The 51,073-nt window shown below is 56.9% G+C and overlaps 3 protein-coding genes across 18 annotated transcripts in view; 1 reads left to right on the top strand and 2 right to left on the bottom strand.

Annotated features, from left to right (window-relative positions):
* Positions 1 to 3,570, bottom strand: part of LOC127019698 (tumor necrosis factor ligand superfamily member 10-like) — a 5,540-nt gene extending 1,970 nt beyond the window's left edge. The window contains exon 1 of the mRNA XM_050901868.1: positions 3,312 to 3,570. Coding sequence (XP_050757825.1) covers positions 3,312 to 3,563 — 252 coding nt within the window. The 5' untranslated portion in view covers positions 3,564 to 3,570. The remainder of the gene's footprint in view (positions 1 to 3,311) is intronic.
* A 14,958-nt stretch (positions 3,571 to 18,528) lies between these two features.
* On the top strand, positions 18,529 to 24,235 carry LOC127019812 (contactin-4-like). The gene is made up of 6 exons (XM_050902041.1): positions 18,529 to 18,616; positions 19,426 to 19,755; positions 19,886 to 20,155; positions 20,351 to 20,410; positions 21,404 to 21,455; positions 22,612 to 24,235. The coding sequence occupies exons 1-6, from the start codon at positions 18,529 to 18,531 to the stop codon at positions 22,613 to 22,615; spliced, it is 804 nt and encodes a 267-aa protein (XP_050757998.1). The 3' UTR covers positions 22,616 to 24,235.
* A 3,622-nt stretch (positions 24,236 to 27,857) lies between these two features.
* LOC127019772 (V-set and immunoglobulin domain-containing protein 2-like) lies at positions 27,858 to 46,884 on the bottom strand. Of its 16 annotated transcripts, none has more exons than XM_050901992.1 (13): positions 46,463 to 46,481; positions 42,684 to 42,804; positions 41,304 to 41,358; positions 39,931 to 40,062; positions 38,228 to 38,569; positions 34,896 to 35,165; positions 34,652 to 34,768; positions 33,394 to 33,495; positions 32,459 to 32,581; positions 32,123 to 32,218; positions 31,657 to 31,749; positions 30,398 to 30,474; positions 27,858 to 29,383 (listed from the first exon to the last, which is right to left on the bottom strand). In XM_050901992.1, exons 4-13 carry the CDS (start codon positions 39,962 to 39,964, stop codon positions 29,342 to 29,344), a joined length of 1,296 nt encoding a protein of 431 aa, XP_050757949.1. In that variant the 5' UTR covers positions 39,965 to 40,062; positions 41,304 to 41,358; positions 42,684 to 42,804; positions 46,463 to 46,481; the 3' UTR covers positions 27,858 to 29,341. The 16 variants fall into 16 exon arrangements, with proteins under 16 accessions (XP_050757949.1, XP_050757948.1, XP_050757941.1 ...); XM_050901991.1 differs by lacking the exon at positions 46,463 to 46,481 and adding an exon at positions 43,777 to 45,166; XM_050901984.1 differs by lacking the exons at positions 41,304 to 41,358; positions 42,684 to 42,804 and adding an exon at positions 43,777 to 43,840 and having other exon boundaries at positions 38,228 to 38,549; positions 46,463 to 46,880.
* Between the last annotated feature and the right edge of the window lie 4,189 nt (positions 46,885 to 51,073).

Genomic DNA, 51,073 nt, shown 5'->3' with positions numbered 1-51,073 from the left:
CGCTCACGGCCACACCGTGGGGTGGAGAATAACCCTGAGCTGCCCTGATCCCAGAGCTGGTGGTGGGACAGAGTGGTACTGCCGGGATGCAAACACCGACTGTGTCTCCTGTACTGGGATGGAGTTAGGTAGCAGGAGGCTGGGTGGATCCCAAGTTCTGTCAAAAATCTGTTTTTGTGAATTGGACAGGTTAAACCTCATCTTATCCTCCTATGATCCCTGGCAGAAGCGAGTCTTGCTCATCCCAGCTCTTTGGGAAACATGACAAGCCCCTTTCATTGAGTTCCAGCGCCGAGCGTGAGCAGGAGATGAGACTCCCGGACTCTCGCAAGCTTCCGAGCACCAGGTAAAGAAAAGGAACCCAAATTTCCCATTCTCCACCTCCTTCACCTCTTCCTCTCCTGCCCTGGGGGAATGAGGCTTCTCAAGCAGCAAAACCCAGCCTTGGCTTTGAAGGAGGTGTTCACAGCTCCGGGGGAAGCAGTTGCCCTGCAAGGCTCGGCTCCGTACGGCGCACAGAGGTAAGAACTGCAGCTGCAGGCTGGACGTGCCCAGGCAGCCTGGTCCACGCTCTTTGTGCTTTCCCACTGCCGAGCTAAACTGGGGTTGCAAAACAAGCTCTCACGCAGCTCTGCCCTCCCAGCTGCCGAGCCGTGCTGGCCGGAGATGCAACCCCAAGCACTCGCAGTGCTGCGTCAGCCCAGGCAGATCTCAGACACTTTCTAGCCTGTGCTGGCTTGTGGTTTGGGCCGGGATGCCTTCCCTCCACGTGACGCAGGCTGCTGCATGGCGAGCTGCCCCTTCCCAGGCTGTCCCAGGGCTGACCCGGCTCAGCTCTGGCCGTGGCATTGCCGTGGGGGACAGGCATGGTTGGCTGTAGGGTCTCACCACACCGTGCTGCTGTCTAGGGCGTGGGGAAACCGAGGCACAGATGGGACGGCTGCCCTGAAATCAGTGTGCCAGGAGCTGGGAATGAACACCGGCACCTTGACCATCCTGCCTTTATCACCTGGGTCATTCCCAGATCCCAGGACAGAACCCAGGAGTCCTCGGGCTTGGCCACGTCGTCACCTGGGGCTTGGCCACCTCCAGCACCCTCCAGTTCCCCCTCGTCCCTGCTTGCTCCGAGCCCCCGCCAAACTCCTGCCTGCCCGCCTCCCTCAGCCACAGTTTTGGGCACTCGCTTTGCCTAGTACCAGGATGCGCTCGTGTTTGGGAATCAATACAGACTCCAGTATCAGCAGAAAGACTGCGTGAGGTCAGATAAAAAGGGTTGGGGGTTTTTTTTCTTTGCACTATTGGGCCAACCGTCTGTCCCAGCACTGGCCAGCTGGACCTGCCAGGAGCATGGTGGCTGGCAGATGGGCTGCAGTGGTGAGCTCGCAAGGGACCGATGCGGTGGCTCGCACGGCTGGACGGCTGGAGAAAGGCGAGCGCAGCCCTAGCAGCGCTTTCCCCAGGCTGGGTTTAGCGAGCCGGGCTGCAGTCTTGCAAAGACCTGCCTGCCCAGGTGGGTGGATGCACGGTGCCTGCCAAGGCAGTAAAGCCCCAAGTGATGGGGCCGTTCACATGAAACTCCACAACACGAGTGCGTGCTCGGGCAGGGCCAGCGCGTGCAGCTCCTCCGTGCTGCCAGGAGCACTAATTACGGCGCGTGCCGGCATAACCGGGGTCAGCCCTCCTCCGGCCAGTCCCGGTAAGGTGGTGGCACGTTCCCAGCAGTAGCGTGGGGACTGCAACCGTGTGCCCCATCCTTCTGGGTCCGAACAACTGCCTGGCACCGACTGATCACGCTAATTGTCTTGATTAAAGCTTGCTGCGAGAGGCTGCATGTACCACCAGCACCTCTCTCTTCGCAGGGTAACCCCTCCGCCTGCTTTCTCCGTCTCCCCTCCCTTGTGCTGGGTGGGCTGTTTAAATTAAGGAAAAAGTGGGAAAGTTTTGTAAAACTGGAGGCATGGGAAGTAATCCCCGTGAGGGGGTGTGGGCAGGCTGGCCGTGCCCAGTGATTCAGTGTCCCTGGAGATGCTGAGCTCTGACTACCTATCCCCAGCACAGACCCCATGCAGGGATCCAGAGACTAGCCTCTGAAATTAGCCCAGAGAGGTCAATTTAAGTGGCTTTCTCCTCCCTTCAGCCCTTCCCTGTGGCTCTGTCTGCCCGCATTCCCCTCCTCTCTCCAGTGCCTTCCATGCAAATCCCTCACAGCGGGTGCCAAATGGGATCCAGGGATGGGAACAAAGCCCAAAGCAGAGGGGTTAAGTCCGCTCCAAAGGATGCTCCGCTGGGCACCAGACAGGCCCTTCCTCCCGCATCCATGGGCAGGGCTTTTTCCTTTTCCCCCCCGCCGCCCCCCCCCGCTTCTGTTGTGGTTTTGTGCAGCGCTTGGCACTGCGGGACCCTTTTCTCGAAGGGCCCTCCATCATCAGGGACGACGGATGCCACCAGTGGAGCCGCCTGGCAGTCCTGAATTTCCCCATGGCAAAGACCTCTCCTGTTCGGTGTTTTCCCCTCCTTGACCCTCCCGCTGCTCGGGGATTGCCGTGGGCCTGAATCAGCGGCGGGGGGGTGGGGGGGGGTGTTTGTCAGCAGGATCAGGCCTGTCACACGTCTGAGTTTGGGAATGGTTTGGCACGAGTGACACTGCCGGTAGGTGGGAATGGCTGGATCCCAGCACGGTTATTCCAGCATCTCACAAAGGGGGTGAGGAGGATTCGGTGGTCCTGGAGTGTGGGTGGGATGGGAATGGAGAGGCGGGGGGGGAGATGAAGTAGGAACCAGGGGTGAATGGGGCCCGGAGCCCAGGGCAGCCCCCCCCATCCCCATCTGGAGCTGCAGACTCTGATGGGACCCCAGGGCAGGGCCCCCCTCCCAGCGTTGGACCCTCAGCTCCGGACGGAGCCCAGGACAAAGGCTCCTTCTCTCCACATCTGGATCGGTGGCTCTGGGCGGAGCTGGGAGCAGTGCCCACCCTCCACCCCACATCTGGATCGGCGGCTCCCAGGGGAGCCGGGAGCAGTGTCCAACACCCCACACCCCCCCCCCTCGCCTCCGCATCTGGATCCGCGGCTCCGGGCGGAGCTCGGGGCAGTGCCTCCCCCCCCCCCATCTGGATCCGCGGCTCCGGGCAGCGCGGGTAGCTGCCGTCCCCGGCGAGCAGAGGCACGGAGGGGGGAGCGGGCAGAGCCCTCCCCGCAACCGTCGGGTCTCCCGGGGGTGCAGCACCCCTGCCGGTCCCGGCCCCCCGGGGCCCCGCCCGTACCGGGAGGGGGGGGGGGGGCGCAGGACAAAGCCCCCGCCGGCGGGCTCACCTTGGAGATGGCCATGGTGAAGTAGACGAAGAGGCCGGTGGTGGAGGCGATCTGCAGGGCGAGGATGGCCATGACGGCCACGCTACCCCACAACGGCCCGCACCGCCGCCGCCGCCGCCCCCGCACCCCGCCGGGGCCGGGGCCGGGGCCGGGGCCGGGGCCGGGGCCGGGGCCGTCCGCTAGCATCCGGGCCTCCGAGCCGCCGCTGTCGGAGCGCAGGTACTGCCCGGCGCTGGGCTGGTGCGGGGCCATCGCCCGCCCCGGCTACCGCTGACCCCGCGCCCGCCGCGCTCCGACGGGGCCGCGGCGGCGGCGACGGCGGCGGCGGCGGCGGCAGGGACCGGCCGAGGGGCGGGGCCGAGCCGAGGGGCGGGGCGGAGGGGCGGGGCCTCCCGGCAGCCACCTCCCACCCGCGGGGTCCGGGGCGCGGGGACCGAGACGGGGAAGGAGGGGGGGGGGGACACGGGGAAGGAGGGGGGGGACACGGGGCTGGGGGCGCAGCGTGGCCTCGGGGACAGGGTGCGGGCGCAGGTGCCCCATCGGCAGCGGGAGACAGGCGGTAAGACCCGGGGGACAGGGTTGCGTGTCCTCAGGGAGCCCCGGGGTGACGCTTCACCCACCGTCACAGGGCAGCGTGAGAGCCTGCTGGTGGGGTGGCCCCGCGGGGCTGGGGGCACCCAGCTCCGGGCAGCGAGAAAACCCCCCCCCCCCCCCCCCCCCCCCCCCCCCCCCCCCCCCCACCTCACCACACCGCCACCCCCCTCCCCCCATGCTGCCTGGGCTGAGAACAGAAAGTCTCAGGGCTGGGGGGGGACGTGACCTGCCCCTGGTATAGGTGATGGGCCACACGTCCCTATGGGCTAGCAGGTCTGGCCAGGGCTCAGCTGGCCGCCCCAAGAAGCTCAGACAGGTAAAGGTTTGCAGAAAAGGGGTCAATTGCTGCTGAGCATCTCCCACAGGCCTTGCCCGGGGCGGGGAACGTGCCCACTGCCCACCGGTGAGAGCCCAGCCTGGGCTGGGAGGCTGTGAGCTGCAGTGCTGGGCTGGGAGCAGGGCAGGCTGTCCTCTGCGCACGCTGATATTTGGCCGCTGAGCCCCAACGCTCTGTCCTGCGGGTGGGTAGAGTTCCCAGTCGCTCTGAAATAGAAATGTTGAGTTGTTTGGAAAGCAAACAGAAAGGCTGGAGAAATGGCTGTTATGTGATGACTGCAATAGCCGCTCCGTGGTCAGGTGAGCCTGTGGCTTTTAGCGCTTTTACCTCTGAAATTAAAGTGAGATCTTGATAAAACACACGAGCACTTCGGTCCTCCCAGAACCGCTCCCTCCTCTCCAAGGATGGGGTGTGGGAAGCGTGGGCTGCCCTCAGCCCAGACCCACAGACAGCTCCGGCAACCCCGAGCCTTGTCCTGGGGACAACTGAGGATTAACGGCGAGCTAGGGACCTGACTGTCAGCGGGAGAATTTGGACCCGGGTGAGACCCACGGCGGAGGTAGCTGCCCTGGGGCCCAGCCCGTCCCCAGGACTTCAGGCCCTGCAGCCGTCCCTAGGCTGGGACACAGGCCAGTGCCGCAGCCACAGTTATTCACAGGGACATGCCACAGAGATGTGAGAGCTGTGAACCAAAGCCCTGCCAGGCTGAGCTTGGATCCTTGACGGGCTTAACACTGTCTGTGATATTTCAGTAATAACATCAGTTTAGGATTTGGCTCTTAAGCCTGGACTTTCTGGGCTGGGTCTTGCAGAGCGTGTGTCATCTAAGGATCCCCCCCCCCCCCACCTGGGGAATGGGGAGAACTGGTAGGAAGAGGTGGCTCACCGGTGGCTCACCAGCGGCTCGCTTCTCCAGTGCTCTCACACAATGAAGGGCATTTTTTTTTTTTCCTTTAAAAAAGGAACTTGTCCCACTTCACATCCTGCCTGCCAGGAACGGCACTGTCCCCTCCACCGAATCCTCTTGCCTCCCCCTGGCTTCGTGCAGACCAGTTTCCTGCAGGGAGCCCCAGCGGACACAGGGGATGCAGGAGAAGGCAGCTATTCACGGGTACCCCCTAATTAAAAGGGAAAGAGCAGGTCCAGTTTCTCTTTTTAATGATTTGTGGGGCTGGGGGGAAGCAGCAACTCCCTCTCCGGTCCCTAAGTGCCTTGGGCTCGGGTGGGGGGACAGGAATTGTCCTTTCCCTCAGGTGCCAGGGCAGGAGCTTGAAGAAAACCTCTCAAGCATCTTTCCAGTCCTGCTTTTCTGCTTGCGCGTTCTTGTCCCCCCTTAGGGATAGTGTCATTATCCCCGCAGCACTGCCAGGCTCTTTGCCCCGTTTGGAGAGCGAGGCAGCGCCCGCCCTCCCGCCGGTCAGGAGGAGGAGGATGGTGAGGCAGCGTGAGGCTTTTTGGGGTTCCCTCCCCAGGAGATGGAGGAGATGGCCCTTGTCGGAGGACATTCAGGGCTGAGAGCAGGTCCCCCTGCCCAGCCCCAAATGCGGCCACCACTCGGGGTGCGGGGAGGTGAGCGGGCGGCCCTGTTGTCCGAGCTGGTCGTGCGTGGGGCAGAGCATGGCAAAGGCTCAAGCAGGTCCTGCCTTTTCTTCTACCTGATTTGGAGCAATCCTGCCTGCGGAGCGGGGTGATCCCCATGCACTGGGAGTGACCCCTGTTCCCCCTTCTTTCTCCTTTCCCCGTCACCCCTGGGCTCTATCTGGTTGTGGCAGCAGCCACTCTCGGTGGCCCGTGGGCTGGTGGCCATTCCCGGCAGCGGGTGCTGTCTCTGCAGTGGCTCACGCCCGTCACGCAGGTGCTGCACCCTGGCACGGGGCTGCTGAGCACCCAGACAGGGGAGCTGGAGGGTGATGGTGGCTTTTGCAGAGGGAAAGTGGTCCAGAAAGGGCCGGCAGTGCTGCAGCAGCGATGCGGGGAGCCCCCTCCCCAGCCACTCGCCCTGCCCTCCCTGCCCCACGTTCCTCCGAGAGCAGACACTTGTTTTGGGGGTGACGGCTGCCTGCAGGGTCAGCATTGGCTCTCTCCTTGCTCCTCAGGCTGACGTTGGTGCACGTGTCCTTCCTCCAGACCCTTGCCCTCTGGACCCCTCACTGCAGCCTGGCTGGGTTGGCATCGCACGTACCCCAGGAGCAGTTTTGAGTGGGTCTCCTCCACGAGCCTCCCTCCACCCATGCTGGCTTTGCCACGAGGTGAGCGTGGGGACACTTAATCCCAGCACTTTGGTATTCCCAAGCCCAATTTTATCCTTAGGCGTGCACAAATGTGCAGTGGTCCCTGCAGCCCCAGCCAGGCATGTCGGGCTCCTCCCGGCTGCTGCTCTGCCCAGCACGCAGAGGAGCCGCGTGACCAGCTATCATGACCTCCCAAACACGGGAAAGTGGGTAACTAGTCACCTTATCTGCTTTTATTGCTTTTGTAAAAGAATTCACCAAGCTTTGAATAATGCAAGCTCTGTACAAATGTCTTTGGATCACTGATCCAATCACTCGCTCACTGCACGAGTGTCTCCAGTGGACTGTGATGTGCGAAGGGAGAGGATGGGGGGAGTGTGCGTGGAGGAGGCTGGCGGTTTCCTTGGCATCTTCTGGGTAGCAAAAAGGTTCTTCCTCTTACTCTTTTAGCAGAAAGGCAGCACTGATGCTGTTTGGGGGCTGTGACTCCCCTGTTCCCCATCTCCTCTTGACCTGCACTTGGAGCCCGGTCAGAGCAAAGCTGCAGGAGCAGGGCGAAGGAGGTGGGACCCGGTGTGGACAAGAGACGTGGAGGGGGATGCTGAAGGGCTGAGGAGTGATTTATTACCAACCGTCGCAGCCAAAGCCTTTCAGCTTGAGCTGCTCGTTGACCTTAGTGCCCACTCTCACCTCTACCACCCTTTGCTGCCCTCCGCTCTTTCTGCGGGAAGGGGCTGCTGAACTCCTGGTGACTTCTTTCGCAGAAACCTGGGTGGGGAAAACGCTGCCCCTTCCACCTCCGTGCTGGGTCAGTCAGGATGCTCCTGAGACAAGGGGATCTTCCAGCCAAAAGCATCTGCCAAGTCCACGAGCGGTTTTTCCCCCTCTCTGGCAGCTCGCTGCATGACGCAGTGCCCAGAGCCTGCGAGAGGCAGGCACTGCTCTGCTCAACACTGGTGCGGGCACCATCCCTGCCCTGGCAAGTAGCTGTTGCCCCAGGCGAGATGCCTTCATTCGAGTTGGGGAAGGGCACTGAGCTAGGAGAGAGATGACTATTCATTTCTTAAAAATCCAATGAAAAATGAACCCTCCTGGTTGTTCTTCTCATTAAAAAGGCTCAGGACCTTCAGAGCCAGGTGGAGGGGGAAGAGCTAGAAAAGGCGGATCCGCGGCACAAACTACTGGCAAGACCTTGCCCTGGTCTCAGGCACTAATTCTGCCTGCTTCTGGTGTTGGGGGGCTGCACGCACTGGGGGCTTGCAGGGACCCCCCGATGCAAGGGGCAGGGTTTGCCTGTCAGAGCAGCCAGGCAGGCGGGGTGGAGAGGGGCCAGAGATGGCCAAGCTCCTGCTTTTGGTGGAAGTGAGCTTGAAGAGCCAAACGCGTTTGCAATTTGGGGCGTGGATGTATGTGCAGAAGCAACCCGGGTACCGCTCATCCCTGTGCTGCGATCCTGGGCCATGCGCTGCTCCGTCGGATGGGGCAGGGGCACACGTGGGCTCTGGTGATGAGCAGAGGGAAGCCTGGAGCTACAAGAACTTGGTAGCTTGGGGCTGCTCTCCGTGCCTTGGAGATAGGAGGTTTGCAGAGCAGCCGAGCCTGTGAGTGAGGGCAGGACCAGCACTGGAACTGTGCAAAGAAAATTGGGTGGGAGCCAGATAAAAAAAAAAAAGCCTCCTGATACTGGCTGAGGAGTTGTTTTTCACTTTTAATGTTTCCTGGTCTGTGCACTAGGAGAGCCAGGTCAGCTGAGCCTGGAAATTTGTTTCCTCAGCACTCAGTGGTGCAGAGCAAGTGCAGGAGAGCAGGAGGAGGTGTTTTGCTGGGGTCTTGCCAGTGTTGTCGGCGAGGCACTGGGGTGGGGGCAACCAGGCAGAGAGTACCTGCATGGAGATGGGAGTTGTGCGTCTGGGATTTTCCAGTCTGTCCCTTGGATTCGCTTCAGCTTTGCTTCAGGCGGGACGGTTGAATGTGCAATTTAGTCATGTTATGTTCCCGTGTTCTACAGGGGTGATAGTGCGTGCAGGACCGGTTGGGTTAGGCTAGACTGGACCCCTCTTGAGCTGGGTTAGCGACGGAGCATTCCTCCCCAGTTCGCACCTTCTGGAGCAGAGCCCCAGTGCTCGGTCTCAGCTTCCTGAGGCTGTTCCTTTAAGGCAAGCCACAGCCTGGCGGCGTTTGCTGGAGCAGCTGATGATTTCTAACATGTGTTGGCTACATGATCTTCAGTCAGGAAACAGCAGCCCCGCGGGAGGTGAAATCATTGCGTGCAGCTCAGCAAGGCCTTTGCTAACCTCCCTGGTATGCTCTCTCAAATGTTTGTCTTTCGATTTGAGCTGATCAATTCCTGTGGCGAGGTTTTTTTGTGGGGGAAAAACCTCTTCCCCATCACACCGTACTTCCAGGTCTCAATGGGAAGGTCAGTGCTTCCAGCCGAGCCACTGGATCAGCTCACCTTCTCCGACCGTGTGGAGAACCCACTGGGACCTCTGTGCCGGGCTCGGTTCTGCCCTCGCTACAGGGAGCACCCTCTCCTGGGGTGGCAGGGACCAGCCTTCCTCCTTTGGCCTCCTCTTCCGTGGCCCAGCAAAGCCAGGGTGGTTCACCCCATCCACGGGGCAGCGCAACGTTGCACCTTGTAGCCGTCACAGGAGCCTGGGAAACAGGAGACTGCCGATGATGTGCCTTGGCCCCCTGCCCTCTGTGCCTCAGTTTCCCCCTGTCTAGCATAGGCTCTCAGAGGGCCTTGCTTCCTGCATGGTTTCCCAAGTGCTTGAGATCACTGGCGGGAAGACGGCCAGCTTGGACGATGCCCTGGGATTTGTTCATCCCAGAGAATGCCGCAAATGCTCTGCTGCAGCGAAGTGCCCTGACTGAGCGTGTTCCGTCAGAGGGAGGAAAGGCTGGTTTGGAAGCAGATGAGAGATGCCATGAGAAAAGACTTAAATAGCCGGAGGGCTCCCAGAGCCCTTATTATGTAGAAAGGCAGGAGATGTGAGGGCCAGCTCACCCCCTCTCAGGGTGACACCGCATTCCCTGGGTGATGCTCTGACCCGTGGGTGGAGATCAGGGAGCTGGTGCCTGCACGCTGTGGACCTGGCCACTGACACGGGGCTGTGCGGCACGTTTGGCTGTGAAGTGGGTCAGGCTTTACAGTGGACATGTGCTGGGACCTCTCCTCACCCACCTTTGTGGGTGCTTTGGGGTATCCAGCCGCGGTGGGAGCGCAGGGTCCTCATCACCATCAGCCAGCGCCTCTGGGGGAGATGCCAATGCAGGGTCCTGGGGAGAGGAAGAGCCTTTGAAAAACTGAACTGGAGATGGATCTGTGGGGACCAGGATGGAGACAGGGGATGGAGCAGGGCGGGCAACCTTCTTGTTGGCTGGGGCATCTCTACAAGGCCACTACAGAAGGGACACTCCTGGGAGACGCGGTGCTCAAGCGGCTTGGTGCCGCATGGCTGAGTACTGACCTTGGCGCTGGTCTTACTGGGGTGATTTTCCAGCTGGGGCCGTGCCAGGTCATCAGTGCCTCTCCCCACCTGTGGAAACCAAAGTGTGGCACTGGGATCAGTTTGGGAACGAGAGGGGTGTTGGGAGGCCCGGAGTGCAAAGGGATGGATGCCAACAGCAAAACGCCCCGTGTTGGGACGCTGGTCCCAGCTCCTGCAGCCCGTTTGAAGCTTTTCAAGAGTCAGTGTTATCCCTTGCCACACATTTCCGAGCAGAAAGTCACCATCCCTGCATCAGGCACGGGCAGAAAACCCCTGGAGATGGCCGTGGCAGCCCTGCTGCTGCGCGGAGCAAAGAGGGATGATTAAAGCCAGGTCTTTTACGTCCTCCCCCACCCAGAATACCAGTGATTTTACAGCACATGCAACTTGTGGTGAAATGTGGAGGGACCCATCTGCCGCGGGCTGGTCCGCTGCGAGGTACACTTGGTCCTCCAAAGAGCCGGCAAGTAGCTGGGCTGCTGTGGAGGATGGTGGGCTGGGAGAAGGGTCTGCTGGCTCTGAGGGGGGAGAGGGGTAGGAGAAGGACACATCTGGGTTTGCCCTGCGGCGATGTGGCTGTTGCCTCACGACGGGCAGGCTGGGGAGACACAGCCCACGGGCAGGATGCGGGCACCCGCGGTGCTGGAGGTGGGAGGGGGTCACGGGGGATGTTGCAGGGATGCCAGGCCGGGTGAGAGACCAACGTGGCGGCCACTTTCGGAAAAAGTAAAGCCTCCATTCAGAACGGGAAGAACTGAAGTGTTTCAGCCCAGGGCTCGTGGTGCCCCTTCGCCCTCCCCGGAGGGACCTCGAGGCGAGGAGTGTGGGAGCACGTGGTGCTGGTCGGTCCTGTTGTGGGGTCCCCCCGGCAGCCTGGCTTGGGGACAAGGATGTGCCAGCGGGACCAGGACGGGGCAACCCAAGCAGACATGACTCAGCACCCAGACAGCATGACTCAGCACCCCAGAAATGCTGTCTGACAACGCCTAAGTGCTGATGCCGCAGTAACTGATGCTGCGGTAACTGGGCACCCAGCTTCTCCCTGAGTTCCGCAGTTCCAATCTGCCTGAGACCACCGTCGAACCAGCAAAAAATCTCCCCCCCCAACAACCCTCAAAGTTTGCACGATGGGAGGCATCTGTGTCTCTGAGAGACGCCCAGAGAAGCTCTTCTTTCTCAGCCGCATCCAAAATATCCCTCTGGAAAGGAAGCCCTGGTACCGGGACGGGCAGGACGATGCAAGCCTGGCTCAGGGGGGGTCCTGGAGGGTCTGCAGGCGTGAGCACCCCACAGCTCCAGGGGTCTGGCTGGGCCTGGCGGTTTGGGTCAGGCCGTGCCGATGCTCTCAGTAACACTTGTGGAAGAGTTGTTTTAGGCTTCATGACCAGTCTTACCTGTCTCACCCCTTCTGCCCTTCCTCCCGCATGACCCAAGCACACAGTTTGGCCCAATTCCTTGCCTCAGTTTCCCCACGGCACTGCGCCATATACAGCATCCTTTGCTGCCACGCTGTAGTGCTGTGTGGTAGCGTACAAACCACGGTCCCAGCAATCCATTTAAATGGAGACTTTGCCTTTCAGCCTTGTCCTTTCCCCTAAACTCACCCGGGTCAGCCTCAGACCGCCCAGTTCGAGCAAGCCCCTCGGCCAGACCTGTGCAGAGACCTTCAGCCTGACCTCCAAGAGGTCCCACGGCCCTGCCCTCCCGCACAGGCAGGCACAGACACACTGATGCGGACAGGCGCAGCGTGCTCTCGCTCTGCGAGGTGCAGAGACCCTCTGCTTTGTTCCCGGGAATTTGGAGAGCCGTGCAAGCCATGCGGAGGCTGGGGGGACACACACACCACCGGTTTCAGCAAAGCCGTGGTTGGAGCTGACTCAGAGCTTCCCACCACAGGTTTTCTGCTGGCTCAGGGCTTTTTCATGCCTTCCTCCCTCCCCCTCCCCAGAACTATCCAGCTCCTTGTGAGGATGCTCAGATACATTTACTACCCGCAGAGCTGCGAGAGGCCCCTTCCCCTTGTCGAGGCAGCTCACGGGGCCAGCGTGTGCTCGCTGCCTGGTTCTGTCTTAGCAGACACACTCTTTCTGGGTGAACCTTGCTCATTCTGGGTTGATGTACGCCTGGCTTTGGCCGAGCAGTGCTGAGGGGCAGCAGGTTTCGGCCCCTCCGCCTGCTCTCAGCCTTCGGGCTGCCCCGCTGCGTGCTCGCTATGGGGCTGCAAGGGGAGGACATCAGCCATGAAGACCCAGCCTCTTCCCTGCCATACCCTCCCAGTGCTTGGACTGGGAGCAGCCCCCAGCCCTTGTCTGCCCATCAGGTCACTCCCTGCCTGGGGCTGGGGCCAGGGTTTGCTTGTCCCTGTTATCAGAGGGGACGGAGACATTCCCTGCCTGGCCGCATCAGGCCGTCTCCAGAGCTGGGCCAGCTGCTCCAGCCCCACACATTGCCAAGCGTTGGGCTGAGGCTGGAGGGGTTGGTGGTCACCTCAAATGGGACAGGACAGGTTGGCTCGGATGGGCACAGGCTGGCCCTCGCTGACCAGAAGCTCCCACTCCCAGAAGCTGTGATGGAGAGCTGGTGTGTGTGGCCTCCTGCGAACCAGCAGGATCTGGGCTGGTTCGGCTCAGCTTCTCCTCTCACACAGCATGGCTCAGCCCCAGGATCCGTCATTGCACCCCGAAGGAAGGTGACTCCGTCCTAGGGCTGCTCCTGCCATCCCTGAGCTGTTAAGCTGGGACATGACGCCTTGGCTGCTCCTGGGCTGCAGAGGGTAAAAGGGAGCTCCGGGTTGTTTTGACTCATTGCCGGCATTTTGCAACCTCCTGGCAAAGCAGAGCATCAGGGGGAAAAAAAAAAAAGAAAAAAAAAGAAAAAGGAAAAAAAAAGAAAAAAAAAGAAAAAATAAAAGAGGAAAAAGGACTGCCAGAGCCCGGCCCAGCTGGGGTCCGGCTGCGTCAGCCGCCTGTGTGGGCCAGCCGTGCCTCCTGCCCCCGAGCCCCGCAGCCCCGCTTCCCTAGTTCTCCTTCAAGGCAGCTCTCTCTGCTCTTGCTCTCACAGCGGGAACTGAGACCCGGGGACCACCCAGCAGAAGGCATTTGGGCAGCCCCTCTGTGTCCTGCCACCTTCTGCTGCCGCCCATGGCATCCCACCGCACAGGATTGCATCCCACCGCACAGGATTACATCCCCGCACGCCTCTGCACGAAAGGAAGGTGTCTCGCGGTGCAGGGAAGGATGGATATCAAGGTGCCTGTTCCGAGGCTCTGCGCCCATGGTCTTAGCCACACGTGGTGGCAAGCCGTGTGCTAGGAGGGGGTACATGAGTGGTGACCAAAACGCCCTCAGTGCCTTTTCTTTCGGAGATACAGGCCTGGGAAAGGCTGTTTCTGTGATGCTCGGCAGGCAGCCTGGTTTCTGTGGAGTGGGAAAAGGAGACAGAGATCCTGGCTGCTTTCACCCTCCCGCCGCCTTGGGGCTCTGGGCTGGGCGAAGCTATGCTAAACGTTTTTCTCAAGGACTGGCTCATTTTTAGCTTCCAAGCTTCAGGACCTCCACAACCAGACCTTCCAGAAGTTGTGCACTGAGCAGCTTTGTCCTCTCTGCCTGTTTTGGAGCTGTGGGCTGGGCTGGAGATGCACGGTGCCATGAACGCCGGGACGTCCCCGCAGCAGTGCCTGGTGGGGCTCCCTGGCAGGCACAAGGCAGCTCCGTGATGCCGGCTTCCCTCCTGCCCGCCTTCCTCCGCTCCCCGCTGCTGCATTCGTGAGACAAATTGACTCCCCGAGGGGTGAAAAGCAAGTTACGTGGAAGAAGCTGGGAGCATCTGGGTAGAGCTGCTTGACCCTCCAGGGAATGCCTGCCATCGTCTTGGCCCGCAAGCCAGCTTTCTGCAGCTTTGCCCAGACAGCTTCTCCTCTGGCCCTCCAAGCCCTCTGTCCTGCTCTGCATCCTGGAGGCTCCGCACCTCTTCCGTCACCTCCCTGGGCTGGGAGCCTCCCTGCAGAGCTCAGGCTTACCAGGGCAGTGCTGGCAGGCCAGTGCCAGCTCGGCGAGGGCTGGGGTAGAGCCGCTTTCTGCCGCAGCCTTTGCCTTTGATGCGTGGAGTCCACTGCTGCTGCCCGTGTGAGCCCCCCACGCCCCGGACCCTGGGTCTGCTGCTGGAAAGCACCAGGGACATTTTCTTGATGATCCTTAGCTGCCCAGGTATGGCTAGAGATGTCTCCTCCTGGCACAAGCACTGGGGTGAAGGATGTAGTACTGGGAGAAAAGGGGTACCCCGGGGGTGCGGGGGAGGCAGCGGTGCCCGGACAGCCCCCACAGTGCGATGCCCCAGGGAGGGAAGCTAGAGGGGAAGCTGTGCCAGGTCCTGGACAGGAGCATGGCAGAGGGTCTCAGTTGCCTTGGCATTTCTTCCTCCTTTCCCGTCAAGGCCCTGGCCAGCCTCTCCTGGGACCTCCGCCGACACCTTGCCCATGGGTCCAGGAGCCCACTTAAGCTCAGCCCTGGGCTTTCAGACCCTACCTGAGCTCTGTTCTAGGTGTGCCTGCCTCCAGCTCCACCCCAGCCATGCCCCTGCCTGGGCACAGACCTTGTTGATCCAAACCTTGACTTGCTGTCGTGCTGTGGCCTGAGGTCAGAGGGGCTGTTTCCATCTAGGCAGCACAGAGACAGGGACCTAACCTCCTTCTAACTGCTCCAGGAATCCCTTGCAAGTTGGCCAGGGCCAACTGGAAAGCCTGCACGAAGTGCTGGGATGCTGCCTGCCTCCCCTTCCCTGTCCCATGGAGACGGCCTGGCAGCAGTGCTGGGTCCCTGGGGGGGCTCAGGCTTGGGCTGGGGCTTTGAGCAGGGATGTGCGCCTGTGTTGGCTCTGCCCTGCTTGTTGCTGGCTCTGTTCTTCACCTGCATCCGCCCGGCCGAGAGCGTGCTGGCCGTCCTCACAGCCCTTCCTGAGCTGCGGGCTGGTGGTGGGACCTGGAGGTAGCCGGGGTTGAGAGCCAAAGGGTAGCGAGAGGGGGAAAGGAGGAGCAGGGAGGCTCTGGGCGACCGCGGGAGCTGGGCTGCTCCCTGCTTTCCTGGTGGGAGTCTGTTAGCTTGGCAAAGAGGTGGATAGAGGGGGGAAGACTGGGGCCAGCCCCATAAAGCCACAGACCGGCAAGCTTCCCTGGGAGGGACGTAGAGCCCTTAACGCTGCCGACCCAGCAGCACCCTGTGTAACACCGCAAGGTGGGACTGCTAGCTCCCCGAGACCTGCACGCCCTAGCCAGGAGCATCCCCAGGCTCCGGTGGGGGATGAAGGGCCGGTTTGTGCCTGCGGCTCCTTCCTTGGGTTGGGATCCCTCATCCCAGCTCCTCCACTTGCCTCCTGTGACAGCTGATCTTCTCGCTCCCTCTAGCGGGACGGTTCCGTGGCCTCCCCGCCTGCGCCCGCACCCGTGCCCGCATTTCTTCTCTTGCATCTTGATGTCTTCCTGGAGCTCTTCCTCCGGCCACCCTGGCTCCGGTCCCTGGTCTGGCCACCCCTCTCCTCCCTGCAGCCCTGCTCCCCTCCCTGTTCCCAGCGCGCAGCCTGGTACCCATGGAGGGAGCAGAGCATCCTCCAAGAGACAACCCGAAAGCCTTGCGTTTATCGGAGGCTGGCTTACGGTGTGGTGGCTCCAGTCCCTGCCCCGGGCCCTGCTCTCCCTGAGGTTTTTTGCACACACAGCTGCCAAAAGGTGCGAATTCATGACCTGGGCAGGTCTAAGCTTTGTGTTTCCAGCTGCAGCCACGTCAGGCGTGTGGCTTCTGTGTGCTGGCAGAGCCCTCGCCCCATGCCTCGCCCACGGCTGCCGCAGCCCTGCCCCTGGGAGCACCTTAATGCGGCCGCTTTCATCCCAAGTCAGAGATCCTGGCACAGCATCTCCCCTCCCAGGAGGTGCAGGCTGCAAAGCCGCTCTCCTCCCGGGTGTAGGGATGCTGGTTAACCCCTCGTGGGACAAGCAGCTCAGAGAGCTGACCCTGATAACGCACCGCCCTCTCGATGGAGGTTTCTTCCTCTGTTCCCTGGGGCAGCGGTGTCCTGAGAGCTTGGGAAGCGGCACCTGCACTTGCAGCCCCGACCTCTGAGCAGGCCCTGATCCCCCAGCACCCAGGAGGTGATCTCTGGCCTTGACCCACCTCGCCGGCGAGGCAAACACGGTGATGACCACCCAAGCAGCCACATTGCCCTCACACCACCATTGTGTTATCCACAGCATCCGCCTCAGTGTGGGACTGAGGGGAGGCCAGAGCCAGAAACCCGAGCAGGTTTTGACTCGTATGAAGGACAACACAAGGGGTTTTGGACTAAGCGGTCTCCATATCCTGCTGGAAAGGAGGGAAGAAAGCAAGCTGTTCCCTGCCTGCACCACTGATAGGTGATATCCCCTGGGATGTCTTTTGGCAGCAGAAGCAAGCTGGTGAGGTGTATCCCACCTGAGGAAAAGAGAGGTGGAAAAGGTTTCAGTGTTCTTCCCACTGAGCTCATTTGGGTGGCCATGAGGAACGTCGAGCTGCGACAGTCTAGCTCCGGGTTCTTGCCTCGCATCTCTGCTAGCTCCCATCGCGCCCTGCTTAACCCTGGGCATGCCTTTCTGTTATCACACGTTAAAAGATGCAAATCCCCAACCACACCTTAAACTGGCCTCTGAACCCGAGGGCCAGGGGTTTCCTGAGAACATTTAATGCACGCACAAACCTTGCACAACGGCGCTGGTAGATGTTGGATCAACGTCCGCAGCACAGTGATGGGGCAGGGGATGTCCTGGCTTTCGCCAGACAGCTGCTGGTGTTTTGCTGCTGGTTACCCAGCGGTTTAATGGCAGCTAACCATAAAGACCCCAAGCTCACGGAGGACAGGAGCCAAGAAAGACAGCTCCTCCAGCAGAGACCCAAAGTGACTTTACACCGCTGATTTCACTGGGAGCAGGACCAAGGCCAAATGCATTTGTACTGCGTTGCGTGTGGTTTTGCAGCTGCTGGCAAGGGTTATCTGCTGTCCCAGATGGCGAGCCCTCTGTCTATGGGAAGTATCTGAGGTCTCCCTTAACCCACATGCTTTCTGGACTTGACTTAAACTGTCTCTTGGCCCAGACCAAAGCCGTGTGAAACGAGAGGACTGACACAAAAAAGCATGCTTGCTTTTGCTGCATTTTCCTCAAGATGCTTTTCCTGACCTCATCTGCTCGGGAGAGATGGCTGCTCCAGGGGTGAAATCACAGATGTCACGATATTAGCCCTTCCTCTCACAGCACCAGCCCAGCAGGTTGTTGCACATTCAGTTTGAGCAGCAGGTTTGTGCAGCACAACTGTGCGTATTCAGTTCGTGCAGCAGGTTCCTGCAACATTTTTGTGCAGCACGTTTGTGCACATTCAGTTTGTGCAGCAGCTTTGTGCACATCCAGTTAGAGTAATGTATCCAGTTCGAGTAGCATCTGGGGGGACATTGGAAGGTCCCCCAAACACCAGCACCCCCCTCCCACTCCCGAAGGCATCAGGAGGGGACCGAGGGGACCCAGCCGTGGTGGGTGTTGAGCTTATTGAATTTCTGAAGTTGCTTGGGGCCGGGAATAGATGCCGTGGTGGTGTCTGAACCTGCCTTCAACAGGAAGCTCTCCTGCACAGGGGGGTTCTCCGACCAGTTTGGCTTGGCTTAGTTTTTATATTTATCTATCTATAGCTCTGTCTCCAGGGTTGGCTTCCCCAGACGCGGGGCCACACGAAGCACCGCGTAGGGTTTTGCTGCGGCAAAACAGCCGGGTTCGTGCAAACACCCTTCACTGCCCTCCTAAGCTGCTAAGGTTGATGGAAACAACGTGGGGAAGGGGAAAAAAATCCCCACTCGCCTCGTACTTGACGTGACAAACCTTACGTGGGAGCAGCGGGAATCTTGGCCGTCTCGCCTGCGCAGGCAGAGCCGTTTCTCAGCCACGGTCCCGTCCTCTTGCACAGCCCTGCCTCGAGCTGGAAGGCTGCTCCGGCAAATTATTAAAACCCCGTTCAAACCTCGTTCGTGGGCTCCTTTCCCTGCCCTCGCAGTCCTGCGAAGCACCCAGGGGGCCAAGGGTGCCGTTCCCCCGGCGCCCTTTCTGACCTGGCATTTGGGGTGGGGTTTTTGGGGGGGTTATTTTTTTGCACCGTGGCAAACCGAGCTGGTGGGCGAGGGGCAGCCGGAGGCATTGCATTCGGTGGTTTTGGTTGGTTTTTTTTTTTCCCTGCATGTTGAGTTTGGCCGCCCTAGGAAGGAGAGGAGAGGAGAAGGAAAGGAAGAGGAGGAGGAGAGGAAGAGGAGGAGAGGAGCCGGAGCGGGCAGGGGGGGGTACCGTGCCAAGGTCACCCTGCTAAGTGACAGCGGCAAGAGCCGGGCGGGGAGGAGGTGCTGCAGGAGGAGCGGCCCCCGTTAACCGCTCCCCCCCCCCCGCCCCTTCCCGCCATCCCCGGGCCGGCCCCGCCCGCCCCGCCCCGCCCGCCCCGCCCCACCCCGCCGCCGGGAGCCTCCCGGTGCTTCGTGGCGGAGCTGCCGCCGTTCCGGCCCCGCAGATGTTGCCCGTCCTCCTCCTCCTCCTCCTCCTCTTCTTCTTCTTCCTCGCCTGTCCCGGCAGCTCGGCAGCCGGCCTGGGGATCACAGGCAAGTCTCTGCCACCGGGGGAGGCGCGGGGCGAGGGGGGGAATCCCTGCAGTCCCGGGACCGAATCCCGCGTGGGTGGTCGGTCACGCTCCAGGGGTGCCCGTGGAGCCACCCCCCGCGCGTTTTGGGGTGTTTTGCTGACTTGTGAAGAGTTGCGAAGTTGCAGCAGGGCGAGCCGGAGCTCGCCGGTGGGCAGGAGCGGCGGCGGGGCTGCTCCTCGCCGAGCCTCTCCCCGGGCTTCAGGAGATTTTTCCTGGCTCCTTTTATAAGAAGCAAAGGCAAATCCCGGCCTTGGGCACTCCTTAACCCTGTCTTTTCCCCGGACAAAAGCTTTTCAAGGAATACTGGGAAGAGGCTTGCAGGCTTTCCTGTCTCTTAGTGCAATTTCTTGGCAGTGATCCGACGGGAGAGCTCTTGTGCACGGTGAGGGCTCCTTTAGCTCCGTCACCCCGGGTTTGTGCCCCTGGGTAGAGTGGGAGGGAGGAAAAGGGCTCCCCGAGTGGGAGCTGGGAGCAGTCGGCTCTTGCAGCCGTCCTCGGGTACGAGCTGCTGGAGCTGTGCAGATACACGAGCTGACCATTAAGGCAAAGAAAGAATTGCGTTTTTCGGGCGAGAGATATGAAGGGAACTCGTACGCAGCCGGCGGGACCTTCTGCTTTTCCATGTCGCTGCTTAAAGCCAGAAACGATGAAGTCCCCAGCGCTGCTGTTTGCAGAGCGGCTGAGCCAGGGAGGGTTTCTGCAGCCGCCTCCCAGGCGGATGAAGTTGAATCTCGGTAGCCGTAGAGGAACATCTCATTTCTTTTTCAGCCCGCACGCTTTCTCCATGCTACTCCGCTGACCTCAGGCCGGCATCGGAGAGACTTGTCTCGGCCGTGGGCTGCACTGTGCTTTTGACGATACCGCCGCTGAAGGCCAGCAAAGTTGTCTTCTGGGAATACAAAACTGGCCCGCGGGAAGGAGTCATTGTCAATTATGCTTTCGATAGACCCGCCAACACGTCTCGCCCCTACGAGAATCGCACGAGGTTCAATGAAACGGACTTCTCGCTGCAGATCGTGCTGCAGCGGGGAGACGACCGGCTGTACCGGTTCAGGTCTGAGTCGGAGGCCACGGACTGGTTCCAGCTGCGCGTTGTCGGTGAGTGATGGGATAAGCAAACCTTCCACCGCAGCCAGAGAGCTCGAATCGCTGCGGAGGAAGGTGCTCCGGGTCTGGCATCCGGGGAGCCGCGGGTTTGAATGCTGACAGTCATTCCCGTCTCTCCCAGAACCGCTGTCCGAGCCAGAAATCGTGGGCAACTCGTCAGTGAAGGCAGGAGGCAACACCAAACTGGTTTGCAATGTCCTGGAAGGGAAGGCAGACTTGTACTGGTGGAAGAAAAATGGCGAGCTGCTGCTGGGAAGCGACCACATCCAGTTTGTTGACAACACCACCCTGTGCATTGTTAAAGCGTCGATGAACGACAGCGGCTACTACGCTTGCGTGGTCCGCAACGAAGTCAGCCAGAATGAAACCTCCTTCCTGCTCCATGTTCAGAGTAAGTGGGGATTTCTTCTTGATGCCCAGGAAAAGAAACAGGGGAAATAGCCTCAAAACCCCACATCCTCTCGCCCAGTGCCTCCGTGTCCCTGCGCCGAGCGTAACTGCCCGGCGGCAGGTTTTTGCTTGGAGGGTGTGGATGGAGGGTTAAATTCTGTCTGGCTGCAGAGACAGTGGATCTTCTCCTTTGCAGACGCTGCGAACGTGGTGTTGCCTGTGATCCTGGTGTGCGTTATCGTCGGCTCGCTTGCGGGTGAGTGCTGGGGCTGACTCTGTACCCTGGCTTTTTGGCCGGCTGCTGCATCGCCAGTGGGTGCTACGGCGGGTGCTGCATGCGAGAAGGGACGGGGTGAGACGGGTCTGTGCTGGCTGATGTGGCACGTCCTCGCTGGGACCTGCGTTTCCCACCCAGGCGTCCCATGGGCAGGGGCTGGGGCTTGGTCACTGCCGTCGTTTCAAGCAGGGCGTCCCCAATCTGAGGAGGTAATGTTGTCCTCTGTTGCCTTCCCTTGCCTCCCTGCTCCCAGACATGGGAGGGAAGGTTGTCGTGAAAATGCTTCCTGCATGCCCAGAGCAGGCATGAGATTATACTTTACTTGCTTTACGTGGGTCAAGCCCCCCCAAAGTCCCATGGGCACTGGGGGAAGTTGCACATCCCTTCTAGGGTAGCGTGCTTCCTTACTCAGTGGTCTTGCTTTTCCTCCTTTTCTGGAGCTGGAGAGCATTTTTTCCGGCCCATCCCCAGTCCCTGGCAAAGCAGGGATTTTAATTCTCAGATTGCCAACTGCAAACTTGGAGGGGAAAAAAAAAACCAAAAGAAACGCCCAAGTGTGGACCTGAGAAGAGGATCTGGCAGCTTAAAATAGAAGTAGGAGGTTCTCCCTAGGTGATTTATGTGTATGTTTTGCTATTGCACAAAGTTTTCAGGTTTTTCCTGTGAAAAGCCTCCAGGCGCTGGGTAGGTGCTGGAAAAGCTCATCGGTGTTCTCCTGCTCTCGTCATCCCCGTGACACTCCCCTTGTACCCGCTCCCACGTGGCCAGAGCTGGTGGCCGGGGTAATCGGTGCCTGTGGGGCAGCGTGGAGATGGGCAGGGGGGGTTTCCTCCAGACCCCAAATACCCACCCTGGGTCAGGGAGCGCTGACAGGCACTCCCGGCTCCGGGTTTCCCGGCCGAGCGTTGCCACGCTTTGTCTGAGCACCTTCTCTAGGGCGTTTAATGGAGACGGTGACTGGTTTGTCCTCAGGTGTCTTCGTCTGGTGCAGGAGAAGGGACCGCCCGTGTCGCAATGGCTGTAGGTGAGATGCCTTCTGCTCCTCTCTTGGGGGTGGCCCTGCTCCTCCAGCCATAGCTACAAGCCAAAATTTATCGTTGGCTGGATCTGAGTAAGCAGGACAAGTGGGAGGGCTCGGGGTCCTTTGCCAGCCTCTCCTTGCAGATGTAAGAGGCAGCCGAGGGGTTGCTCTCCCCGTTCCAGGAGCTCAAAGGATTTGCTGTCCCCCCTGGTTAGTCCCCACTGGGATTTGCTTTGGAAATATCCTTGATTCCCCCACCCAGAGCCTGATACTGCTGCTTATCTCCGGGAAAGCAGGCGCCGGGCACCTTCGGGCAGCGGGGAGTGCAGGCTCACCAGCAGCGGGGAACCTTGGAGTTCCTCCTGGCTCGTCATCCATTTGTCGCTGTCCTCCCTCTAAGCTGGCTTTTTAATTCCCGTTAGACATTTTCTGAAGCCAGGTGTACTGGGGTAATAAGCGGTGGTCCTGTCCCAATTGCTCCCGTGGCACAAGCAGCCAAAAACTCACGCTGTGTTTTTTGGGAGAGCAGAATCTTGCCCGGAGGGGAAACGCTCAGCTTCTCCAAAGCACGTCTGTGGCTCAGATGGGGCCAAACTCTGGTTTCCAGTGAAGCTTTCCAGATTGGCATGAGCCAAGCTGCAGCAGCCTCCGGGGTGGAGCAGATGCAGAGGATGTGCACACCCCTTCTCAAACATGCTCCTTAATGGGTAGGGTTTGTTTTTTTTTTTTTTTTAATTCTCCAAAGGGCTCCAGAGGTTTCTGGGAAGTGAGTGATTCTCGAAATCTTCTCGGAGCTTTCTCGCTCTATGTGACCACAAAAACACTCAGGCTGTTAACTGAAGCTTCCTGGAGGGTGAGGACAAGAATGTGAACCCCTAAGGATGGAAAACCCCATCCCACGTTGCAGCCAGGCAAAAACAAGAGAGCTCTCGGTTGTCTTGCGCAGCCAGGTCCCAGATAACTCCTCCCAGAGATAAGGTGGCCGAGGTAGCTCCTGAAATTCGGAGCAGAGCACAACTCCAGACCTTCTCAGCGCTGCCACCGCCAGCATGTGATGCCCTGCAGCTGCCTGGGGCCTCGGAGCGGGTCTGAGCGAGTGGCAGATGGAGGATCCACGCCCAGGAGATGGCTTAGATGGAGACCTCTCTTCTCCTTGCAGGTAGAGAGCTTGAGCGGCTGCGCCCTCGCTGCCTTCTGCTGATGGTGGTGGTGGATGCTGCCCAGGGGAGCGCCGGACGTCTGATGCTGTCCCAACCTCTTCTGGGCTCACCTCTGAATTGCTGAAGCTGCTGAACACCACAAATATTTGTTTGTCAGACACCGGCTTGGACTATTTCTGGGTCGTCCTGCCCTTCCCCAGGGCCCCTTGCACATCCCTGGGGGAGAGGTGGGCATGGCTGTGCCTGCTGACCCGGCTGCTGCTGCGCTCCAGACCTCTTTACCTCTCCTGGCTTTCTCCAGAGGCCGTGTGGGGTAAGTGCTTGCGGATGGGCTGATGGCTCTGGAAAGAGCCACCATCCCCACTGGACAAACACACGGTCCTGGGGCTGCTGGGGCTGGCATGGGAGACGTAGGGATGCTCCTGAGCCCATCTCCTCTGTCCTCCAGCCTTGGGCTCCGGCAAGATCTGGGGACGTCCCCTCCTTTTCCAAACACTAGCCACCTGGGTCGTATGTGTGCCAGTGCAAGCTTGTCCTTCCCTTTTGCCACTCCTGCGGGTGATGGTAGACTTGGTCTGGTTTGATATGGCCAGGGCAGCCCTGCTTCAGCCCCAGCCCCGTTGCCTCCCTTCCCCGTGCTGCTTCTGCAAAGCTCTTCTGGGTTTTGCTTGTGAAGGGGTCGTTATTCGTTCTTATAGTTGAAAGTACTTAGCCTGGAGGCACAACTGGCATCTTCACCCTGGAGAAAACTGGATGCTCTCCCAGGAGTGCTGGACCTCACAAAGTGCCTTGCTGATCGTCAGGCCGGGGCGTTTGCACCCATCTTTCATTCTGATGGGGACAAGCCGAGGTCCAGCACCCTGTCTGAGCTGGTCCCAGCACCTCTGCGGGGGCAGGCGTTTTGGGTGCCCTGGTCTAGCTACTGGGTGGTTGCTTCTCTCGCAGAGCAGCTGGTGGCTTGGGGACCTCTCCTTGCTCCGAGCCACAGGCAGCAAACGGAGAGCGGTGCGGGTGGATGTTTCTGTTGCTTGGGTCTTGCCTTGTAGACCTGCTTCTGCAGCAAAGGGCTCTCCTGGCCAGGGGAGCAGTGGGTTTCCCTCTCCTTGGAGTTATCCCTTCTCTTTGGAGAACAGAAGTGCACCTGGGAGAGGCTCAAATCATTGTGTGTGAGCAGTCGCTGAGCTGTCCTATGCCTCTTTTTGGGGCAAATAGGAAAATCGTGGGAGAGCAAAGTGGCTCGTGGCTTGACCGTCTCGGACGCTGCCTGCTCTGCCGCTGCTCTGGCAGACGGTACAGCATAGCTCTGTCCCAGGGAAATAACCGGGATATACAGGGGCTGGCAGCAAAGGGCCATCTCTCAGCCTGGGATTTCATGTTGCAATTAAAGCATTAAAGGAAGCAGAGCAGTTTGGGTGGAGTAAACTAGATTTCAACCTCAGTTTTAAGCTGCAGTACAGGTTGTCAGGTTCCCTGTTGCACTTGCAGGTGTAAAACGAATGCAGCCGCATGTTTTACAAAAAATACTTTTCTAAGCTTTTCGGAGAGTTGTCTGTAAATCATTTTGGAGACGTTGTGGTTTTTTTAATGTCCGTCGCTACTAATAAAAGTGCGTGCATTATTCCAGCTGATATTGTCGTGATCTTCAGGGGTGGGAAATAACCCCTCGGGGGTATCTAAAGCCTGCAGTAAGCGGAGGGATGTGCTCCCCGCTGCCAGACCCTGCGCCGGCTTCAGGCTTCGGTGGCGGCTTGCAGCTGGTGGCAGACCTTGGAGACGCTGGATTTACTCCTGACGTCCAGCTCTGCGGGAAGAGCCGCTGCGCTCGGAGGGGATCATTTGCTATTGCTGCGGGGCTCCTGCATCCCCATCCCCTCCCTTGCCCCGGGCAGCCCGGCTCCTCCTGCGGCGGTCGCAGCTTAGGGGACTGAGCTGGGGTTAAAACTAAGCCAACAACCTTGCTCCGAAGCCGGGTGAGGGTATTTTTAACCCGTATCAATTCCCTGAGTCACCGGGCCCTGGCAAGCAGCCGCCCTGGCACAGCCCGTAGTCCCAGGGGTAGCTGGACTTGTGAGAAGATGCCACGCAAGTGAGACAGGGTCGGAGATGCCTCTGGGGTTCACCCCGTGGATGCTTTTCAGGGGAGGTTTTAGCTTCGAGGTTTGTCTGGTGGCCTTTGTATGCAGGTTTGTGCATAGCAGCTGTGTTTGTAATCAGAAAAGCCTCCTCTAGGCTGTAGGAAATGCCTTTGTGCATTGTAACAGCTAAATCTGGTGGGGAAAAATAGCTGTTGGGAAAGATAAAAAGTATATGCAGAGTTTAAATGTGCCCTGAGTCAATAGGTCCCTGCGTTTGTATACCGGAGCATGTCAGATGCGCTGGGATGTACCTGTGGAAGAGATGTTGCCAGCATCCATCTCCTCCGCATCCTCGTGCTTGTGCTTCGTGTCCTTCCTCCCTCGTGCGTCTCTTCCTCCTCCCTGGGAAGCCTTCACAGCTTAACGCGCCGTACACCTAATTAGCAAAGCTGTTAGCGAAAGACTGTGAAATTCGGCCATTTGGCCGTAGCAGTGTAGACAGAATCTGACCAAGCACCTGTCCCAAGCAGCAGAAGCGTTTTGGCGTGCTCAGGTTTGCCAAGCAAATGAATTACTACTGGTAAAGCAAGTATGTATTTGAAGTTACTACAAAATTACTCCCAGAAAAGCAAGTATATGTATATATTTTAAGCTACTACCGAAATTACCACTACTAAAGCAGCGAGTATCTACGTATCTATATTAGAAGTATGTATATCTATGATTAATTTCTTATATGAATACCTATATATATTTATGATTTGAAATGTTACCAGTATAGTGCTCATCAAGCCAGGAGCGAGGCCAGTCGAGGACAGACAAAGTCTCCCTGCATGGATGATCCACGTCGGGGAGTCCAGAGTCAGGCAGGCATCCCTATCTCACATAGAGAAATTCTTCCAGGGAGAGGCTCCATTTTGGGTAGAAAGTGAGTAATTTTTATACCATAGCAACGTGAGGGGGCGTAGGACACCACTATTTGGAGCAGATGTTTCTGTTTCACCTGGAACAGCCCGTAGATAATGTTATTTTCTGTTTTTCTCAGACCAATTTTTGCTTTCCGAGGCTGTTTCTCTCTTCCTCCAGCTGAAGCGGCCAATACCTTTTGCCAATTCCTACTTTGCCAGGCTGTTTTTCACCTTTTTTGACTAATTTTCCCCTTTCCAGATGGTAAGTTTGTTGTTGTCGTGTCTTGTTGTTGTGGTTATCGAGGGTATCTCGGGCTGTTTCAGGTTCTCGGGTACGCAGCTCCACTTCACGGATGCCAACTGCGCTCCGCAAGGATGCTCCGGCTCCCCAGGCTGGCAGTGCCTAGGCTTGCAGACATCTTCTGCTGTCAGCATTTTAGCCGACATTTTCTGTCAGTGTTTTTCCCGTTACAACCTTTGTGGCTGCTCCCATCAGTTGCTCGCACCAGTCCCCGCCCGTCACTGGCACCGAGTCCTTACAGCACATCCCTCACGGGATGGAGAGTGAGATGACGCAGGTAGTTAAGAAAGGATTTAATGAGCAGCTGTGGTGAGCAAGGCTCGGTCAGACAAGCGCTGCTTGCACACAACCAGCCCCTTTGACCCTCCTCCTCTCTACCCCTTCCCCCAACCATTCCTTAACAAGTTCTGCACAGCGCCACGTCCCCCCTCAAATATCCCAAATCCTCATCTGCCTCCTGCTTCTCCCCTCTTATCAGTTGCAAACTCCAGGTTTGTCCTCTCCAAAGCTCTGCCTGTCGGTTCTTGGTGGCCCATCAATCGGTGACTGGAGATTTTTGATCTTTGGCATCATCTCCCTTCGCCCCTGTCTGCCTGGGCTGTGTCTCTGCGTGCTTTTCTTTATCCCTTCCCGCTTTGCACAGGAAAGGTCCTTGATCGGATAACCTGAAACGAGCTGGGACAGGATGGATGCAGCTCTGGCCCAGTACCACGGGGGCCTGGAGCTCTCTGAGAGCCGTTTCACGGGGTTTGTAGCTCGGTGTAGTTAATTCATTATATTCTGGCTAACGGCTGGAGCTCCCTGGGTTTGTCGTGTCCCTCGTCCTGGTCCCCGCGACGGGGATGCAGCGACACGCAGGCTCCCAGCCCAGCCCTGGCTGGCTGGAAGGATGTTTTCCTCCTTGCTAGGGGCAGCAGTCACTGCTGCCAGCGTTTCTCCGGTGCACAGCCCTTCCCCGGCCCCCGAGCGAGCCAAGACCCCAACAGATCCCCAGAGATGCAATCTGCCTGCCCAGCCATCGCTGCCCGGCGCCTGGCCCTGCCATCACTCCTTCTCCCCGTCCTCCTCCTCCGTGTGAGCTGGGCTCAGCGGGGGCAAAAAATGGGGAAGTCTCAGGTCTGCGCCCCGGGTTTGATCCACAGCACCCCAAACTGCTCCTCGTTTGCTGCCTGCAGCTGCGCTCCTAACAGGCAAGCATTACTGCATACGTGTCCCTGCCCTGGGCTTTCCGTCCTTGTCCGAGCCACACTGGAGGAGTGCCCTGTCCCTGGGCTGCACTGCTGGTGGGAAGTGGTCCCCTGCACCCCAAATCCAGCCGGGGAGAGGGCTCTTCCTCCCCCAGCGAGGAGGGACAGCCTGAATCCAGCCTGGGGTGCGTATGTAGGGATGAGGGATGACCCAGCACAGCCAAGAGGATAAGTGAATGTGGGAAGAGAGCCCGCTGCTGCCCACAGCATCCCTGCCAGCACGGCTTGGTGGGGATTCGGCAGGGCCACGGGCGCTCAGCCAGCTGGAGCTCAGGCAGGGGAAGCAGGGCTTGAAGTAAGGAGGTCGAGGGAGGTGGTGATGGGGGGCAAATCCCCCCCAGCCAGGGTGCAGCACCCACCACCCTCCTGTAGCTTAACAGCCCGGACGATTCCTGGCTGCACTAGGGGAGACCTCAAGCCCCATCCCAGCCTCACAGAGCTCGGCAGCCAGGAAAAAGCAGGTCAAACACGGAGTGAGAAGCCGGCTTCTTCCCAAAGCAGCATTCCCCTTTTCGTGGATGTAAAGCAGTGCCCGGCTGGGGAGCCGAGGGCAGAGGCAGCTGCAGAAATGGCAGCAAAACCCTGAACTCACACCTCGGCAGCAGAACCTGGTCCAGCACTCGCCGGGGCAGGAACCAGCCCATGAGGAGGGTCAGGAAGAGGATGGAGTCATCTTCTGCTTGAGGAAGCAAGACAGGGATACACACGGCAGCATCCATGTGAAATACGTTTATTAGAGCAGGTACAACGCAGCGAAGAAAAAAAACAACATAAGGTATTTCTTTCTGTGCTTTTTTTTTACGGATGAACACATTTTAGAGCTGACATCCTGTCCAAGGGGGACAAAAAACAAGGACCTTGGCAGGACTTACTCCAACTTCATCTAAAATGCTACAGCCTGCAAAGGAAACTGCTGAAGGCCATGGCATGAGTACAAGGTTGGTTAAGAGTCCTGTGGAAGGGAAAAATCAGCTCAGGCTGATCTAGTTCAGGAATGCTTTAAAATACGTTAAAAAATCCCACCCCGAAGGTACACAGGGATGCTGGTGGCGCTGCCTTTCCTGGTCATCCTTCCCAAAGGCAAGGCATCCTTCCCAAAGGCAAGGCATCCTTCCCAAAGGCAAGGCATCCTTTCCAGGGTTGGGAGCGTGAGGTCAAAGGTGTGCCCGGCAGAGCTGGCAGCAGACAAGGAAGGACAGGAGCGGACATAGGACAGACGGACAAGGGCTTGGGCTGAGTTTTCTGAGGCAGGTGATGCGACACGGGAACAACTGCCTTGCAACACTGAGGGAAGGCAAGCTAGAGGGGAACGTGTGATTGCAGAACTGCCACTTCTGAGAGCCACCAGCCCGACTCGCTGCACCTTAAAAAGGGACTGACTTACACAGGCAGGGGGAGGAAGCGGCGCAGAAAGCAGCACCACACGTGGGTGCTGACAGCGAAATCCGCACGTGGGCAGTCCGGCAGAGCTCTGCTGAAAGCAAACCAGGGTCAGGTTAAAGCTTCAGAGGCAAAAGCACAGGCAGGGCAGCTCTGGCAGCAGCACCTCTCGGCACTGCTTGGGCAGCGTGGTACAAATACCGGAACAAATACCGACTGCGCCAGCGGCTAAAGCTGGGAGTTAATCTGCTCTGCTGCAGTTGTCTACACTAATAGCAGCAATACATTCCACTTGAGACAGCTGGGTCAAATTTCTCGAAACACTCCAGAGCATCAACTTGTTCCCTTGATTGACATTCACATGTTGTTTGGGTTTTTTTTCTTTTTGGTTGACTCATTAACGTACAAAAGAAGGCGGCGGGTGGTGTGACAGCGTTAGTGAGGATGGTTAACCTCCAGCTGGGGGTCTGATCATAGAATTTCTGGCTCATGGAAAAACTGCCCCTGCTTGGGTGATGACCGGCATTAGCAAGAGCAATGGCTTGTATTTTCTCTTAGCCTGGGTTTTATGAGCAGAGGGCAGGGAAAGTGTTGGGGGGGGGAGTATCATTCGTCACCTGGAGCTATTGCTTGGCGACCTGGGTGGCAACATTTTGGCCAGATTTTTGCCAAAAGCCTTGCCTCGCTAGTGCGAGGGTAGAGGCAGAGCTTACGGATGCCTTGCTTTGGCCGACAGCCCCTTCCCAGCTCCTCGGGGCTCTTCCCCGGCTGCCTCTGGCGTGTGAGCGCAGCTCCCCGGCTGGTGGAGGGACGATCCTTTACTCCTGTTCTTGCCTGTGTCCTCCAGTTTCTTCGATCGCCTGCCGAAAACACAGGGACCATGTCCTTTGGTGGCACGAAACGGACCGGGAGCTCTTCAGCCACGCTGTGAAGCATCCCCCATAGCAAGCCGTGGGGGCGGGGGGGGCAGGACAAGCACCCCCCCGGCACACAGTGCCATTGCACTCCTCTTAAACATCCCAATCCCTCAAATTACCCCCAGAAACTGGCCTGGGGGGACGCAGTAAATCCCCCCCCTGACCTTGACCCCCTCCAGAGGTGGGGGGGAGGCTGCAGCTGCAGCACCCTTGAAACGCAGGGGTGCAGCATCAGCCCCCGTGCCGACAGCAAGCCTAAGGCTCAGCTGCAGAAGTAAGGGGGGGGGAGGCTCCCCTGATCCTCAAATCCTTCTGGCATCTCTGAAATAAGGAGGCAGGAGAGGAAGGTGGGGCTGCGGCAAGTTTGCCCAGGGCGATGCCAGGGAGGGAGGTTTCTCCGAGACGGAGTGGGGCGAAAGGAAGAGAGCAAAGAGAATACAGGAGGCGTGCGTATTTAGTGTTGATGTTGTGGGTAAAGGACCTGTGGTTTTCCTCTGTGCCTTATTTGTAGCTGTTTGGGGTTCGGTGTAGTAGAAGAGTATGTTTTTACCCAAATCAAACTGCACCAGCCCTGAGAACTGGCATACTCAGGACACCGAGATGCTTCTCTGGGCAGCCGAGCACGTCCCTGCAGTGCTGGCACAGGCAAGTGAAACTGCAGAGCTCGGGGCATCGTCCACCGCCCCCCCCAAACCCAGGAAAGCTCCCCAGGACGTGGCAGTGACCCCACGGGTCCCATGGGACCAAGGTGAACTACGGCACCAGCCACCAGCAGGCTCGCTGTCCCCGCCGCCCCCGGGGTGAGGACAAAGCCCATAGCATTCTGCAGGAAGGCAGGCAGATGCTTCCTTGTTATTATGAATTAAACGTTCATAAATACTCATTATGAATTAAATATTCATCATTAAATAATAAGGATTTGCAATAGCGGGGAACCAGCTAACGGCAGTGAGTTACCAAGGTGGCCGTGAATTCTGTGCCTCGGATGGTGTGCCGGTTTTCCCTCATCTTCTCCTTCCGCTTATTCCTGTGATCTGGAAATAAAGGAGAGGCCAAGAAACTCTTGGGTTTCCAACAACGCCCCGGCAATTCGGGCCGCACCCTGCATTTCATGGGACGGGTGCAGAAAAGCTGGCTGCAGAGAGCAATGAAGATGGGAGCCTTTCACTGGGCAGAGCCCCTCTGTTGCCACAACCAGGAGAGCCCCGTTTTGGGGGGTGGAAAGCAAGAAGGCAACATGGAGAGTGGACTTCTGCCTACGACACCCGCCTTGCCTGCAAAGCCCCCGCAGCTCTAACCTGCCTCCCTTTGGCCGTACGGACTCGGTGCAATATTTCCTATATTTCAGACTTGGAAATGCTCTGTGCACTCCGGGAAAGCATGAGAGTCCCCTTTCAATCCTCTCCTCGAGGGCATCCTCTCCTTAACATGCTATTGACCCTCCTTCTTACCCGTTCCCCGAGATGCTACGTGTGATCCTGAAGGCTGAGCCAGTGTTTTCAGGAAGCCCGCTGGGATGGCCAGCTGGCCCTCGAGACCGGGCCACCGCAGAGCCTGTGCAGGGGGAGGCCAGATACAATTGCTAATCAGGGCAATGAGGGGATTCACATGGCGAGACCGCAGAAACCAGGAACTTTAAAAGGAGAAGCTGGAAAAACCACAGCAGACATGTGGAACTCACCTCCCTGATCACTTCCCTCCCATCCCAGAGCTGGAGGGATGGAAAATGAACTACCCGCCCTCGCTCTGCAAGCGCCACTTCACTGGGATGACTGGTCAGCTGCTCTCCCGGGTCATAAGATGTTCCCAGACCTATTTCTGCCTGTTTATCGGATAGTTTTCTCCTCCCAAAGCTTCCCATAGCTGAGTTTTTTTTGACCAGGGTATGGCTATCACTAGGGAAGACCACGGTAGGACGTTCTGGAGGAGAAACGCGCTTTCCTTGAGCATCTGTGGACAAAGCAGAGGTGCTGGCAAGGACCGCAGGCAGGGACCAGTGCCTACTGTGGCTTTCCTAAAAGGATGGACACCAGAGCTGGGTCCTCAGCTGATGTGGACAGTTCCGCTCTTTAAAAGAAAAGTCTGGCTTTTATCTAACTGAAAGCATCTGTCCTCCTACCCGCTGCTAGGGGAGGGTGTGAGAGCTGAGCCTGGCAGGGTCTCAGTGGCTGAGCAGATCATTATGGTTCCTGGAAGGACACCGCGGGGCTACTTACACCATAGGAGGAGGAACAGCAGCATTGTGAAGACTGCTACAGCAGCAGAGACGCAGCTGATGGTCAGATCAACGGCCTCCGAGCAGCCTTGCTCTGCCGAAGAGAAAGGGAAAACTTGTCAGCAGTTGCTCCTCTGGCCAACACCCCCCTTTTGAACATTTAGGCGCCGTGAATTTAATCCCGGGACTCCTATGCAACGGAGAGGGGGGATCCCCGTGTTTCAAATCACGGGGCGACTGGGGCGAACCTTGCTTTGCTACGTAAGAGCTACGCCCTCCCCGCTCAGCGCGAAGCTGCCACGACGACGTCAACTACAACAAGGTTTCTTGCAGGACCAGCCACGCAAAGCCACCTAAGGACTCTCTCTGCCCTGTGTGAAGCCAACCCCCCCTGCCAGATACCCCACCGCTCCCCAGAAGAAAGGCGAGCAAGGGCACGAGCGGTGCAAACCCAGGCCAACCCTTACCATGGAGCTGCTGGATATTGTGGAGCAAGAGGGTGGTGAACAACAAGTTGACGACCAGTGTTGTGGGGGCTATAGAGTTCTGGATGACACAGTGCCCTGGGAGAGGGAAAAATTGCTGACGGATGGGAGGAAAATATGTAAGGAGTGCAGGCTGGCACGCGGAGGAGCTGGGCTTCGGTGGGAGGGCGAGCAAGGCGTGGGCAATGTCTCTGGACGTGCGCCACAGCAGCGTGCCGAGCCTCCGCTCCCTCCTAGGAGTGAAAACCTAAGGAGTTTTCTCCGGGGCTCTTATCAGGCCTTTTCCACCAGAGGTTTAGATCATAAACAGCAACTTACACATTTTGATTCTGAAGCGGCTGAGAGGTGCTGGTCTCCACACCGCTGCTGCTGCCGCCTGGGCAGTTCCTATTGCCGCAGCAAAGAAGAACAGCCCAAGCAAGACGAAGGCAGCAGAAAGACCTGCGGGAGCAGAAGTAAACCAGAAGGTGAGATGGAAACTGGTGGAGGCAGTGGTCTGAGAACAAGGCAAGGACAGTCGGCTCGTGGCGACCCCGCACTCAACTGCTGCATCTGTCACCCTGTGCGACGGGGCTCTGCAGCAGGAGCAGGACTGCAGGCTGCAGCCGAGAAGGGTCCCCATGGCCTGGGGATGGGTCTGGAAGCGGGACTGGCTCGGCGCCGCTGGCCAGGGGACCATATCCTACAGCCGAGGACAGTTTTTATCCTGGAAGTTGGTAGCAAGCCATGTTTATTATAAACGTACACATAGGCAGCACCCTTCTTTCAACCGAGAACGGGGAGAAGAGCTGCGTGTTTCGGGGCGGGGGGGGTTTCCTTGGGCTTGTTTGCCTTAATGTCTGCTTGCAGCTCGGCATGTAGCAAATGAGCACCCACGGCATGACAAAGAGGTAGCCTCAGCCTGGGGCAGGGAAGAACTGGCTACGGAGCAGTTTTAGAACAGCCGAGCTTTGTGTTCCTCGCCCGTGGTCCCTTAAGGTCTGGTGGAAGTGGTTTCTGAACCACTTTTTAATTTTTAAGACGTCCTGGAGAAGGGGTAGTGGTACCTGAAGAGTGCAAAGGGACAAATGTAGCCCTTCGGTTTCAAAAGAGCAGAGAAAGAGGAGCCTGCAGGCTACAGAGCAGTGAAGTCTAACTTCAATTTCTCCAAATCAAATACTGCTACATCAAAGATGCTACTGTAAAGACCTGGAGGAAAAAGAAAGATGAGACACTGAAGCAATCAAGAACAAATCAGGTTAAATGAATCCTACCTTGTTCATACATCCAGATGATGGAGGTGGCAAGCAGGAGGAGAGAGGAGATACATAGCAGTCCGTAGGTGGACAGAATTATGTGTTTCTGTGCTTCCTTTCCTGGGGAAAAAAGCAAACGTACTCAGTACAACAAAGCAAACGTACTCAGTACAACAAAGCAAACGTACTCAGTACAACAGAAACAGGATAGGTGTAGCCTGCAAAGGGAAGATAAACAAGCACCGTTTTTCTTCGTAAAGAATTGAATCCCTGAGGTTTAGAAACCCTGAAGAGAAAACCTGGTGAACTTTCAAGGGCTTTGTTGGACTTCAGGAGGAACCAGGAGAAACCAGCCAGATTTGGCATTGTTCCACGCTGAACCAGACACCAATTCCACCTAGTGAGACACTTTACAACACTTCTGCTCGAGTTTTTGCCTCCTATAATGACCTGACAAGTGCTGGATTTCCTCTGGAGACCCATTTCATGGGGGAAGGCCCACGTGGGACAAGCTCTTGCCACAAGCACCAGGCATGGAGAGCTCCTCAGGGGAGATTACCCCCAAAGGCAAGACCTAACGCCACAACCTGCACGTGTCCCCAGTGTTAATGCTGAGAGACAAATACACGTGGGAGAACTTTCCTGCTAGCTGTAGGGCTTCACCTCTGCTCTCCAGATGGTCTCCGTTGTTCTGGGGATTATTCCTGGTGGGTAGAAGAACGCACTACCAGATTACAAGGACTGTGTGGGAGGACTTGCTGTTGGCTACGTCTTTAGGTTTGTTTTCTGTTAATCAATATATATGTTGCTACTGAAGCACCCATGTTAACCTGTACGCTCCTTGGGTACGGATCCAATGCCATGACCCAAACACCAGTGTGCTTGGTCACCACAACGCATGAGGCATGATCTTTGGCCAGCTCCAGGCAGGAAGGCTCTTCCCACGCAGCCTGCAAGTCCTGCACTTTTTATTTCTTCCCAGGCATGCCCGAGGAATGGGAGAGCAATGACTCGTACGCTTGGTACTGTGATTTTTTTGGCTCCATCTCTCACAAAGCCATTTGGGATCAGCTGCTTCTAGGGAGTTTTATTTTCTGTGCAAGCTGCAGAGGCACGAGAAGAAATGCACGAGCTGAGCACATTTCCTCCCACTACCGAGGCGACTTAGAACGACAGGGGAGAAGGAGCTTGGCTGAGGCTTTCTGCCGTCTGCCCTGTCCACGGTGGGGAGAGAAGAGTTTGGTTTGGGGGGCTGGGGCGCAGTCCTGGCACTCACCGAACCTGCGCTCCCTCAGCTGACAGAGCAGGAAGATGAAGCTGGCGGCGGAGACGGCGACGAACATCAGCGTGACGACGGCCAGCCTCTGCGCGTGGTGTAGAGGAGGCGTGAGACCTACAAGGCAGGGCAGGAGGGAAACCCCGCGCTGGGGACAACCCCGAAACACAGAGCGGCGATCCCAGGGGTGGACCTGCGAGAACACGACAAACCGCTGGCCCCAGCACGGCAGGGCAAGGCTAACCTGTCACCGTCAGGTTCAGGGCTGCCTCCTTCCAGCTTATCATGTTGCTGACGTTGCAGGAGTAGGAGCCGCAGTCCGACTTCTCCCTGTTCCTTAGCTGCAGCACGGTGGTGTTTCCCGAGAGCAGATAGCACTTTTCGGGGGGAAGGGGACGTCCCTCCTTCTTCCAGGAGATGGAAGCCACCGTTCCCTCTGGCACCACGCAGACCAGCTCGATGGACGAACCTGCCAGGTTCGAACTGTACTGGAGCTCAGGCTGGGGCACAGGCTCTGAAAAGCAGAGAGCAGCGTGGTAGCCCTCCCAGGAGCACGAGCACTGCCTTGCTTTGGACCTGAAACCTGGCCGACATGCAAGAATACCGAGCCCCTTGGGGAGTGAGCAGGTCCTTCCCTTCTCATTTACACCCCGGGTCGGTTTGGAGGGAAAGAAGATACTGCAGGAGCAGGGCAACATCCACCAAGTTCAAAGCAGAAAGCAGATGTCCCCATCCCTGCCACGCCGCCACCCTAGAATGGAGATCAGGCACGGCACCCTGGGCTCAGGGATACCAACCCGAAAGAGCTGCGAGTTGGCATTATGCTGGGAGGGGATGACAGGGACTTTCCAGGCATGGGGTGTCCCAAGAGGGCTTTTCCCACGCAGCAGTGTCATGGGGAAGTATGGGAGGGGTCAAAGAAGTCCCGAAGTTCAGCCAAAGAGCTGCAACGTGGGACTGTGCTGCTGCCTGCGTTTAAACGGGTCCAACTCCACATGGACCAAAGCACGGAGAAGCAAGCCTTGCATGCCGGAGACCCCTGCCATGTGCAAAAGGAGGACTGACTCCGACCCTCAGCTAACGCCTAGGTACCTGCACCGGTCGGGGCTGCTCTTAACTACATCTGGACTTCCACTTGATAGCAACCACATGCTCCTGAGGTCCTTCATCCCTGGATGTCCTACATGCAGTATGTTCATGTAGTGATGCTGAGCTCTAGGAAAGGGCAGTTCAAAACAGGGTGAGCTCTCATTTCTAGTTGGTTTGGTTTTTTTTTTCAGGGAAATTCAGAGACAGAGAAAGGCAATGCTGGTGTGAAGGAAGAGCGTCTGCAAGGCCTGGAGCTACGCAGGGGGAGCTCCTGCAGGGAGCCACAGGAGATCAGCCACATCTGCCTGGCAGACCCACCCTCCGTGGAAAAGCATCCATAAACCCAGCTGATCTCAGGATCTGATCCTGAAGGGCTTAGTAGGGCAATTGGTGAGGCAGCAGCTTATCCTGGGATTGCTACCAAGGAGCGTCTGGCCCCAGCTCCAAGGGACCGGCCACAACCTGCAGCTCCTGAGTTCCTCAAATCATTACCACGGCCTTTCTTTCGCTCATCACATGTGAGCAGAAATCCCTTCTCTTGAGGGAATTTTATGCCATACACTTCCTGTGAGCGGCTGTTCATGACAAAACAACTAGATAAAAGTTAAGGCAGAAGGTTTCCCCCGTTTCTATCACTCCAGGATGAAGGCACCATGCAGCCTGATGTCCCAGCCAGGAACTCAACCCACAGCCAGACTCAGTTGCAAAAAACCCTCTGGCATTTCCCAGCAAGTCTTTTAGGGTCTCCAGTCTGTGTCTTTCAAGGCAGCGATGAAACCAGAAATCCTCCTCTAGTTTGAGACTTGCTGCTCCAGCTGGATGCACGCAAGCCCGATGGGATTCATCCCAGGGTACTGAAAGAGGTGGCTGATGTTATCGCGGGACCTCTCTCCATTGTTTTTCAATGGCTGTGGGAATCTGGAGAGGTCCCAGTCAACTGGAAGCTGGCAAATGTTACCCAATTTTCAAGAAGGGTAAGAAGGAAGACCCTGGTAATTACAGGCCTGTCAGTCTCACTTCAGTGCCCAGTAAAATTATGGAGAACATTATTCTGGGAGTTACTGAAAAACACTTGAGAGCCAATGCAGTCATTGGTCATAGCCAACATGGGTTCACGAGGGGAAAGTCCTGCTTAACCAACTTAATTTCCTTTTATGACAAGGTCAGCCATCTAGTTGACCAAGGGAAGCCAGTAAATGTGGTTTTTTGGGGATTTTACCAAAGCTTTTGATACTGTCTCTCACAGCATCCTTCTGTGATGGATGTCACAGCACACAGCTAGACAAGTCCATAATACGTTGGGTGAGCAACTGGCTGACGGGAGAGCTCAAAGAGTTACAATAAATGGGGTGACATCAGGCTGGCAGCCAGTCACCGGTGGGGTTCCCCAGGGCTCAATTTTAGAGCCAGTGCTCTTTAATGTTTTTATAAATGATTTGGATGCAGGAGTTGAATGTACATTAAGTAAGTTTGCCAATGATACTAAACTAGGAGGAGCTGTGGACTCCCTCGAGGGTAGAGGGGCCTTACAGAGAGATCTGGATAGACTAGAGACCTGGGCGATCACCAACCGTATGAAATTCAACAAGAGCAAGTGCCGGATTCTCCACGTGGGGTGGGGTAATCCTGGTTATACGTACAAATTGGGAGATGACAGGCTGGAGAGCAGCCCCGCGGAAAGAGATCTGGGGGTTTGGGTTGATGGCAAGTTGAATTGGAGTCAACAGCGTGCCCTGGCAGCCAAAGGGTCTGGGGTGGACGCAGTCAACCGTGTCCTGGGGTGCATCAAGCACAGCACCGCTAGCCGGTTGAGGGAGGTGATTGTCCCATTCTACATCGCACTGGTGCGGCCCCACCTCGAGTACTGTGTGCAGTTTTGGGCGCCTCAATACAAGAAGGACATCAGACTATTAAGAGTGTGTCCAGAGGAGGGCGACCAAGATGGTGAAAGGCCTCGAGGGCAAGACTTAGGGGGAGCGGCTGAGGTCACTTGGCTTGTTCAGCGTGGAGGAGAGAAGGCTGAGGGGTGACCTCATCGCTGAGGGGTGACCTCATCGCAGACTACACCTTCCTCAAGGGGGGCAGCGGGGGGAGAGGTGCTGATCTCCTCTCTCTGGTGACCAGCAATAGGACACGAGGAAATGGAGTGAAGCTGCGTCAGGGGAAGTTCATGTTGGACATGAGGAAAAGGTTCTTCACTGGGAGGGTGGTCGGTGACTGGATCAGGCTTCCCCAGGGAAGTGGTCACGGCACCAAGCCTCTCAGAGTTCAAGGAGCATCTGGACGATGCTCTTAGTCATACTGTTTAGTGTTAGGTAGTCCTGCGAGGAGCAGGGAGGTGGACTCGATGATCCTTATGGATCCCTTCCAACTCGAGATATTCTATGATTCTGTGACTATTCTGGTTGCCATCTTGTGGACCTGTCCGCTGTACTGACTGGCGAATCTTTGTCTGAGAAAACCGTCCTCTCAACACATTTGACTTACTGATAACTTCAAGGAGGGTTGTCCTAGCTTTGTCCTGCATCAGATCAACTGTTGCTTTATAGATGCCGCTGTCTGTCTCTCGTAACCTCTGCAGGAAGATTGAGCCATTCTTTGGGGAGAAAATCACTCTGCCTTGGTAAGGTGAGTAAATGGTTGGAGCGTGCTCATTTGCATAGTACTGCAGGATGACTTCAGGGGTGACGTTCCTTATGTATTCCCACTCGATGAAGTTTACGTTCTTGATATCTGGTGCATGCATCAGTACAGAGGATCCTTCAGCTGCAACTCTTCTTTCGGTGATTTCCACCACTGTGGAGGACCCCTGCAAAACCAGCAACAGGTCTGGAAACAGGAGAGATGCCAGAGCAGGATGGATTAGTTTTAAAGCAAAAGCCAAAGAGCAATTTAATCTGCCTGGACATCCTATCTTTCTTTTTTTTCTTTGGCACAAGTTACCAACTGACTTCCTGAAGTATGTCATACCACATGTCTGATTTCCTTCCTCCCTTGTCAAGATAAAAAACATAACATTTTTGTTGGTGGGTTATACAAATGCTTCTTAGCTGGTTAAGACAATTCCTTGTCCTTTGGAATGAAAATGATGGGAAACTGGACTTTTGGGGTTTTTCTGCACATCAGGAGTTGCTAACAGGGACCATAATCAGTGCGGCTTCACCCCTGGATCTCGAGCCGCTCCCTTGGCACCTGAAAGGAAGAGCATTGCTTGGAAAACGAGCTCTGAAACGCACTTTGTTGGGACTATGTAGTCCTGGCTGCTAAATAACCAGTGTCTGAGAGCTGACCTTTCTAAAAACTATTAAAACCTACAGGCCTATTCAGCCTCGGCCTCACCATCCTCTCAAAAGGGAGTTAAGCCCTGCAAAACTGATGCTCCCACTTAGCTAGGCGCCCAGTGACCTTATGCATCTGGAAGGTGCTAATTCATCACGTGTTCACATTTCCTGGCACCTCTGAGTAATGCAATGGCTCTCTGGTGCAACTGCCGCGTAGACGAGCTGCTTTTAACATGAAAAGGAATCTAAACAGGCCTTTACATAAGAGCCTTTGTCTTGAAAATGTTTTATGGTTTCCCCAGGGGAAAATGAAGCTAATGTGGGGGTCAGTCTGCAGTGTGACCCTGAAACGTACCCTTGGCTGTACAAAACCCAGGCATGAGAATCCCATCACGGTGCTGCTGGCATAAAAGGACTTAGCAAGCGGAAAGTCACGTCCAATCTCTCCAGCCCCCAGATCTGCCAGAACTGTCATCCTGGAGCTGCCTTTAGCACGTTTAAAAGGTTATACTGGTTGCTGAAGAGGGAACAAGCTACAGGAACAGGTACCAAGAGGAAAGCTCCTGTAAGCAAAGAGGAAAGATGATGGAGAGGAGGCTCAGGGAAGGGTACCGGACAGTACACCACGGTCGGAGAGAGGAGAAGAGGCTCACAGGGAAGCAATCCTTAGGCATGCAGTGGAGGAGAGCTGCTTGTAAGAGGTGGTGGTGGTACCCAGGTCCGGTGATGCCGCAGCACTGGGAGGAAGGAGGCACCTGCCAGGATGGCTCCCGAGCACGCACGCCTTTACCAACACTGCCGCAGCCCGGAGCAGGGCTGCAAGGAGAGCACAGAAACGCTGCAAGCATATGCTCTCCAAGGAGGTGCATGGCCCATGGAAGCCCCACACAAGTCCTTTTTCATACTCACAGCCTGCGATGGCTGTCTGCGGCCAGGCTGACATGGTAAAGCCCTGGAGGCTCTTTCAAACCAGCGCAAGGGATGAGCTCCTTCTGCAGCGACGTGCTCTTGGGATGGCCGCTCTAGGCATGATGGACGGGCCTGTGAAGGACACTGTGAAAAGCACCACTGGCAGCTGCCACGCAGGGGTTGGGAAAGGCAAAGGGTGCTCAGCGCAGCGATGGGGGAGCCCCCAACCTCCTCCATGTATCCCCACAGCACTGGCATCTCCGCGGGCGGCACAGGCTGAAGCAGGAGGTTGCTGTACAGCAGCCTGAGCCCGCTGCTTGTAACAGGGCAGCTCAGGGAAACCAGCACGGCCGTATCTGTGTTCAGCACCAATTCACCACAGTGATTAAAAACCAGAAAGATCTCCTAGACACAAAGACCACTGACATCCAACAGCAGCAAGACCAGCATAGGCGCAGCAGTTATTGCGGGGGACAAGAGCGCCTGGCCACTTTCTGCAGCCCTTCCTGTGGGCTACAGCTTTACAATGCTAGCAGGTACAGCCCTGCCTCCTCCCGTTAGTATCTGTTCCTGCATCTGCTGGCCCTGAAATTGCCCGTTTGTACGTAGCAACCACCTCCACAGCCTCCCAGGGTAGCAGGAGCCACACGCTCACCCCGCAACACCTACACAAGTACTTTCTCTTCTCAGGTTTAACCCATTTCATCACTTCCTCGAGCAGCCCTGACTCTTGTCCTGTGGCATGGAGTGGAGAATATGGGCTCCGCATCTGCCTTATGCATCACCTTAACGGTTTTGAAAACCTCCATCCCATCCCCTTTCCCACGCCCTCCTCTCCAGCCCGAAGGCTCCCAGACTTTTCAGTCTCTCCTTGCAAGCTCTTCATCATTTTGGCTACTGTTCTCCAGGCCTTCTCCAACTTTTTTGAGAGATCTTTTGCCTTTTACAGAGACTGCAACACAGACCGCGCCAATCGGTGGGCATGAGAGAGCTCGAGAACAACTTGCTTGCCTCCAACACGCTTTGCGATGGGGCGTTATTGAACAGGACCAGCGCTCAGAGCTGGTCTGCAGAGCCAGACTGAAAGCTTTGGCATTTGGACAACAGGGACGGCATTCACTCTCGGGTTTTGCAAGGCTCTGGAGCAAGGGTGAGGGCAGAGGACAGTAGGAAAGTGGACAGTGGGAAAAGTTTTTGACAAAGGGCTTTCACTGCCCTCTGCAATCAGCGTCTCAGCCAGGACCAGAAGAGATCAAGATGGTCTCTTTTAAAGACGCGGTTTATTTTAGAAACAGCCCGAGGTTGGCGGTGACTAAGGAACTGACTTCTGACACAGTGTGTTTAAGGCTGAGCTCCCTTCGGAGAGACATTACCTCCTAGCAGCATCCAGGTTTCCTCCGGGAAATCCAGCAAACAGCAGGGCAGCATCTGAAAGGGAAGCCATTCCCACCACGGAGCTGCCGACGTGCGCAGCATGCTCAGCATGCTCTCCCCAAGCAGCCCCCAGCCCAGACCCCCGACCCCAAGAAGGGGAAGAGAAAAAAAAAAAACCCCAACAAAAAACAACCCCAAAACCCAAGGGAGGAGAAAACAGCCGGGGTACGTCGTGTTCACCCCTGCAACGGAATCCTCCAGCCCAGAACGTCCCCACCGCCAGAGAAGCCAACTCCACGTCCTTGGTTTCTGCCTTGCTAAAAGGAATTCAGGAAATAAGGTTCTGGGGAAAATCACCTGAGTTAAGGGTGATTTAGCTTCTGTGCAGCTAAAAACCTACATTATCTGGGACAGAGTGGCTGCTGCAGGCTGCAAAGCCACATTAACGTGTAGAAAGCTGGTTATTTGAATGCCTTCGTGTCTTACATGAACTCCTTGTTGTGCTCTTCCTAGGTTAGCAGGTACATGGAGACCATGAAAAATCCTCTAATTTCTGTTGTAGGATTTCCTCACAACTGGCATTTTATTCGCTCATTAAGCAACAGGTCTAATTAGAAGTGGAGAAGAAGCAGGAGACTATGTCTTCTTTGCCTTTCCAAAATGCCTGAGATCCTGGAGGTGGGTTTGAGATGGGAGGGTTGTGGTGCTAAAATTAGCCTCTTTTTTGGCCGTTTTCTCTGGTGTGCTCTTGCTCCCTGAGGTTTTGGCAAGAACGGGTTGTGGCTTTTTACAGGGAAATGAGACCTATGCTTTGTTTTATAGCTTACAGGGCTGTTTTAAGGATGTAAGAAAAATAGCTGTGGAAACAGCATTTGCATTCTTTAGAGATGGAGGAGTTCCTTTATCCAAGCAAATCCAAACAGGCATGGAAATGACCTTCTTCCCACCCAGTGCAGCTGGGTGTGAGTCTCTCCCTGCGCCTACGGAGAGCGGATAAGGCTTAGCCCAGGAGATGGAAAATAAGGCGTATTTGGAAGGAGGGCACGTGCCGCGCCTCCTGCTTAAAGTGCTGCTGCTCTTTTGAAAAATTAATCCCTCCTCTTCCTCTTCCTCCCTTCTCCCCTCCACCAGCAGACCAGGACTCCTCAGATAACGTGGCTGGGGAAATGGATAAGAGCCTTTGGGTAAAGAGAAGCCCGTGCAAGGCGGAGGGTGGGTTAGATCTGCCTGCAATCTAACTGTGCAGACTGTTTTATCCCTTGAAGAGAACCTCCTGTCTCACACAAGTCGAATATCGGCAGGCTGAGAGGCGGCGGTAAACACGAACCAACAGTTCTGAGAAGGGGTAGATATTTTCAGAAGTTTTCATGGAATCTTACATGAACAGGGAGAGGAATCGGACTCGTGAAGACGCACGTACTTAAGGCTATCGTGTTTTCCCCTTCGCCTCTAGCATCGTTGCTATGCTGTGTTATCTCTCACAAAATCCACATGGAAAAGCTGAAACAGAAGCACACTGTGACCTGCTGGAGTTTTACAAAGGGGTCTTTTTAAGGAATATCTTAGAGTCTTCATTACAAAGCATGCATGTGGCACTCGGGAAACACATCCGAGGCACTTCATTCTCTCATCCAGCCTTTCACAGGAATGGGATGTGCGTCAGCTGTTTTTCAGCTGCAAAATAAAGAGCTTGTTGTGTGAGCTGGAGCTATATCACCAAGGTACCACGTATCTGAACAAAAAACCATCTGTGTTGGGGGAAGAGAAGCTCCCCAGCACTACAAAGCCCCTCCAGGCTTTGGGTGATAACACACTGATGTTTTTAGTTGTTGCTAAGTAGTGTTTATACTAAAAGTCAAGGATTTTTCAGCTTCTCACGCCCAGCCAGCAAGAAGGCCGGAGCACAGCACTGTACCAGCTACTAAAAAGAAAGTTAACTCTGCCCCAGCCGAAACCAGGACAAAGGAGCACAAGCAGCTGGGCACCAGAAGCCCTTCCAGACTTTGAGGGCTGCTGAGGACATTAATTATCCTTCCGCAAACAAGGCAGTGAGTCCTTCCTCTTGCTGGAGAGGGGTGAGAGGCTCCCTTAGGGACAGGGAGGGTCAGAGAAACGCTCCGCGGATATTGCAACCGCCGCCTCCTCCTCCTCCTCCTCCTCCGGCGGTTTGCCTGCAGCGTAGCCGTTACCATCTGAACTGAGCTAAAGGGGCTTGCTGCGGTCTGGCAAAGCAAAGGTGCAGCTGCGCGCGGCGTGAAGCTAAATGCAATCGGCGCTGCGCCGCTAGCTCGGGCATTAACATTGCGCCAGGAGCCATGCAGCCGCGCTAGGAAAGTAAAGATGGCGGTTAAAGAGGAGACACGGTCTTTATCAGGCCCCTGGCACAAGGTCTCGGGCTAGGCGTTATCTGAGCGCGGGCTGCAGGGCGGGCTGGCCCTGCATGCGATGGGCCTGCTCAAACACCGCGATTACCTGGAGGCACATCTCCCGAACGAGCGAGGCAATGCCGGTTCCTGCCGAGGGGTGCCGTATCTGCCTGCATAGCACGAGTTTGTATTAGCGGTTGCCAACGGTGCGTACTTCCCCTGACCCCAGCTAATGGGTAATAACAGACCTTGCAGTGACAGACTTTGCGACGGGAACAAATAAAAGGGATGTGTGATTTGCAAGGACAAACATCAGTTCCCACACCGGGGAGCGCGGGCACCTGTGGTGCTGGCTGGGACCGCCAGGCCCCTTGATAAGGTTGTATGAGAAACGGTAAAAACAGTGTGCTCGTTCTGCTCTTATGTAAAGCCCTTGCTGCAAAGTTTTAAGGAATGATCTTTGGTCTTCCCTGACACAATAAAAAAAAAAAAAAAGGAGATGCAAATCATCCTATTATAAGTCATCCCACAGCTTTGAAAGATTAAATGTCACATTAGCAAACATGAAACCCTACTGAGCAACATCTAGCTCTGCTTTCTCGGTCTCACATCTGCTGAGGCACGGCAAAAAAAACGGCAACAGGGGAACTGCTACAACCGATGACAAGTAGAGAAACTGTAAAACGCTACTTGGCAGTAATGGTTTCCATGGAAGGGAAAATCACCTTCAGCTAAACCCCCAAGTCCCCTGTAAACGGCAGGACTATCGTGAAGGTTCTTGACGGCTGACACAAACCAGAACAACCTAAAAAGCTCACAGATGTGTTTGTGCTCAAACCAGAAGTGAAAGTAACCAAAAAAGAAGTTGTAACACTCATGTAGAAAAAAGCAACTTTATGCATAAGTGCAGCTCTAAATAAACCAAGAAACCCCCTTCCTCATAAATGAATTACGAGTTACTTCAGAAGCTTTTGTAACTTTACCCTGCCCTTGTCTAATGCTCTTCACATCCTGCAGTCAGGACAAGACAAATTAAGCTCGGCAAAGAGTCCTAGGACCGAGTAGCCCAAATCACATACACAAAAGGCCACCAAACCCAACCGCAAGTGCCATGATGAGTTCCTCCACGTACGAGGGGGCTTCAGCCAGTCACTAGCCCGCTACCAGCAGAGCAGCCAGCTCCGACAGTGCCGGTGGCGTGGGTGAACGGGGCTCAGCAGGCAGCTGGACAAAGCGAGCAGACGCACCATCGCAGTGGCAAGGCTCCAGATGCTCGAGCAGAGCTCTCTGGATGTGCGCAAATAACCAGGGACGGGATGGGAGGCAGAGGCGGGTTGTTTAGGAGCTACATAAACCGCACCGTGAGGACTTACGTCACATCTGCCTGCCTGAAAGTACTTGTTTAATATTTCTGGCGCTGGGTGGGATGGGAGAGCTGAGCCTGGGGAGCAGAGCCCAGTTCCTGGTGGGGGAGAGTACCTGCGGCCCCACAGGGAAGCGTGGCAGGGGGATCCCCCCGGCCCCTGCCTCATCCCTCCGTCCCCATTGCTCCAGTAGCCATCCCTATCACTCCAGTACACATCCCCATTGCTCCAGTCCCTGGCCCCATCTCTCCAGTCGCCGGCCCCATGGGTCCAGTATCTGGCCCCCACTGCTCCAGTCCTTGGTCGCCTCGCTCCAGTCCCCATCCCCACCACTCCAGTCCCCATCCCCATCGCTCCAGGTCCTTGTCCCCACGGGTCCAGTACCTGGCCCCATCGCTCCAGTCCCCAGCACAACTGCTCCAGTCCCCAGCACAACCGCTCCAGTCCCCGGCCCCCTCGCTCCAGTCCCCAGCACAACCGCTCCAGTCCCCAGCACAACCGCTCCAGTCCCCCAGCCCCACCGCTCCAGTCACCTGGCCCCATGGGTCCAGTCCCCAGCCCCACCGCCCCAGTCCCCTGGCCCCATGGGTCCAGTACGTGGCCCCACCGCTCCAGTCCCCAGCCCCACCGCTCCAGTCCCCTGGCCCCATGGGTCCAGTCCCCGGCCCCACCGCTCCAGTCCCCTGGTCCCCACCGCTCCAGTCCCCTGGCCCCATAGGTCCAGTCCCCGGCCCCACTGCTCCAGTCCCCTGGTCCCCACCGCTCCAGTCCCCTGGTCCCCACCGCTCCAGTCCCCTGGCCCCACCGCTCCAGTCCCCAGCCCCACCGCTCCAGTCCCCTGGCCCCATGGGTCCAGTCCCCGGCCCCACCGCTCCAGTCCCCTGGTCCCCACCGCTCCAGTCCCCTGGCCCCATGGGTCCAGTCCCCGGCCCCACCGCTCCAGTCCCCTGGCCCCATAGGTCCAGTACGTGGCCCCACTGCTCCAGCTCCCCGTCCCCATCCCTCCAGTCCCCATGCCCACCTCCCCGGCCCCGCAGAGCCGTCCCCCGGGCCCCGCCATGGGACGGCGGGCTCCCCCCGCGACACTCACCGCCGCCGCCCGGCCCCGCTGCGCGGGAGAAGGGACGGGGCGGGCGGCGGGGCGGCGCGCTGCCGGGGAGGGCTGTGCCGGAGCCCTCGGCCCCCGCCCCGGCCCCGGCCCCCGGCCCCCGGCCCCCGGCCCCCGCGGGGATTTCAAGGCCCGCACCCCGGCTCACGCCGGCGCTCCCTGTGGGGGAGCTCCCCGGCTCCAGCACCAGGCGAAGCCGCCTCCATCCCTGCCGCCCCCCGCGGCTTCTCCCGCCGCCCCCCCGCCGAACAGCAGACCCCTGGAAGCGGCCGAGGCCTGGTTTCTGCTCAGCCCCTGCCTGCCCCACGCCCCTGGCTCACCCGCTTCCGAAGCGATGGGACCACCACGCAGCGAGGTGCTCCCTCTGCCCTGCGCACCCGCCTCGGCAGGGACCTGGACCTCCAGCTTTCCACTTCGCGGAGAGAGGTTGCGGCTCCAGGAAATATCTCCAGCCCGTCCCTATCCTCCTCACTAAGCGCCGCCTTCTGTGCACCACCATTGCACTTGATAAGCTGGTCTTCTGACAGTGTCTCTCATAGCATCCTCATAAACAAGCTGACCAAGTCTGGGTCAGATAAGTGGGCAATGAGGTGGGTTCAGAACTGGCTGAGCAGCCAGGCCTGGAGTGCTGTCGCTAACAGTGCATCCCGGGGCTCGGTAGTGAGGCCAGTCCTGTTTAACATCTTCATTAATGACCTGGATGATGGGACAGAGCCAGTTTGCTGATGATACAAAGCTGGGAGGAGCAGCTGGTACACCCAAGGCTCATGCTGCCATCCAGAGGGACCTCAACAGGCTGCAGAAACGGGCTGAGAGGGACCTTGTGCAGTTCAACAAGGGGACATGCCAAGTCCTGCCCCTGGGGAGGGACAGCCCCAGGCACCGGGACACGCAGGGGCTGGTGGGCTGGGAAGCAGCTCTGCAGAGCCTGGGGGTGCTGGTGGACACCACGTTGACCACGAGGCAGCAATGTGCTCGTGCAGCAAAGGTGGCCAACAGTGTCCTGGGCTGCATGAGGAGGAGCATCACTGCAGGTCAAGGGAGGTGACCCTTCCCCTCTGCTCAGCACTGGTGAGTCCCCATCTGGAGCGCTGGGTCCAGTTCTGGGCTCCTCAGTACGGGAAGAAGATGGGCATACTGGAGAGAGTCCAGCAAAGGGCCACAAAGATGATTCAGGTGCTGAAGCATCTCTCATCCGAGGAGAGGCTGGCAGAGCTGGGACTGTTCGGCCTGGAGCAGAGGAGGGTCAGGGGGTTCTCATCAAGGGGGATAAATATCTGAAGGGGGTTGTAACGAAGAGGGAGCCAGACTTTTCAGTGGTGCCCACTGACAGGCCAAGAGGCGATGGGCACATGTGAAAAAGGAAATTCAATCCGAATACAGGAAAACACTGTCTCGCTCTGAGGGTGACCAAGCGCTGGCACAGGTTGCCCAGAGAGGAGGTGGAGTCTCCATCCTTGTCAGCATTCAAAAGCCATCTGGCCACGGTCCTGAGCAACCAGGCACCCTCAGCATGTCTAGTTTAGCCTGCTAGATTAAATCAGCCACTTTTTTTTTTTTTAACCTTAATGGTGTTACAGAAAGACCAGCGACTCTGCTGACAAGGGCTAAGCAAACACGAAGTCAATAAATAATTTGTATTCACTGCTACTAGGGCCGCAGGAAAGCAAGACATATGGCTCGGACATATATAAACATGGCCCATGCCCCCCGGCAAAGCTCTTTTCCATCCATTATTAACTAGAGATTCTTGCGACATATTGCGCTTGTAAGAGGAAGAAGATTCCCTTTACACATGGCAGTAACCATTTTGTAAGGTCTGTTCGAGTTTGCTTCCCCTCGGGCTGGCCCTGAGGTTTTCTGCAGGCAGAACTGAAGTGGAGTGGGGGGGGTGGGCAGGACTCAAAAAGAGACTTTAAAAAGCCATAGAAATGGGTGAATTCTTAACTCCTACCTCTAACACAGCTGCCATCTCTGGTGCAGCAGGGCAGGCTGCTCTCAGGTACCAGCAAGAAGTCGACTATCACACTGGCATCGTGATGGGATGAGGGCATTTTGCCCAAGATACTGGCTAGTTCCGTGAGTTGCTTTGTCTCTGACTGCTCCCCGCTGCCTGATTTGCTTCATGCAATTAGCTCAATGCCAGAGGCCGTAACGACTTCTGTGGCCTCTTAATGTCCCTTAAACTTGCCAGACTCTGAATGCTCAGATTAAGCTGCAAGTCATGGTTTCCCTGTATCCCAACAGCTAAGACCAGCCACAAATCATTGCTTAGCCGGGGGGTAAAAACCACAGGGTGCTGACAGTCTAAACCCCTACTTTTGATTTTAATGTATATTTTTCTTATGTCCCCATCTTTCTTAACTCCTGATATTCAGTTGCATGCTCCTCCTAAGTCGGGTTGTTTGGAGAGGGGTCCACAGAAAGTACAGTTCCTGCTGAAGGCAACAGGATTTTTCTGCCATTTTCTTGATACAAGAGGCCCAGGAGCTGTTGTTTCTCTACGCGGGAAGGGGGGAAGCGAGGGGGGCTGAGATGCGGACGTCACACTGCCTGTTCAGGCAGGAAAAAACAAGGAGAAAGACCGGAAAAAGAAAAAAAAAAGTTAGTAAGGATCCAGATTCCTGCTGACCGCAAGGAGCGAGACCTCCCCTGCCCCACAGCGCAGGCAGGACTGCCTCCGCGCAGGCAGCATCCAAACCCTGGCCTCCCCATCAACACCCCAAAACCTCCCCACAGCCGAGCCCCTCTCTGTAGGCAGGAAAACCCAGCCCGGAGTTGGAGAAGATAATATCAACACAGCTCGACGCAGGGTCAGGGCTCGTACAGAGTGATTTGCATTTGAGCAGACAGCTGCAAGAGCAGGCGGAGGTCAGCTGCTGCCCCCCCGAGCCTTGCAGCGGGGGGGGGGACAGCGGTCCCCGAGGGATGCTGTCCCATACTCAAGGGGACAGGCAGCACGTAGACCCGTGGATTCAGGGGGAGAAAGCCTAACAGCTCCCCCCGCTCCCAAAACATGCCCTGAAATCATCTGCGCCGGGGAGTGAGAAGTCAAGCACGGCAGCGGGAAAGGGTGGGGTGGGCGCATTTGGTTACCCACATACGTTTAAAAAAAGATACGGCCTCGTTATTGCAATAATCTAGTGAGAGAGACTCCTGCAACTATTTCTAAAGGCGCTTCTCTACTACTTTTGAGCCCAGTTTTAAAGAGAAAGGAAGGGAAAAATGTGCATTTGGCCTCCCCCGGTTCTGTGTTAAAAAAAAAAAAAAAAGGGCAGAAATGCGTTCATTTCATTGCCGTTTATTACTAGTATTGCAGAGGATCAAACCCACTGAAACAGAGAGCCCTGAACCCATTAAACCTGGGAGAAAGATTGGGATGACTCAGCCAAGCGAGAAACACCCCGACCGACCTCTAACAGGCGGAAACAGCATCCTTGCTGCTGGGCTGAGACATTTCGAAGGACCTGGAAGGAAGAGGAGGTGGGATGTGCTGAGCGTTGCCGGAGCCAGGGGCTCTGGCGTGCCCGTCCAGACCTGCCCCGTGCGCCGGGCAGAGGCGAGGGCTGCGGTGGCCTCTCTCCGCGCCCACCCTTGCATGGCCCAAAGACACATCGAGACCCTACAAATGGCTGTGATACTCGTTCCTCGGTATCTCAGGATGGTTTTGGCCGGGGTAAAGAGAAGCTGGCTGAGGGCCATGAGGTTGCGATGCCCTGGGGGTTTTGCCGCAGGGCACGCAGGTTGGCTAAGCCCAAATGCACCCGCAGCGTGGCTGAAATCCAAAGTGCTGGGACAAAACCAGTGGGAATTAAGGCTTAAAGGCTTCAGGCTGAGGCCACGAGGGAGAGATTTGTGGGGAGATTAGAGCGGGCACTCAAGCTCTTTGCTGGATGGGGATCTTCCCCAGAGCCGCCCAGGGTGAAATCAGGGGCTGGGAGGGCAGTGCTGGACTGCATCTTTCTTGGGGTCTAGGACTTAAAACAAGGCACAGGATAGTTTCCATATCCCACTCTTTTCCCTTCAAGACAGTATGAATTTACACAGAAAAAGGCAATTAGAGGATCTACCTCTCTTTGTCCGCCCAACTGGAGTCACGTTCCTTCAGCCACCCCTGAGTCGTGTGATCTGCGAAAGGACAAGTCTGTTCCCAGGCATCAGAAGAAAGCGTATGAGAGGCACCGAACGCACAGCACGGGATGATGTACTCGGGGGGATGGTGTCTGGGGCTCACCGGGGAAGGGAAACAGTCAATGGAGAGGTCTTGGGGTCTTCACAAGAGCCGAACAAATAATTTTTAAATAATCCACATGTCTGCTTGATCATGTGGGGACAGAGGGAAGCTAGCTCGCTAAATATAAGGCACTCGAAGGGGCAGGGAAATGAAGGAGCAGGGAGACTTACAGCAGAGGAAGATGGTGAGGAGCGGGAGGGCCGACACGGCCGCCGTGCTGACCATGAGGGCGGTCACGTCCACGAACTCCGTGCATCCTTCTTCTGTGGTCCAACAAAGCGGGTGTCAGCACAAAACGCCGTCCGAAGCAGAAGGAGAGAAAGGAGAAAGGCAAATTGCCACCGTCAAAATGCGTGCACACACACACAGAAAAATAAAAGGTGGTGGTGGGGGGATATGAAAACTAGTTTTGCTTTTGCAAAGATTTCACTTCCCTGAAAACCCCAGTTTGTTGGATTTTTTTTGGAGCAGGTCTAACTCCGAATGGCCGAGTTGAAGGGATATCGGGATTACATATCGTGGACGAGTTTTAGCCTCAGTGTGACAAATCCTTGGGGCGGTCCCCGGAGCATCCCCTCTCACCGTGGCGATGGTGGATGTTCTTTATGAGGAAGCTGGTCGTCAGCACCACCGAAACCACTCCTCCGGGAGCAGCGTAGCCCATCGTGCGCTGTGCTGGCGGAGGGAAAGACGATGA

The sequence above is a fragment of the Gymnogyps californianus genome, chromosome 9 (assembly GCF_018139145.2).
Source record: "Gymnogyps californianus isolate 813 chromosome 9, ASM1813914v2, whole genome shotgun sequence".
NCBI lineage: Eukaryota > Metazoa > Chordata > Aves > Accipitriformes > Cathartidae > Gymnogyps > Gymnogyps californianus.
Note: the sequence above shows the minus strand (reverse complement) of the source record. Positions and strands in the feature narration are given on the sequence as shown.

Coding starts and splice junctions, on each gene's coding strand:
- LOC127019812 (XM_050902041.1), top strand. CDS start 18,529: ATGTTGCCCGTCCTCCTCCTCCTCCTCCTCCTCTTCTTCTTCTTCCTC. Junction 19,756..19,885: donor GTTCCAGCTGCGCGTTGTCG/GTGAGTGATGGG, acceptor CGTCTCTCCCAG/AACCGCTGTCCGAGCCAGAA. Junction 20,156..20,350: donor CTTCCTGCTCCATGTTCAGA/GTAAGTGGGGAT, acceptor TCTCCTTTGCAG/ACGCTGCGAACGTGGTGTTG.
- LOC127019772 (XM_050901984.1), bottom strand. CDS start 46,641: ATGGTGGTGCACAGAAGGCGGCGCTTAGTGAGGAGGATAGGGACGGGC. Junction 30,475..31,656: donor GCTGTTCCTCCTCCTATGGT/GTAAGTAGCCCC, acceptor CTTTATTTCCAG/ATCACAGGAATAAGCGGAAG. Junction 29,384..30,397: donor CAGAATTCACGGCCACCTTG/GTAACTCACTGC, acceptor TGTTTTCGGCAG/GCGATCGAAGAAACTGGAGG.